Genomic DNA, 72,089 nt, shown 5'->3' on the forward strand with positions numbered 1-72,089 from the left:
AGCCCTGATATTCCAAGTGCCACATTGGAGGCTCTTTCAGGGTCAGGGAATGAGCCTGAGTATGAGTATGAGTATGAGTATGAGAATGAGTATCATTGTTACTAGGTTTTGGCATATCAAATATGCCACAGGAAGCTTGCCAGACTCTGCAGTGTAGGCAGGATACTCTCGATAGTCTGCCAGATTCTCCAAGAGTGAGAACTAGACTATAAGAGGTCATGCAGCTGCAAATGAAGCCATGTGCTTCTGGGAGCTTGGTTTTATAGTCTCTGGGTCTTGGCCATTGATGGGATTACATGGTGCTGGGGGAAGTTGGTGGGTGTAATGCCTAGTTACTGGAAGATGGAGGATCTGGGTGGAGGAGGCCCAGTCCCAAACTGAGCAGGCTTGGAGATCTCAGCCCCAGGTCCCGCACACCTGGGTTCCTCTGCTGGTTTCTTTGTGTGTGAGGTTTGTCCCAGCGTGTAGAGAGTGGTCTTAAGCATGGCTGTGGCTGGATTTCAGAGGTCTTCAGCTGCCAGGGCTCTGCTTGGGGTGGGGAGGGAAACTCAACCCGCCCCCCTCCAAGGGGCCCCAGTGAGGACAGCCAGGCGTGGGGGAGTACTTCTGATAGCTGTTGTAAATTGAAAGCTCTCAAATACCCCTCCTTGTGTGGATTTATTTGTTAGAGCACCTCAAAGAACTCAAGAAACTTGGTTACATATTAGATTACCAATTTATTATTTTTAAAAGGATATAACTCTGGAACAGACAGTTGGAAAAGAAATGTGGGCAGGGTAAGTGGTAGGAGTGCAGAGATGCCATCCTCTCCCTGGACACACCACCCTCTTTATTTTATTATTTTATTTTTTATTAGTGAAACACCATGAGGTACAGCTGTAGGCTTACAAACTTTTGTGCTTGGGTTTCAATTGTACAATGATCGATGACCCATCCCTCCACCAGTGCCCATTCTCCACCACCAATGATCCCACTATCCCTTCCACTCTGCCTCTGTGGCAGGGCATTCTCTTTTGTTCTCTCTCTCCTTTTGGGTGCTGTGGTTTGCAAAAGAGGCAATGAGTGGCCTATAGTCTATTTTCAGTATGCATCTTCCTCCCAACACCCTTTATTTGATGCTCCCTTCTCTATCTGAGCTGCCTGTTCCCTCAGCATGTGCTGCCGGTTTCCAAGCCATGGAGCCGACCTCCTGGCACTTTTCTCAGCTATTCTTGGGCATTCATCTCCCATTGTGTTAATTTATATTCCCACTTGTATGTAAATTTCATGACTTCATCTTTTCTAACAGCTGCATAGTATTCCATTGTGTAGATGTACCAAAGTTTCTTTAACCAATTATCCGTTCTCGGGCACTCAGGTTTTTTCCAAATTTTGGCTATTGTAAACAGTGCAGCATTGAACATAGAAGTGCAGATGTCATTTCAACTGTACTTTTTTGCCTCTCGGGGATATATTCCCAGGAGTGGTATTGCTAGATCAAATGGGAGCTCATTTCTAATTTTTTGAGAATTGTCCCTACTGTTTTCCAAAAGGGCTGAACCAGTCGGCATTTCCACTAGCAGTGAAGGAGGGTCCCTTTCTTGCCACATCTGAGCCAACACTGGTTGCTTTTGTTCTTTTGGTTCCACCACCCTCTTTCAATGTGCACATGTTCACTAACCCAGAAACTTTCTGGGCTTTGCTAAGACTGTGTAAGCTTGATTGAAAAAAAGAATCATTGGTCATTGATTAATCTCAATCTCCAGCCCCATTTCTTCCCTAGAGTGGAACTGAAACTTCCAACCATCAATTTACTTCTTTGGTTCCACTGGCAAACCCAGGTATTGTTGAAAGGGACCTGGACATAACAAAAGACACTTTTATCTCTCATAGCACTGTAGCACTGTCCTCCTGTTGTTCATTGATTTGCTCAAGCGGACACTAGTAACGTCTCCATTGTGAGACTTGTTGTTACTGGTTTTGGCATATCAAATACACCATGGGGAGCTTGCCAGGCTCTGCCTAGCAGGCGGAATACTCTTGGTAGCTTGCCGGGCTCTCCGAGAAGGAAGGAGGAATCGAACCCGGTTCGGCTGCATGCAAGGCAAATGCCCTACCTGCTGTTCTATTGCTCCAGCCCTTTATCTCTCATACCTTAGGAAATTCCAAGGGGCTTAGGGGCTCTAAACCAGGAACTGGACAAAGAACAAATATGTATTTCTTATTTGAAATAATATTGTCCCTTCTTTTCCCAAACTACTTATAATCCTGTTAAAGATCAAGTTCAGGGGCCAGAGGTAGAACAGAGGTGAAGGTGCATGCTTTACAAGCAGTCTGTTGTGGTTTTATTCCCAGTATGATGGTTCTGTGACTAGCACCAATGTAGCCCAGGTAATCCTGGCAGGACCAGAGTATTGCTACATTTTCTGGGCCTCAGTGAAGGGTCAAATTGGTTAGATAACAGGGACTGAGTGTGACCATCAGGGTCTTTTGAGTACTATCAGGAACCTCTCCTTCCCCCAAAGTAAAGATCCAATTTATTGTCCAAAGTCAGGTCTCCTCCCTCTTCCCTTCCTGAACCCCCTCTACTGTGGGCTTAATAAATGGTATCATTATTATTTATTTGCACATTGGCCTCTCACTCCAATAGTGGATTTATAGAGCTCAAAGGTTCCCTCTGCACATGTAAACATTACAGAATTGGGCGAGTTTTGAGTGATAGTTAAAAACTGAACAGAGATGTGATGTTTTCTACATATTGATAATATACACAAAATGGTTAATTTTTCTGATCTGTTATATTCTGACTGTATCAGATTAAAAAAAGATATTGAAGAAACTTTTTGTATCAAGTCAAAATTATAAATACCCCCAAGTATATTCTTTATTATTCATTCCTTTTTTCCTCTCAAATCATTCACCTATATCTGGAAATTTTTTAGTGAAAGATATATGAATAAATAAGGTCTTATTTCCTGAACATTAGTCAAAATTGGCAGCACCACTCAAAAGGAGAGAGATAACAAAAGGGAATGCCCTGCCACAGAGGTAGGGTGGGATGGGGGCTTGGGGGGTGGGAGGGATACTGGGACTGGTGGTGGTGGAGAATGGGCACTGTGGAAGGATGGGTATTCGATCATTGTATAACTGAAACCCAAGCACAAAAATTTGTAAGTCTACAACTTTACCTCATGGTATTTCACTAATAAAAATTTAAGGAAAAAATAAAATGACAATTGTTCACTGAGATCAAAAAAATTGACAGCACCATATTTATTTCCATTTATAAGGTTATGAATTAAGATGTGTAATTTTGTTATGTAGTAGCCATAAAGAGCTGGAGCATAGCAGGTAGAGCGTTTGCTTTGCACGTGGCCGACCTGAGTTCGATTCCTTCACCTCTCTTGGAGAGCCCAGCAAGCTACCAAAAGTATTCTACTCGCGGCAAAGCCTGGCAAGCTACCCGTGACATATTTGATATGCTAAAAACAGTAACAACAAGTCTCACAATTTGTTGTGAGATGTTACTGGTGACCGACTGAGCAAATTGATGAACAATGGTAGGACAGTGCTACAGTGCTACAGTAGCCATAAAATACTTTGAAGTACATATGCACTCTTCATTTCTCAAGCAAGGTGTGTTTTATTGTAGTTTGAGAGGATATGCAAGTCTGACATATTTAAATTTTAGGGCAAATTTTAAGCTAAGTAACACACACTTTCCAAGTCTTTCTGTTCATTCAAAACACCTTTGCCAGCTTTTGACAAACTTCAGATGTTTGAGAGTTTTGTTAATTTAAGAAGGAAAAATTATTATTATTATTTATTATTACTAATAAAAAGTATTAGTACGTGTATTTCTTTCAAATAAAATTTGAGCTTGATAGCACAAGTATCAATTACACCTTACTGATAAGTAAACTTACTATCTTCAACTTATTATTAAAAAGGGAAGGCAAAGGGTAGAAGCAGATTACATCTTATCTTTTATAAACTGACCTTATTTATATCATGCGGTCTCTTTATTATAGTTTAAGATGTTATCCATCAAACTGAACAACTTTGTCAACAGAACTGTCAAAAATCTTTGTCACGGCAACTGTGTATTCTCCACAGGGTTTTCTGCCTCAGTGAATCAGAGGATGGATTTTTTATTACCTGAACAGGAAATCAGGGTCATATAAAAGTATGAAGAAATAGACTCTTTTCCAAATCAGAGACCCTGGAGGCAGAATATGTACAACATAACATAACAATAGTTAGTGCCTGTCCCTTTGGAGACAATATTGTGGGTGTCAACATTTCCATAACAGGAGAAACACTGCGATTTTTCCACATCGCACTCCAGTTTGGGGAGAATATGCTTGAAATCAGATGTTCAACTACACCCTGGATTTCTCTCTTCTATTTCAGATGCATTCCATGCAGATTATGGCACAAGTGTAGGGTACACCACTCAGCTTCTCCACACACTATGATTCAGAAGGAAACCCCTTTTATTGGCTGCCAACTATTGAGGGTTTGCAATTGCAGGATTTGAGAGGGCGTGGACTCAAGGGCAGAATGAGCTTGGGGTGAGAAGGAAAGCTGTGCTTTCCAGGTTGGCAAAAGTGAACAGCTTACACTTACAAGGCGAGGCAGAGCTCCTGAGGCTGAAGAATAGTCAAGGACGCTAATAAATACTTTGACAACGAGGCCAAGACATCTCTATGTTGCTATTTCTTCCCCTCTCACTCATTTTTCTAATATGTTTTCAAAGCTAAATTATTGTAAAATTTCCAAAATCCTTTACTCAATGCCAAGGGCAAGCCAGTGTTATTCTTAGCTCTCTCTGCAGCTGTACTCTGATCTATCTCTAAAATCACAACTAAACTCTTAATGCTGAAGAATGTGGTAGTTTGAATCGGCATTACCATACAAGGCAGCTTTGAATTCCTCGTGGTAACCTTTCAGTACTTTTTTTTTCTTTCAGCTTTCCAGATATTGCCTAACAGTTTGAACTTTGTGAAATGATTATAAAGCTTATAAACATAAACCTTTGATTCCACTTTAAAATCTGCTAAAGGAGCTGGAGTGATAGCACAGGCGGGTAGGGTGTTTGCCTTGCATGTGGCCAGCCCGGGTTCGATTCCCAGCATCCCATATGGTCCCCTGAGCACCGCCAGGAGTGATTCCTGAGTGCAGAGCCAGGAGTAACCCCTGAGCATTGCCAGGTGTGACCCAAAAAGAAAAAATAAATAAATAAAATAAAATCTTCTAAAGAACGTTAAAATTCTATTAACGATGCATACATCAGCATCAAGGACCTGAAATACCATTTTTATCATTTTCACCACAGAAAACTTTTGTGGATATTACTGGACAAATGATAAATGGGTATTGCAGCATCAATACTGTTTTTTATTTCTGGAATTTATACAACCCAGAAATAATGCTTCAAGCTGCAAAGCTGCCCTGTATGTCTGTTGTTTGCAAAAGTCTTCAATACTTAGAAAGCTGCCCCTTTAAAATCTCCAAAACATTTGTTGGAAACACTTTATAATGTAAGTTTGTTTCCCTTGGCATCTTGGCAGACTGGTTCTTGTGTTCTGTTTAAACTGTGAAGGATTTTGTTGAGAAACAGAAAGGAATTTGTCTATAACTGGCTGACATAGGATTGTTGCTGGCTGCATGGCCCAGAATCAATGTATGGCAAGCACAACTCTTAGCTAGAGGATTTTCTCTGAGCTAAAGCTTGGGGAAGTTCAAGGATGCATGGAAGAAATTACAGTGAAGGGTAAACCAGCAACATCAAACTATTTTTATGCAGGTTTGACACAGTTTATATGAAATGAAAGAGGCATGCATACCTTATGGCAGTCAGGAGAGGTGAATACAAGTTCAGCTTGAGTTCCCACGGTTCAGATCACAGTTCCTCTACCACTTAGCTTTGTTTTTGTTTTGTTTTGTTTTTTGTCAGTTACACAATTTCACTATCCTCAGTTTTCTTATCTGTAAAGTGATACACAGTACCAGCCAGTAAAAATTGTTACGGGAATTGAGTCTATATGCATAAAGCATTTAGAACATGATTAGTTCTACTTTTAGGAATAATTTTTAAAAGAAGTGAGTGACTAAGAAGGAGCTTTAAAAAATGTCTCACTCAAGATTTCCTCTGTTATACTGTTTACCTCAGTGCTCTCATTTTCTCTTTGCCTGTCTGTCTCTGTGTGTCTGTGTGTCTGTCTGTGTGTTTGTCTGTCTGTCTGTCTGTCTCTCTCTCTCTCTCTCTCTCTCCCAACCCCAACCTCCATGAATGTTTGTCTGTCTCTCTCTTATAAAGTCATTCTTGCTTTGGTACAGGGCATATTAAGTACACTGGTCAAGGTTCTTTGATTATCCCCCAAAGAGGTTTTGTTTTTTTATTTGTCCAGTTGTTTGTTTTGTTGGTTGTTTAATTTTTGTGCTATACTTAGCAGAACTCCGGACTTATTCCTGACTCTGTACTCAAGGATCAATCCTTGCAGAGCTCAGGAGACCCTTTGTGGAGCTGAGAATTAAACTCTGGTCAGCCAGGTGCAAGGCAAGCACCTTACCTGCTGTAGTAGTACTCTGATCATTGCCCCAGTCCAATCTTTTTCTGTAGGGATTGGGGGGTCACATTTGGTTCTCAGTGCTTATTCCTGGCTCTATACTCAGGGATTTACTCCTGGTGGTTCTGGGTGGACCCATATAAGGTGCTGGGGAATCAAATCTGGGTAGTCTATATGCAACCTAAGTGCCCTGACTGTCTTCCTATTTCTCTGGACTCTCCCTCCCATTACTTTCCATGGGAGACGAGTAATGGCAATTCCTATATTCCTTACAGTAAAGAAGCAAAAATTATTTTTGGCCTTCAGTGGGAATGTGAACCCCGAGGGTATGTGTCCCCACCTTGCTGCACAGGCCCTGTTTGCCTGGCTTCCTCTATTTGAGGCTGACGAAAGAATAGGCAGAGGGGAATCCTTGATAAGATCTAAGTGATGATAACGATTTCACAATATTATTTTAGTTGTCTTATAAATTTTACAAAACTACTCTGGTTGTTTCCTGATATTAGGAAAACCCAGAATAGGGACTTTTCCTGGGAAATAGAGCTTGGGAAATCAATTCTAAATGAAAGTGGTGCAAGTAGGGCTGGGGAGATGGTGCAGAGGGCTGGTGCATGTGCTGCCCTGCAGGAGTCCTGGGTTCAGTCCCCCGGACAGCATGGCCCCCAACACCACCAGGTCTGGCACCAACAAACAAACAACTCCCATATCTCTGTGGCCCTTTGTTCTCCTTCAACTTTCTTCTTCCTCACTATTCACCCTGTTTCCAATTCAAGCCCATTCACAGAACTTTATTAGGAACAAGGAAAAAACAAATGTTTGTTGATAAATGTACTATGGGGCCAGAGTGATAGGACTCTGGTAGTGGGTTTGCACGTGGCTAACCCTAGTTCATTCCCCTGTATCTCATATGGTTCCCTGAGCCCTCCAGGAGGGATCCCTGAGTACAGATCCAGGAGTAAGTCCTGAGCATCATGAGGTATGCTGCCCACCCCAAAAATGTACAACCTGTCCTTGTCAGTCAAGACTCTTAGGTGATCATGCAGATTCATTTTTCATCGGTCACGGTCCACGGTCCTCCCATTGTTCATCGATTTTCTCGAGCGGACCCAGTAACGTCTCCATCGTGAGACTTGTTACTGTGTTTGGCATATCGAATACATCACGGGTAGCTTGTCAGGCTTTGCCGTGCGAGTGAGATACCCTCAATAGCTTGCCGGGCTCTCCGAGAGGGGCGGAGGAATCGAACTCGGGTTGGCCATGTTGGCTGCGTGCAAGGCAAACGCCCTAACCGCTGTGCTACTTATTTATTTACAGATATGAGCCCTAAATTAAATAACTTTCTATTTTAAAAAGTTCTTCATTTTTCAATGTCATAGTTTTCTTTCTTTTTCTTTTTAAAAGAAACAACGTAATTCCCTGATTATGATTTGTCTGGTTTCTTACAGGTAAATCTGGTGGCTATGGTTCTCTGGTAAATTCTTAAGTATAGACCAACTTCTAGGTTAATCTTTAGATTATATCCAGAGCACTGTTTGCTTATTTAAACACTTGTTTCCTTTGTGAAAAATAAGATTGTGAACTCCTTGAGGGCAAGCTGTATGCAGTATATAGCTTTTTACCCAGTTCTTGGGAGCTTGTGCATAACAAATCCATCATCCTTCCTTAAATGATTTTTGCTTTGTAGAATCTAGGGAATCAATAAGATTCTATTTTCTCAGTTCTTTTTCACTGAACTTTTAATCAATAAATACGTAAATAAATATATTGGGGCCACACCCAGCAATGCTAGGGCTTGCTCCTGTGTCTGCACTCAGAAATTACTCCTGGCAATACTCAACCATATGGGATCCTGAAGATTGAACCCAGGTTAGTGGTGTGTGAAGCAAACACCCTGCTAGTTGTACTATATCTCTGGCGCCTTCTCACTGAATTTGGTAGTTTTTGTATGGAAACTGGTTTGCTGAAGAATATAATTTTTCATTAAAGTAATTCAAGAACTTAAAACTCCCCATGGGAATATAGGCTTGTTTACTCTAATATATAATCCTAACTCGGGAGGGTGATACCATTTCACCAAAACTCTTCAGTGCCACCCTCGAGAACATCATGTGACGACTGGAATGGGAAGGAATGAGAGTGAAGATAGACACCTCCGCTTTGCTGATGACAACGTGCTTTGGCGCATGCCTCAGGCAACTGCAAGCTAACATCCGAGCTCGCAAAGCAGTGCAGAGATGCGATCAAGGAAGACCTTAAAGAGAGAAGAGCAGAAGTGCTGGTAGATGCGGCAGAAGCCGGGAAATGTATTAGTAATGCCCGCCTGTCCTTCGCCAACTACAAGACCAAGATGACTGCCCTCCGACGTCCTGATGTATCTATCACATCTTCAACAAGGGCAATGGAGAAGATTATCCATGACTTCTACTCAAATCTCTTCGATAGCCATGTCCACTTGCCGACATACCAAATTCCACAGGATGGATATGTCGTTCCCAACGTTCTCCCTTCCGAAATCCGACACGCCATTTCATTGGTAAAGAAACGAACAGCACCCGGCCCAGACAAGGTCAGACCTGAACACCTGAAGAACCTGCCGTCAGTACTCATCAATACACTGGCTCGGCTCTTCACTCGCTACCTGTCTGAATGCAAGGTTCCGTCCCAATGGAAAACCAGCAGGACCGTACTACTGTTCAAGAAGGGAGACATCCATGACATTGGCAACTATCGCCCGATCTGCCTATTGTCTGTCATCTACAAGTTGTTCACTTGAGTCATCCTAAATAGGATTGGCAGAACAATAGATGAAGGACAACCATGCGAGCAAGCCAGTTTCCGTAAAGGATTCAGCACCATCGACCATATCCACACGATAACCAAGCTCATTGAGGTTTCTCTTGAACGCCTTCAAGTTCAAGATGCCGCTCTGTTTAACGTTCATTGATTTAAAGAAGGCCTTTGATTCTGTTGAGACGGAAGCGGTCATTGAAGCCCTAGCCAATCAGGGCATTCAAGCCCAATACATCAAGATCCTCCGTGAGCTGTATTGCGGATTCACTACCAGGATCTCACCATTCTACAAAGAAGTAATCATTGATGTCAAGAGAGGGGTTCGGCAGGGTGATACCATTTCACCGAATCTCTTCAGTGCCACCCTCGAGAACATCATGCGACGACTGGAATGGGAAGGAATGGGAGTGAAGATAGATGGTCGGCAACTACACAACCTCCGCTTTGCTGATGACATTGTTTTACTAACACCAAACATCAGCCAAGCGGCACAAATGCTGGCCGACTTTGACCGTGAGTGTGGAAAGGTAGGACTACAGCTGAGTCTTACGAAGACAATGTTTATGAGAAACATTCTCCTCGTACCTGATGCCCCATTCGCTCTCAATGAAACGACCATCTCCGAATGCAACAGCTATGTGTACCTAGGTCGAGAAGTCAACATGACAAATGACCTGGCACCCGAGCTGCGCAGGAGGAAGAGAGGGGCTTGGAACGCCTTCAAGAGCGTCGAAGAAATAGCTAAGAAGATGAAGAACCTCCGGCTCTGGGCACATCTCTTTGATTCCACTGTTCTTCCTGAATTAACATATGCCTCAGAGACCTGGGCCCTATGCAAACAGGATGAGAACGCTATTTGGGTCTCCCAAAGAGGAACTGAAAGAGCTATGCTTGGAATATCACGTTTCACTCAAATGAGAGAAAGAATCCGGAGTTCCGACATCCATCGACGATCAAGAATCAGGGATGCTGTCTCGTTCGCCAAGGTGTCGAAAATCAGATGGGCTGCTCACGTAATGAGATTTAAAGACGATGGCTGGACTAGAGCTGTTACAGACTGGATTCCCCGGGATGTCAAAAGACCGCGTGGTCGCCCACCTACCAGATGGTCAGACTTCTTCATCAAGATCATGAACGATCGGTTTGAGGCTCTTCATGTTCCTAGAGCGAACAGATGCCATTGGGCTACACTAGCACGCGACAGGGACAAATGGAGACGTTACTGGCGCCTGCTCGAGCAAATTGACGATTAACGGGAAGTTAAGTGATTAAGTGATTTATAAACTCTACAGATAATTTATGGACTTATGTTTATGAGCACTGTACATCTGAGGTGGACCGAATGTGACATCAGGACATTGGTGGAGGGTATTGAGCATTTAGATGCTGATCTTGACATAAGGTGACTCTACATCAAATTATAAGCATTAGCACTATTGTAATCATATGACCCAAACTACAACAATCTTTAAAACTTAAAAATAAAACTGCAGGGGGAGCTTACCTGGCTAAGCTTGGGGCTTATTCCTGGCTCTGTGCTAAGGGGTTCACTCCTGGTGATGTGCAGGGAACCACATGAGACATGAGGGATTTGAATAAGGGTCATCTACATGCAAGGCTATCTCTTACATCCGGTATGAGCTCTCTGTCCCAACAGATATGGAAAACATTTTTAAAGAGTTTTTCAAAGGAATGGGGATGGAGGGAACTATGAAACACTGGTAGAGGGAGGCTAATACTGGTGGTGTGGAGCTGGAACACTGCTGAAAAAGTCACAGTGGAAATGTGTGGTGATTATCTAGCCTGTATCTTGCACACTACTCTTATATTAACTTCATTCTTACTTATCCTTCTGATTATCTAATTTTGTCATTTTGTAAAGTACTTTTTGCTCACATTGTCACAGTGACTAACTAAACTATTAAACTTGAGACATTCTTTTTTTTTTAACTTTTGGGCCACACTTGATAATAATCAGGAGTACTCCTGGCTCTGAGCTCAGGAATCACTTCTGGTGGTACTCTGGGGATCATATGGTACTCAGTGGATTGAATCTGGGTTGATGGTGAACAGGGAAAATGCCCTACCCACTGTACTATTGCTCCAGTCCCTGAAACTATGACTTTTACTCCTTTTCTGTCCCACCTGCAAGGCTCATTGGGAGACAATCATATAAATGTTTGCTTAGGCTTTAGGATGCTGCCCTAGACATAAACAGGTTTGTTCAATATAAAATAGCTGGGTTCAATGTTTCTAGAGAATTTGGAATCAGAACCAGAGACATCCTGTCAATCTCTTAATTGACAGGATTTGTAACAGGTCATCTCAGAAATGTTGGGGCTAACAGTTCCCTGACAATGTGAGCTGAGAGGGAGAAGAAAACAGCCCAGACAAGAGAAAATGGGGCAGATATTTAGGGCTATGCTTAGATGAAAGCCTAAGTGATCTTAGGATTGAGTAACCCTGAATAATTGTTAGGATAGTCATTGCATTTTGCTCAAAGTTTCTTGGATGCCAAAATAAAAGAGAGATATATTTCTGTCACTTGATTTCAGGGAGGGAAACCATGTCTTCCTTAGGGCTGGGAGTTCATTTAATGGATGACAAGACAATCCCAAAGCTAATGACACAGGACTCTAAACATTTTTTTAAATCCTAAATCTGTGTGTGCCAACTTTATGCCATCCTCCCTTTTATATATTATAAAACTAATTTTTTCAAGGTGGCTTAATCCGTGGAGTATGAATTCGGATTGCTTAAACAATATATTAATAAGTATTTCCCTTCTCTGATAGGACAGGCATATAAATTAGTTCTAGCCAATTACACGAAAGGATACATATAATATGTGGGGGGGCACCTAGGAAGGATATTTCTTTTAAAGATAGTATATAATTTTTTTGCTTCTTCTATCCACTATAGCTGGATCCATTGTTAGAAGTAGTGGTGAAGTGGAAGGAAAAAAAACCCCTGAAAATAAAGGGTAACTGAGGATGGCAGAACTGAGATTAAAAAGCTCATTGTATGCCAAATTTGGACTAGCCTATGTCCTGTTTATAAGCTACTCTTAGCTGTGTTCTTAGTAACTTTCAACCCCAAGCATTCCTAATTGATTGCTCATTGCTCATTCTTCTCTAGCAAACTGCCAAGACTAACCTCCATTATGATTCTCAGCCCTGTTCATCCCAGACGTTTAGATTTTCATCTCATTTGACAAATATAAACTCATCTTTCTTTGGAAGTTCTCTGGTTTGGCACAATCTCATCTTAAACTCCCTAGTTTTACCTCTGTGCTCTCTGAAATACAACCTCTGTGAACTGCAAACTCCCTTGCCCTCTCCACCATTTCATCTCCTGTCTCTGTCAGGTACTAAGTCATCCTCAAAGTTTCTTCTGTGGTCCTCCCAGCAGTGGCTGATTTTTCCTCCCCACCCCCCTTGGGATTCCACAGTGCCTGTGAGCTGCTTTCTTCATTCTCTATTGCTACTTCCACAAGTTTGACTCCTAAAAGCACGGACCTTTGAGATGCACAGAACATAGCCTTAAAATGTACCTTCTTTTCTATTCTTTGTTGAAATTCCACGGTATTTCTTTATGATTTAGGATGATTTTAATTCTGATAATCTGACTTCATCTTCTCTCCATTGTTATGCACTGTAGCACTGTCCTCCCGTTGTTCATAGATTTGCTCAAGCGGCCCAGTAACATCTCCATCATGAGACTTATTGTTACTGCATTTGGCATATAGGATATATCACATGTAGCTTGCCAGGCGTTACCGTGCAGGCAGGATACTCTTGGTAGCTTGCCAGGTTCTCTGAGAGAGGTGGAGGAATCCAACCCGGGTCGGCCAGGTCAGCCGTGTGCAAGGCAAACGCCCTACACGCTGTGCTATTGCTGTGCTATTATACCCATATTATTATATCCATTGTTATACTCGTTTTTATTCATGGTGACTCTAGCATGTTCAGCAATGTAAGGTATAGCATTGAAAGTCAAGACTGCCCTAAAAGTGTGTCCCTAAAGGTCCCCAGCACTCCTATGCTGGCCTAGTGATGTAGGGCCTAATCAACTCAATATCCTGATGCCTTTGCATTGAACTGCAGATCAGGTTAGCCAAGTATTGCCTGGGGTCCCCCAGAGCAGTGCTTGGGCATCTCTCCACCAGATCTTTAAAAGTAATGGATGACTGGGTAAAAGTCAGTTTAGTTTTGTCTAAAGGTTAAGATATTCAATCTGGCGAGCATTATTATTGAGAAAAAAAAAATCAATAGTAGATTTTCTAAGCATCAACATAAATGCTGTTCAAAATAAATATAAAAAGATAATGATACCTTGTCTTGAGTGTTCTAGAATACATTATCAGGTAAAATATAAACTCTGCTGGTGTTTTACCTGAAGAGACAAAAGAATCAGCTAAGGTATCAGTGCAAGTTAAACTTGAGTACCTTACAAATACATGGGAAAGGAATTTTAGCAAGTGTTTCAGATTTTATACCCAAAATACACCCGTGCATCCCTAGTACAGTGGATCATTTTCATATTTTGATTTTTCAGGATCATCATCAAATTGGTCATTGAGCACTAAAATCAGGAAGAATCAGGATGGCGCAGAGGCAACCTAGAGAGAATTTGTAGTGAACTGCAACTTTATGGACACTGAGGGAGTCATAACTTTTCCAAAGAACTAAGTGAATACCCAGAAGACAAGTTCAGATATGTCAGGGCATCTAAGACAACGGCCCAACACTGATCTTGGGTGGCGATGTCTCTTTGGTAACTATGGTGAAGTTGGATGAGCTTAAACACTGCATGTTGGAAATTCCTTAAGAATGAGTCAGTAATGACTCTTGCCTTTGGTTGAATTGGAATGAGATACTTCAAAGTCAGATATAGAAATTAATGCCTGAAGACTAAATTTAGAGTCAGAATTTCAGGTAGAGTTAATTAGCAATCATTTCACTAAAAAATCTTTTTAACACATCAAACGACAAATAGAAAGGTCATGATTTTCTTGGGCAATTCATATTTCTTAAGGGGATTGGAAAACTAAATCCTCTATTTCTCAAAATTGTTGCTGTATCCAAGGGTTACCAGCATGAGTGAGTTCATGATTAATCATTCTAATATGTCTGATTTTCCCAGTAAGGATGACAAACCTATTACCTCCATATTTTTTGACAAGTGATGATGTGTCATAAACCTTTCAAATTTCCTAATTCTCCAGAAGGAAATATCTCACTTTTTTTCTCACCCAGCTTTTCTATTCTGATTAGGGGATAGGAGAATCCGAATTTCTTATTATGCCTTTGAATCATCTAAATGGTTGCATATGAAGTGGGGAAACGAGATCTCTTCTTTTTCTCTATGGTGACTTAATTAAGTCACAGTAGTTAGTGGCTTATATTATGGTATTTTCTCTCCTCCCCCCAATCCAGAACCACACCAGAAATCGGTTTTTCCCACTGCTCTCTACATAAATATGGTTGTTACATGGCTACTGTGTTGAGTACAGAAATTATGAGAGTCTGAAAAATGGATCTTAAAATTAAGGTTTTGATAAAGTTGTCTATTTATTGACCCATAAGAAAAGGTGCTCATTACCTAGGTTAGGGGGAAATGCATGAATTCAGACCAAAAAAATGGCTTCCTTACCCTTTCTCCTTGCATGGGATGGAATTAACTTTAACTCCTATTCCAAATAAACTTATTTAGTAGTGAGACAATGCCAAATATAAAATGATAGAGCAGGGGCACTTTTGATCATGTCCTAAATAACAGAAAAAGATATCTTAGCATAGTGGGTAGGGCTTTTGCCTTGCACGCAGCCGACCCAACTTTGATTCCTCTGTCCCTCTTGGAGAGTCCGGCAATCTACCGAGAGTATCCCGCCCAGACGGCAAAGCCTGGCAAGCTACCCGTGGTTTATTCATTATGCTAAAAACAGTAACAAGTCTCACCATAGAGACGTTACTGGTGCCCACTCTAGTAAATCGATGAACAATGGGACGACAGTGCTACAGTGCTACTGGACCTTATATCTTACCCTTGTTAAATATTTTTTGACAAAGCATTCAGAAAACTTTTTCATAAAAGCTTATAGTTTAAAATGGTAATTGTTCTGGGGCTGGAGCAATAGCACAGCGGGTAGGGCATTTACCTTGCACACACCGACCTGAGTTTGATTCCCAGCATCCCATATGGTCCCCTGAGCACTGCCAGGGGTAATTCCTGAGCGCAGAGCCAGGAATAGCCCCTGTGCATTGCCGGGTGTGACCCAAAAAGCAAAAAGAAAGAAAGAAAAAGGTAATTATTCTAATAATCTCTCATATAGAAGTAATTCTCTAATATAAAGCCAACCTTAAAATATAGTAAGGAGTCAATTCTATCCTAGTGATGCTACATCTACAAAGAAAATTATATTCTCTTTTAGGAAACATGTATGACTATTAGTAAAATATTAATATAGTCAATATCTTGGGGACATGAACAATGATTTTGGTAAAATTCCATGGGTCTCTACATCCCTCCCTGAACTAACCTGTTCTACTTCATTCCCAAGAAACGAGGCAGCAGGCATGTGACAAAATACTTTTAATATGCAAGAAATCTGTTTCCATTTATTCCCACTAAGTTATATCTAGGAAAGGTGATTCATTCAACTTGGTGGGGGGAAATAGAGTGGAAAATACATCCATCCATTTCTATCTGAGTTACAGCTAAAATGATGTAACCGAACAGTGAAATTCTGAGGCAATGACAGATACACTTGATATCAGCATTTAAACATGTAGGCAGGACTTTATCAGTGGTTTATATCAAGTGACTTGTTTAAACTTCAAAAAATACTTTGTAAAGAATTTTTACTAGGGACAAGCCCTAGTGCAGAGGGATACCTGCAAATGTTCTGTGTGCTAGTGAATATAAAAAATGTCTGTTGGGGAAAAATGCAGAAAGGAACACTAGCCAAACAAACAGATACAAAATGAAACAAGCATAATCAAATTATTTTTGGGCATGTGTCAAAAAAAAGTGCTCATGTACTATGACAGAAATACTTCAGACACAAGGAGGAAAAAAATTTCATGATATGCTAATAATAGGGAAAACTGCTTCCTTTTCCACAATAGGCTGCCATGAAAACATTCTTAGAAAATCAAATAGATTTGCAGTTTTGGGTATGAGAGTAGTATTTTCATAGATTCACATCAGGAGATCAGGAGAATCATTTTCACAAACCTCAACTGAAATGACTTTTTATTTTTCCTGAAAGAAAAAAAAACCGCTTGCTGGAAACCAACAAATTGGCTGGTAAATAAACACATGGCTTATTTTAGAGTTAGAGAAAAACAAACAAACAAACTTTTCCTTCATCATACTAAAATGTCTACTTTCAGTCCGTCAGCAGAAGCTATCTTTTTTTGGGCTGGGTAGCTTTTGTCCTTGGAGACACTGCCCCCTGCTGAAACAAATGCTTAACTGCAGAGTACTTTTTTGCTCTCAATGGAAAGGATATGAAAATAGTTACTGAAGTGAAACATTTTATTTGAATAATATACATATTAATTCCATTTAATTTTCATAGTGCATAGCTGTATATGGAAGTATATAGGAAAAAATAAACATGAGGAAGGCTTAAGGATGGAGATACAAAAAAGCAAAGACATTCAAGACCCATCATAAGACAGCATTCATTAGACAAGAATAAAAACCATGCAAATACCTATTCAAACCACACACTCAAGTGCAAATACATTTCTTGGTTACAAAACATACATGCTCTTTGGATTTAAAACAGTGTAAGTGAGTAGGTTGTTGCTTAGATCCAAGCAAAATTCATCAACAGAAATAAAAGGTATGGAGGCTAACTTTGACAAGGCCACAGATGGAGGCACCAATACTAAGAACCAAGGAAAATTTCTTTTAAAAAGACAGTTCTGCAATAAAGTTACCTTTGTTTAAATTCGAACACTGCAAATGCAGGGATGTAATAATATCAATTCTGCATGTTGCATTTCTATTTTCTGTGTCAAAAAAACTCACTGTTTATCTCTATAAGATTCAGTGATTAGGATGAGGCAATAATTGTAGAGTCTTCACGCTGGAGAAAATGTAATTGTCTTTTCATTCCACACAAGAGGGAAAAGAAAATCAAAACTAGAAATGCACATATTTCCATTCCATACACTTTTATATACTGCGTTTGGCACAAGGGTGGCAAGGGATACAAAAATTACTTAAACCCAAGCTTCCAACTTGTGTAGTTTTACACATGGAGGCATAGGAAAGAAAAAATTTGTGTCCATCTTAAAATCAAGTGCTTAAAGCCAGTTTAAGAAGTGGAGGGGGGAAATGATGAAAAAAGGTAAAAACAGCCAAGAAAGTTATCAAAAGAAAACCTTCTGGTTGCCTTTACAGTTCCTTTTTTTTTGTTGTTCGTTTTTCCATTTGTTTTTCCAACTTGCATCTTACAGTAGAAATGCAGATCACTTTGGATAGCTTTGGCTCAGTATTTCTTGGTATTCCCCTCTTAAGACATCATCCTCTTGCACTCCACTGAACAGAAAACCATCCCTTCTACTGGCATGAACTTCTGCCCTATGAGGCACTTGCTGCAGCAGGAGCACAGGAAGCACTCTGTGGACGCGTGCCAGCTGAAATTGTTATAGGTCACCCGCTGCACTTCGGGATCAATTGCATTGTGGCATCCTTGACATACCTGTTAGTTATACAAAGAGGGTATGAGCAATCATGGCATGATGGTTAACACTTTCATGTGAAAACAAAGCTAGCACATTTTTGAAAAAAATGTTTGAAAAAACAGCAAATTGACACACACACCTCAAAAATACTGAACTTACTGTATCTTTCCAGTTAACCTTCCTAGTCATCTGTTAATGGGGAGTCTATTTAATATTTTAAAAAATAAAAGGTGAAAACCAAACTAGGAAAGAAGTAAGTTGGTGCTTAAAAGATCTCCACATGGTGCTCACAGCCAAGTCTTGATAGCAAATTCCATCGCAATACATTTGGTTCCTATCTATTTTAATGGAACTTAATTGTAAATTATAAAGTGTAATTATTGATAATTGTTAATTATGAAACAGTTTACAAAATGATTTTTCTCTAAGACTCCAACTACTGATAAGGTATGGAACAACAGGAAATCTCATCTATTGCTAGTGGGAATGTAAAATGCTAAACCAAAATAAAATGAAACTGAAAAAAATTTTTTCTTTATTCATTACAGCTTTGATATGATATTTTACCAGTTTCTACCTGAGGCATATGAGATTACCGATACCTTAGATAGCAGTAAATGAAAATCTTGTTCAAAGTACTTGCAGAACTCAATTAAAATACAATGTGTAAGAATACTTAGTTTCTGCTAAAAAAAATGTGATTTTTAGTTAACCGACTCCCCCATAAATCCTGTTATTTATAATTTAATATTACAGAAAATTACTACTTATTTTCCTTATACCAGTGTACATGTACGTATATACAAACATACGTCATATACACATACCCACACTCATAAACATAATTTTCTCATAGATTTGCTCATGCAAAAACGAAGTATTTCATACTCTTTTATTCTCCAGCTCTTCATGGCATACTTTTATCTAAAGCCTATTTTTGAATCTTTTTATCTTAAATATATACATTTGGGGGTCAGAGAAATAGTATAGCAGATATAGCACTTGCCTTACATGTGACCAACCAAGGTTCAATTCCTGGGTGGGACCCCAATTGGTACCCTGAATTCTTCCAGGAGTGATACCTGACCACTAAGCCAGGTATAAGCCCTTAGCACTGCTGGGTGTGACGGACATTTTAATGCAAATTTTCATTTGTTATTTTTAAAAAAAAAAAGATCAGAAATTGATTACTCCTTAGAACGATATATTTTATTGCTGAGTCAGGATCCTCTTCTACTTAATAGCTTGTCAATTTATTAACTAGTGCACATTTTTCTGCATAGAAAGGAGTAAGCCTATATTTTACCTTGTGGAATATAAGCTTAATCATATTTATGATATATACAGCAATTTTTATTTTAGTTAGCATTAACCTAAATTATCTACCCCTTGGCCATTATTCAATGGCAGCTCTCTATGAGCAAGTAGAGCCAAGTAGAAAAGCATGCTTTTAACATTAAATATGTTAGTGTTTGGCATATGCAAATTAAAATGTAAATATGCAGGCTAAATATTGCTACATTTAATCAGTATCATGAGGGTTTAAGAAATAAGCACTGTAAAATTTCTAAGGAGCAAAAATAGAGCCCCAGTGAATGGTCTAGAAATAAGAAATATTCAAACAGAGCTCCAAGAGTATGAATATCCTCCGGAATCTTAATTTAAAGACAACTCAAAATGTTTAATATAATCAATCTTTCTCACTCATTGAGAAAACCTTTGATTTAGCAGGGATCTGACAAGCAAGTAGTACTCAGTTTACGGTGTAAATTACACTGGCAGAAATCCGTAGGTTGCTCTGAGTCCATGTGTATGCACTGCTTTATGACCATACATACACACGGATTGTGACATCCTGTGGTATAAATCACATGTCTGACTTCAGGGGGACCCTTTATGCTTTTCATCCCTTACAGGCTTAGACTGAGGTGTCTAAGTCATCCAGCAGGCTGTGACATTCCCCCTCTAGCCCAAGTCTTACCACAGCATGGTTCTTCACATAGCAGGGTTTGCACACGGGCCTGTTGTCGACCATCACATAGATTTCCCCTGCGAGGATGTTGTCACAGTCAAAGCAGCAGAAGTGTTTCAGGTGCCAATTTTGGTTCTCCGCCTGGGTATACTCATTGCTGAATATCAGCTAGGAAGAGGACAAAAATTATAAAAATCATACAGTTTCCTGATAGTGCCACAGGCTGAAACTAGGTTTTGGCCACAATTAAGAGGTTCGGACCCACAAATCTGCAGGGAGACACAGTCTGGTTTAGTCAACACAAGGAACCCAGCCCCTCAGAGCCCACGTGACTTGGTGGGGGTGTGTGTTGGGGGGGAGATTCTGCCTCACTGGTTATAATTAAGTAACTGATTCTCACTTCTCTCAGTAGAGTGGCCAGAAGAGTGTGGAGGGGCCAGGGGAGAACACACCTCATCACAGCCGGCGCAGCGTGGTTTCTCACTGTCACAGTAATGTCTGCCACAGAAGAGCTTCCCGTTCTTCCAGAAATAAATCATATCTACCAGGAGTTCATGGCAGGTGCTGCAGACGAAGCAAGCCGGGTGCCAGAGTTTATTGTAGCCAGCCCTTTCCGCGTAGACAGCAGGGTCGCCTTCCTTCATACTCAGCTTGCAGCAGTAGCAGAACTGAAAGGGAAGCCAGTCAAGACTATCAGGCCTCACAGGAGGAGCACGCCTCCGGATTGGCTTTAGAAGGAATTCAGAGAAACACTTTGACTGCCGTGTCCCTAATGCCAGTAATGTCCCTACTGGCAGCTGGTAGTGTTTCTGGGAGACAGTATCTCTTGGCCTTCTCCGGGTTGTTCAGATCAAGATCTTGCATGCAGTGCACACACGCAGCATAGGTGCCCACATTAAAGACACTACCGAGCTGGGGAATGTGGCTCCATGAGCACAAATGTCACACGTGAAGTCATGGGTGCCCGGTGCCTCCCAAATAAAGTAAACAATAGCTAAAGGTTAACAGTAATTTATACCTTGATTTTAAGTGGTTCTTTTAAAACGAAGTATGCTGCACTTATTAGTGTTGTATTTATCTAAAAAGGGACAACCTTATTGCTAATTGATGTTCTAATTGACTATAAGATTATAGTCAAGTTAATTCTAGAGTTTTGGACACCATCTCTGTGTCATTAATTCACTCTTTTAAGGCAGACTACTTAAGAGAACTTTCTTTTGTTTTTTTTTTTTGCTTTTTTTGGGTCACACTCAGCGATGCTCAGGGGTCACTCCTGGTTCTGCACTCAGGAATTACTCCTGGCAGTGCTCGGGGGACCATATGGGATGCCGGGGATCGAACCCAGGTCGGCCGTGTGCAAGGCAAACACCCTACCTGCTGTACTATCACTCCGGCCCCAACTTAAGAGAACTTTCTTCGAAAAAAAAAAAAAAAAGACCAGATAGCTATATAATTTAAATTTAAATTTTAGGCATGTTTTTCTAAATATATAGTATTCTTACAGTTAGAGATAAACAGTAAATAGTGAAAACTTATGTTTAAAAACAGAGTCTAGATTACCATGTTGTACTCCAGTATATAGTCAATGTCAACTACAAGTGTACACATAAAAATCACGAGTATCCTGCCAACAGATAATAATCAAGAACTTGACTTTAGACAGAGGGCTCAAGCATGATTCCCCAGTAATATCTGAATTCAACGTTTTTTTCCTTATCTGTTCCTAGTTGGAAACAAAATGGTCCTAAACAGTTTCAAACAGAGAGGTCACACGGTATAGCACATGCTTATCATGCGCCACGCCCCAAGGATACACACACCCTGCACGCACGCCACGCCCAGTTTGGCCTGGTATGACCCTGTTAGTCTCTGCTCACCTACAACTCAAGCACAGCTAAAGTGGTTCCTACGTTCAAAAATAAAAGAATGGGGGATGAGTCAGAAATGAGACAAATGAGGCCACGGGTCTGGCCACTCTACTTACATACTGAGCGTTTTTGTGCTCCGCTGATTTGTCCTCGATGGACCCCACTGGTGCTGTGGTGCTTCTGTCCCCGCCAGGGATGTGTACTCTGTTGGGGCCTTCAGCATCCATGTCCCGGGGAAGTTTCACATCCCCTACTCCCAGAGCCTCACTCTTGTATTTCTTCACAAACTGCTGCATCTCCTTCACCTCCTTGGGAGTCAACTCGTGGCACTTGGAAGGGTCCTGGTCATGCGCAGGAAGCTGTTTTGCCAGCTGCTTCTTCCGGTACTGTGCCCCCTCGGAGCCCGCCACAGGCTGCTTCTCCTTGGGCAGCATCTGCATGTACTGCCTGGCCTGAACCACAAGGAGACCAGGGTTAACGGGGAGATGCCTTGGCAGTACCTCAAAACGCACATCAGCAGCAAGAGATTTCAGAAAGAAGTTATTCTGGGGGACTACTGGGGCAAGTGAGGGACCCAGGTTTGATCCCCAGCAGCACATATGGTTTCCCACGCTGACACCAGAGCTGGGAGTAGCCCTTAAGCACCACAGGATGTGGTTCAAAAACAAACAAAACGGGGACTGGTTTGATCCTTTAGTCACAATGAATCACCATAACAAAAATTATCCTGAAATGTTAAGATAGTAAAACTGGTAGGTACACTTGGAGCTTGAGCAGTAGATAGTACAGCAATTAGGACATTTGCCTTTACACGCGGCTAACTGGGTTTGATCCCCGGCATCCCATATGGTTCCCCAAGTCCTCCAGGAGTGATCCCTGAGCATGGAGCCAGGAGCAAGCCCTGAGCACAGCCAGATGTGGGTATACTAAAGCAGTTAAGGTCTATAAAAAGAACATATTTTGTTCCATGAAAACCTATTTTTTCCCCCAATTTGTAAAAATATCTGGGTTTACTATGTTTACCTGTACTAAATTTACAAATGTACAACAGCCAGTGCAAAGACATTTTGGGGCATATTAAAAATAGACACGGAAGGGCCTGAAGCGATAGCACAGCGGGTGTGCATCGCCGGGTGTGACCCAAAAAGCAAAAAAAATAAATAAATAAAAATTAAAAATAAAAAAATTTTTTAAAAAATCACAGAATGGATCAACAACATTTTCATAATCAATTTTTAAAAATACTTCTACAACATTCCCTTAAATAATTTAACTTAAAAGATGACCAGATGTCTCATATAGTTGTTACATGTCTTGTAATAATAGGAGATAGATACAAAATTGCATTTTTTGACCTCATATAGTAAGAAAAAAATAGTTAAACATTTTTTGAGTTCAAAAGATAACAGAAATTCTATTATTATCTTAAGAAAAATATTTTGGGGCCTGAGAAATCAAACAATGGGTAAGGTGCTTGCCTTGCACGTGGCTGCTCTGGGCTTGATCCCCTCCCGAGTCCTCAAGAAGTGATCCCTGAGCACACACCAGGAAAAAACTCTGAGCACAGCCAGATGTGGCTGCCCCAAAATAAATTAAAAACGCTTTGAAGAAAGAAAAGAAAAATAGTCTGTAGGCCACAAAAAGTTGCTAGAGATATATGTTTTTCATCTAATTAAGAAAGTCAGGACATTTCTTTAAAAAGGTTAGTATTGGGCTGGAGTGATAGCACAGCGAATAGGGCGTTTGACTCGCACGCAACCGGTCCAGGTTCAATTCCCGGCATCCCATATGGTCCCCTGAGCACTATCAGGAGTGATTCCTGAGTGCAGAGCCAGGAGTAGCCCCTGAGCATCACCAGAAAATAATAGATCTAAGAATGATTCAGTCATTAGATGGTTTGTCCTAATAAATAATGCCAGTATTTGAATAAAGGATATATTATTTCTTACCAATATATAATATATAATATTATATATATATTTCTTACCAATGCTTGATTCTGGACAGGAGGTGCCCATTCATAAGTAACTGTATTGATGGACACATTCTTCTTGGCTGCTATTGGATTGGTCAGTATCATAACATTACGTTTATACATGGGAATTCCATCTGATTTTAGTTTTGCAATAAGGGTGGTATACTTGGTATCTTCAAAAAGTTTCCCCACTTTGCGATCCTCTTCATTGCTCAAAAGGACATCATGTTCTTCTTGGCCACACTTGCAGTTACGACATATTTTCCTATAATTTTGGAGATAAAGAGGCAATGATTAATTATATCACTAATGTAATCATATTATGATAATATATTAACAGTAAGTACATTGTGCACTTATTAAATAGTTTTGATTATTTTTTTGGTCTTCAGACCATGATTTATATTTAAGAGGTGCTACATTTTGATACCTCACTATCAAGTAGGGCAGGAGCGATAGCACAGTGAATAGGGCATTTGCCTCGCATGCAGTCAACCCGGGTTCAATTCCTCTGTCCCTCTCGGAGAGCCTGGCAAGCTACCGAGAGTATCCCGTCTGCACGGCAGAGTCTGGCACGCTCCCTGTGGCATATTTGATATGCCAAAACCAGTAACATGTCCCACTTCGTGTTCATGGAGCAAGCAGACACCACTGGGCTACACTAGCACTCGATAGGGACCAACGGAAACATTACTGATACCCGCTCGAGCAAATCGATGAACAACAGGCTGACAGTGCTACAGTGCAGTGCTACTATGAAATAACACTCCCACCATTTTTTCATATTTTCATATTTTTGTTTGTTTGTTTTGGGGTTATACCCAGCAGCACTCAGGACTTACTGTAGACTGTAGCAATAAAATTGTGTGTGTTGTACATTGTGTAATGCTTAAGTGTCTGGAACAAAATCTTGGACCCAGAAATGCTGCAACATTATACTGAATACTTGCCAAATTGGTCTTATTTGGTCCATTATATTTTACCACAAAGCAGATAATTTTTACTAAAATAATTATACAAATGAAAATACCTCTGTGATGTAATAATTGTCAAGCTAATGATAAGGTTTATAACATAACTTCAAAATACATATGCAAAAATCACAAAGCTGTAAGTTATAAATGGACAAGCCTAACATGATGATGAGACTAAAAGAATAGAAACAAATATTTGAATAGCCCAATTAATAAGCTTGACTGTTGGGCTGGAGTGATAATACAGCAGAAGGGACACTTGCCTTATATATATCTAACCAGTGTTTGATCCCTGAAACCCCATGTGGTCCCCCAAGCCTGCCAGGAGCTACCACTGTTCTAGTCATATTGACCTACTTAATCAAAGCAAGTAAGAAAAATCAAATAAACAAATGTAACAAAGATTACACAGAAAACTAAGCTGTTATTATTCATCAATACCATAATCATATATAAAATGCACTGTATTACATCAGTTAGACACAGAAAAGAAACTTAAGTTGTTAGTTGTTATCCACTGATAACATGATCATATATAAAATGCAATGTTTCAACATCAGTAAGAGTTTAGTAAGATTTCTGGGATTTAGCATGTCACTGGATTTCTCCACATCAATGAAATCTAAAACAAAAAAAAAATAAATCTTTTAGCCAAATAAAAATATCAATTACAAATTCTGTGTACTGGGTTTTCTTAAGGTAAGGCATACAAAATGAAAAAACAGATCTGACTTGTATAGTTCCCTAAAGCAGTAGAGATACAATGTCAGCTTGAGAGGTGGGAAGGAAAACTACCTTCCGCATGCTTTTAACAGTTAGAAATCTTTATTTGGAAAGAAATTGTCAAGAGTTTGCATATCCCAGTTTAGCCAAAAGCCATATCCAAGTTATGTAATACTTCCATCTAGTGGAAAGGCGCATATTATCACTAGAGTTTACTCTTGTACTTGTTCTTTGGTTAACAAACAAAACAGTGTAATTATGCACAAAAGGTATCACATTGCTTCCGAGTCAATCCTGAAATCATACTCTCTGGGGAGAGACAAGATGGGGTAGGAATCTAGGCAGCTACTGCAGATAAACCGGTCCCCTATATGGCTGTGGACAGTAGCCGGACGCCTAATAATTAGCAAAGTGACTGACTAAAGAAGTTAGGTGAAGACGGGATCCACAAGAGAGAGTGGCACACAGAAGTCTTGTGGGACCCCCATTCAGTCCCTGTTCCTTATGCCCCCACCCTGCTCCGTGCACCACAGCTGTGACCTGAGTGGTCTAAGACAGCATAAAACTGAGCAGCATTTCATCCTCAGGCCCTAGCACTGTACCATCCAGTCCTGTTAGCAAAAAGTGGCCTTGGGCCACCCCGAGCACTTTGGAGCAAATAAAGAGTTAACGTTACAAGAATATATGATGAACAATGGATTCCTTTGGAAATGTTTATTATCCCATTTCTCTACCAGTACAGTAGTTTTACATCACACCACAAAAATGACAGAATGATAAGTGATTCGTAAAGAATGAACTATGACAGGCCAGAATATGTTTAATCCTTATTCACGGAAGGTGTTAATGTATAAAAAGGCTTATCAGCCAATGATGTGAGTCATCTCTACAATTTTTCTTATTATGTGCCTTGACCATTCTCCAAACATTTACATTTGGAGGAAAACTATTTTCCCTAACCACCCCTTAACCTCCCCAATACACTTCGTTTATTAAGCAAATAAAATCTACTTGACACACGACATTTCAGGACTGGAGAGGTGGCTCAATGGGCTGACCGCAAGCTCCACATGCTGTAGGGTCCTGATTTGGGTCCTGGCGCTGCTTTGGCCCAATGGGAGGGTCCCCCAAGCACAGAGTCTGGACTAACACCTGGGCACCTGCTGGGGTTGGGCACTTGTGTGTGGTCACTAAACCAGTAATAGAAGATTTAATATATATATACATATACATATATATATATACACACACACACACACCAATAGTGGCAAGTAAAGTAGGAAAAAAAAATGGACACCTATGATTGAATCACTGTTGTGTAGAAAATCACTAGCTTGCAATGTAAGCCTCACTCAACATCTTGTTCCTGTGCAGAGAGTACATAGTAGCTGAGCACTTGGTAGGATGTGACTCAAGAGTAGGATGGTTATCTCACCAGAATCTCTTATCCCCGAAGCAATTGGGACCCCTTACGTAGGGTCCCCATCAAAAGGGTCAGCTCGAAATCACCAGGCAAGAATGGAAATTGTAAATTTTGGGTCAGGTGTCAATAGTTTATCTCTACTGGAAATCAGTGCTATTTATTACTTAACTACTTTTAAAATGTTTCAAATCCTCTTTTTGGTCTACAGTATCATAAGCTTCAATATCTCATCCTTAACATATAGCACGAACACATAAAATTACAAGATTATGTGGCAAATAACTGTATGCTTAAAATAAACTTTACATTAAAAATCATGAAAGGTATTCATGAGTTAATCCACAAAAGGGACGATCAAAATTCACTTTAAGCACTATTTCAGAAGAGATAGATAGGCCTACAAGTTTTGAACTGAAGGAGATTAAACTATGCTTCATGCCCCAGCCCCAAGAGAAAAATCTCTTGTATCACTCTTTATAAAAAAATTTATTTTTCTGAGGCAACTAAGTAGCAACTGAAGTGTTTTGACATGTGGCCAGCATTTAGTGATTTAAAAGTACGGTCACAATACTGCTATAAACTGCAATTTAAGACTTGGAAGCTGCCCTTTCATATAACAGGGATAGACATACATGAACTTACGTGTGGGCTCTCATGATAGAATTCAACCCAGCATTAATTCATTAAGAGTGGGGACTTTTCACTATCTGGCAAGGTCTAAACCAATAAAAACTGTCTGAACAGATACATGCTATAGCTAAGTAACACTTTTCTTTTAAAAAGTAGCAGACTTATTGGAAGGACACTTACTGGAAGGAAAACTAAAACAAAAAAGATTTTTATTGTTCATATGATAAAATGATCTCAGTTCTAATGCTGCTAATAGATTTTACTATTAAATAATTGGCTACAAACTCATTGAAACCTTGGGTTTTTACCCTGAATTTTATGAACATTTGTTACCTCTAAAAACTGCTTGAAAATACGTCCAGAAGAGAGTAAATCTTTTGGGGTAAATAGCACTCTGGAACCTTTTATTTTCTTCTGGCTTTATACTCACAGGTTCATTAAAGAAGGGGAGAAGACATTTAAAGGAGCACTACTCTCTGCAAAGACATGCATGTCAAAAAATCACAACCCTGCAGAGGGGTCTGGTTTACTCTGGTACAAAGTTCCCTCATCACAAGAATGAAAATAAGCATATGGAGTAGGAGAAACCTAAATTAAATTGGAGGGAGCCCAGAGAAATAGCCAGGAAAATTTGCACATGCTTTGCAAGTGAGAGTAAATCCCCAGTACCTTCTGGTCCCTTGAACACCACCACCAAATGTTACCCCCCCCCACCACCACACCCAAAATAATAAAACAAAGTACAAACATGATTCTAGTTTGTGCTTTGCCAGAAAGGTGGTATAATATTTTGGCACGCTCTGAGTCAAGCAATATCCGAAAGAAAAAATGTTCTTTGGGTCAAGGAAACTCCTTTAAGGTGGTGTCTAAGACCTGAGCATAGAAAGACTTTGTTTTGTGTTAGTGAAAACTTGGATCTTTCCAGGCAATGAGACAGCAACAAAATCAGGAGTCTAAAGGTTCCTTTTCCTGGCCATACAAAGTGGTGCTCAGGCTTATTCCTAGTTCTGCGCTCAAGATCATTCCTGGCAGGGCGCAAGGGACCATATGAAATTCTGGATATCAAGCCTAAGTCAGCTGCTCACAAAGCAAGTGTCATACCAACTATACTACCTCTCTAGTGCCAGCACTGAAAATTCTTAAGCTATGAGGAATTATATTATGGAATCCATTTTCAAAATCATATAATCCATTTCTAATTATATAATTGGATAATCATAATTGGATATATGTAATTTTATATCCAATTATAAATATATTGATCTATGTCCAATTATATGTATAACTGGATATTTGTATCCAATTACATATATATAATTGGATATAGTTATGTAATCCATTTCCAATTACATACTTTGAAATAAAACTGGATGTACATAATTATATATTAATTTTATTATCCATTTCCAATTATATAAATCACTGAAAAGAATTTTATAATCCATTTTCAAAAACCATTCTTGTGGTTGTATGGGTTATCAGACAGACAAAATGTGAGAATAACTTAACTGTTTATCACAACATGGAGTCTTAGAAATCAAGATGAAGATGGAGGCAGAGGAGTCTCAGTGGACCCATGTCCATTTCAGCCATGGCAGTTCCATGGCACTGAAGACCACCGGCCTGGAATCTTTCATTTCAAACTGTAACAAAATTTCTAATTTCAAACACAAAGAGTCAACTCACCATCCTCAAACTGTAATGAAATTTCACATTTGAAATCCAAAGGGCCAAGTCATCAGTCCTCAAGCTCTTTGGTATAATGGGGGAAAAAAATAGGGAATTGTCAAGAATTCCAAGAGAAGTGTGTCTGGCATGGCATAGTTGCCAGCACTACTAAGAAACACCATCTGGACAGCCTGTACAATCCGCAGGAATCTGGGAGACTACCCAAGTCATGTTCTTTCACAATCTCTAAAAGAAGGTGGGCTATACTCATGTAGTATAAATGACTCCATGGAGCAACATTAAAATAAAATACATGAATTTCATGTCTTGGATTTTCATGGACTTGACTGACATGCTTTATCTAAAATTAACCCCCTTATAATGATCTTAATAGAGAAACAATACAAATCAAACAAGATTTACTATAAATTAATAGTCTGCTTTGGAGAAAAGATGATCATTTCCAAGTGAGCTTTAAAACCTCATCATCGGCTGGGAAAGACAGTACAGTGGATACCATTGCAAGCAGCCAACCCAGGTTCGATCCCTGGTATCCCGTATGATCCCTGGAGCACCACCAGGAATGGTGGGCTGAGAACAGAGACAAAACCAAAAACAGTAAGTAAATAAAATCTCATTAGCCATTTCTGGCAATTGTGCAGTTTCTGTACATTTTAAGACAGTGATGTAAACTCATGCCCAGCAGGGGGCAGTGTCACTCTCTGTTAAACCTGATGTGAAAACAGCAGAAAGCAGAGAACACAGCCACACAGCCTGGCCTACTTCATTACAGCGCTTCTCCTGACTGGACCTTCTGAAAGCCTGACATGCACACTGTCTGGGCTGCCGTGGTGCTCCTTGACTAGGTAGCCCAAGGAAGAACTATTAAACCCAAGTCATTAAAAAAAAAAAAAACTCCCTGGCTCAGATAGAGAAGGGAGCACCAAATAAAGGGTGTTGGGAGGTTCTTCTCAGGATGGGAGTTGTGTGATGAGAGTAGACTATAGACCGAACATGATTGCTACTCAATGTCTCTTTTGCAAACCACAGCACTCAAAAGGAGAGAGATAACAAAAGGGAATGCCCTGCCACAGAGGTAGGGTGGGATGGGGGGAATGGGGGGGTAGGAGGGATACTGGGACCCGTGGTGGTGGAGAATGGGCACTGGTGGAGGGATGGGTATTCGATCATTGTATAACTGAAACCCAAGAACAAAAATTTGTAAGTCTACAACTTTACTTCATGGTGTTTCACTAATAAAAATTTAAGGAAAAAAATTATTCTGAAGTTTTAAAAAAAAAACAACCCTCCCTGGAACTTCTGGCAACCTATAAAGTAATTTGTACTGTCATTTCTGGGAAGGCTGAGGTTTCTGCTTCTCTAAATCAAAACAACTGTCTTCGTTTCCTAAAACTTACTAAATAAACTAGAGGTTAAAAGAACTCAGGGCTGGGAGACAATAGAGCAGTTAGGGTGAGTGTCTAACAGGTTCAATTCCCGGCACTCCGTGCTTTCTGAGCACTGCAGGTGCAGCCCTGGAACTCCCCCTCGCCCCCAGCATCACCTGCTGCAGCCTCGGAGGCCCCCAGCACCGCAGGGCATGTCCCAGGGAATCCCCGGTCATGCAGGGACCTCAAGGAGCAGCCCCACATCCTCAGGCCCTTGCACTGCACCTCCTGCCCTCGGCCCCAAGTCCCCAGAGCACCACTGCTGCCTGGGAAGCCCACGAGTCAACAAACCTAACATCTGATTTTGAACCACTGACATTTGAACCGTAACCAACCACTCCACTTGATTCAAAGGAAGAACTGGTAGGTGTCACTGCTGTTATTGTTTTTTGTTTATTTGCTTTAGAAAAGTAGCTCCAGGGATGCTGGGGGTCGCTTCAGAGAGTGCTAGAGAACCACACAGTGCCATAACTTGGTGCCATGACTGAACTCCACTGGCCTCATAAAGGTAAATACCTAAATCCCTGTTCTTTCTCCAGCTTCTTTTTACTGTTATTTTAACTCAAGTGCTTCAAAGTTTTTCCATAGTAAATTAATAGCCCAAACTTTGAGATATATATTGAAGTCCATTTCCTGAAAACTAGGATAGGGATGTTCAATTAATAATCTGTCTTTTTGTTTGTTTTGGGGCCATCCCCCAGAAGCAGTCAGGGGCTAATCCTGGTTCAGAGCTCGGGGGCTACTCCGGTGGTGTTCACGGGACCAAGTGGTACCTGGGATTGGATCCCGGCCTCCTGCTCACCAAGCATGCACTTAGCCTGTTGAGCTGTGTCCCCAATTCATCAATCTTACTTGCCGTTTATATTGATATATAGAGAGAAGAGTAGTTTTTTTTATTAGTGAAACACCATGAGGTTCAGTTATAGACTTACAAATTTTTGTGCTTGGGTTTCAGTTATACATGAGAAGAGTAGTTTTTTAAAGGAAGAGATGATAATTTAATGAACAGCCATAGAAGAGTAAAACAAATGTTAATTGCTATTCAGAAAAAAAGGACATTCAGTATCTAGACTCAGAGAAAACCTGAAGGGCAGCATATGATCAAACAAATCTAAAGGAAATTCCTAAGATCCAACTAGCAGTCAGCTTAATGACAGGAAGTCAGAATAGCTTTTTTTGTTACTGCTAGTAAAGAAAATAATAGGCTACTTAGTAACTATGCAAGGGCACTTAAAAGAACTGTCCACCAATTTCTTCAGGATTCCTTTGAAAGAAGCATGAAGGAAAATTAATATATATAAGAGGCTGTAGCTTTCCAAACATTACCTCCAAAAGTGCAGTTCAAATCCTTCACATTTTTCTTTGCATTTAAAACACGGAGCTCCAAATCCTTGCTCATGACCTAAGCCCATCTGTTAAAGGAAAATAAAAAGTGTTTAAGTAGTGTACATTTCTTTAAAATCTATAAAATGTCAATAAATTGCTTTTCTAATTTCACTTATCACTTCCTCCGATTGCTGTCAAACAAATCATAATTTTGAGCGTGACATTGTTTTGCAATGACAATAACCTCCATGTAGATGGTAACTCCAAGTACATACATAACACACTTTTGTTCTGACTTTTATAGTAAACATGAGGATGTAATTGTATAGAGAAGTTCGAATGCAATGCCTTTCTCTATTTGGTAACTACATGCCCTCTATAAAACAGGTACAGAGAGCAATCCTAAAGTTACAACTAAGAAAGCAAACCTGGCACAGATAATATACTTTGAGGCAAATAAGCAATATGTGAAAAGTTTGACGAGTCATGATTAAGTTAATATAATACCACTAATCATTATTTCAAATGATGATTATAACAGGTAATAAGAACAACAGCCAACAACAAGAGCAACTGAGAACCAGGAAGAAAGACAAGCATTTATCTTATTGGAATTTTAAAGTATCTCTGAAAATGCTGATCAAGTAGTCAACATAAACTTAGGTGTTTTGCATGTGGCTGACCCGGGTTCGATTCCCAGCATCCCATACGGTACCCTGAGTACTGCCAGGGGTAAATTCCTGAGTGCAGAGCCAGGAGTAACCACTGTGCATCGCCAGGTGTGACCCAAAAAGGGGGTGGGGGGAATTAGGTATTTAAGAGATGACATGAAATTCATTAAGGCTTTGGAATTTGTTTAGCACCCAAATGTTGATAATGACAGAGGAGAACTGAGTCCAAGACCACGTTGTTAATGAGGCCTGTGTGTTCTTTCGGGAGTGGGAGGGCTTCCAAGCACTGCTCAGAGAGCCAGGGCCAACATCCCCCCATTAGAGCAATTCTTGGAAAGACAAGCCGTCAGTTCAATGCACGGGCCTGAGGATGCCATGCTGCTTGGGGCCTGTGGTGCTGAGGATGGGGCCCTTCCAGGGCTGTGCTCAACAGTCTGGACACCATGTGGTCCCAGAACTAAAGCCAGGCTGGCACACACCCTAACCACGCTACTATCTCCCAGCCCCCAGGCCTGTGTTCTGGTGTCTTGAGTGGAGTGTATGGGATTGAAATGCTGTTGTTACTAATAAAACCATTTATTTTCCTTTTACTATGTGAAATAATAGCTTTTGGGAGCATGCTGAGTCAGGACCCAAAGAGAAGAGGGGAAGAAGGTGCAAAATGGAATAAAAAGTCTACTAAGGTCTTTCACCCATTACTGACAATAAAGTTAAAGAGATCAACTGGCGTTGCATTAGCTCACTGGCAAATTACTGGTAAATACATTATTCTATATTTTACACAGTGCATCAATAGCTGCAGAATTCATTACTGGGTAGTGCTAGAATGAAGAGTTCAAGAAGAATTTTTTTTCCAGTGGCAAAATTCTGTAACTTTTACCAAACTGTATTTGTCATTTTACAATTGAAACAAATTGTAACTTGTTATCTGAAATACAGCTAACCCATGCCCTGGAGTTTAAATGAAGTCTTCCCTCCTCTTGTTATGAATGTTACATATTTTGTCTTAACTAGGACATATTCAGAGGACTAGTCAGCCCACTGCCTGCTCAGAAGAAATCCCCATTATGTGAGTCAGACCACCTCCAACACCCTGTCCCATGGAAACCAGCACCAACAGTGACTTTTATCCTTTGCCACGTCTCCACTATCCATTTTCCAAAGAAATGAAATTCTCTAAATCATACTTTAACACCAATGACTTTAAAAAAAAAAAAAGCAAAACTCTTTCCTTGTCACTGATGTGAACTGTGATCATGGGAATAAATGGGACTACACAAGAGACAGAGGGAGGCTGGTTATCTCAGCTCTGGTCCTTACTAATTTAAAGAGACATGGGGGTACAGTGCCACCCAGCGTGACGAGTGCATCAGAAGCCTGATGGTGCACGTCATCTCTTACTATTCATAACAAGCTTGGGACAGGGTGGTGGTGGGAAAATTCGAAATAATGGTGGTAGAAAGGTGTAGTGGTTGTGGGATTGGTGTTGAAATGTGGAACGTATAAAATTATTGTGAACGACTTTATGAAAATAAAAGTAAAAATATTAAAAAGTAATGTAGAGTTCATGCCTGCTTCAATCAGCTTAATCAGTGGCTGAATAAACAGCAGTACTCCCACATTAAAAAAAAACGAAGGAGACTTGCTTTGCTTCTGGATGACAGACAATAAGCAGAAAACTACCCCAAAACCCAGGGTGTGAGCGAGCAGCACTGTGCTACTGGGTCAGACCTCCACAGAGCATGCAGCAGGCTCTGCAATTTACTCCAGAGTTCAGGCTCATTTCTGATTCCAGGAAAAGTACTAAGGCACCCCTTGTGCTCTCTGTAATGCCAAACTGTAAATACAATCTGGGATTCACTTTGCACTTAGAAACAGAAAATACAAATCTGTAAGGGAGGTTGAAAACCTGCTATTGACAAGCACCAGCAAATGCAGCAAACAGGAGGAAGCATGCTAAAGACACAGGGACACTGGAAGCAGAGGCTGTGGTGGGCCCTGAGACTAGTTTAAAAGCACCTGGCAGGTAACAGGCCAAGCCAAGGTGGGATCTTCGGTCCCTTTCTTGAGGAAGAAATAAATCTGGAGTATTTGGCACGTCCTAGGTCATCTTCTCTGATGTTTAACAATGAAGGCATTTCTTGTGCTGGAAAGATATTATTGCAGGTAGGGCACTTGCCTTGCATGTGACTGACCCAGGTTCAATCCCCCAGCGTCCCAGATGGTCCCCTCAGCACCACCAGGAGTAATTCCTGATTGCAGAGCCAAGAATAACACCTGAGCACTGCCGGGTGTGGCCCCAAAACAAACACAAAAACAAAGAAGGCATTCCAGGCAACGGAATGGGGTTGGGGGGGGGGGCAATAGCACCCCTCAGCTCAGCAAGCTACGCTCTTCTGTAAAGCAGGAGACAGACTCTGAGAAAACCTGTAATCCGAGAAAATGCCCTAGAAAACTCAGAAAGTGCCACTCCGGGGTTTTTCAACCCCTATGGGCTGGCTGGCCAAGAATGGAATCTCCTGAGAGGCTCCTCTCCACCATGGCCCTAATCTGTAAGTGTAGTATCCCTTTTATACAGGGAGTGAGGAACCCCAGAAAATATCAGTGAGTAAAAATGTAAATGAGTGGAATGAGGTCATGGCAATATGATACACTTGTTCCTGTGATAAAAACCCTGGAAGTGGTTAATTAAAAACAAACACTCAAACAGAAAAGACAGTCTTTAAAACCCACACTTAAGGTTGAATAGTACAGTGAAAAGGCGCTTTCCTGCCTTACACACAGCACACCTGGGCTTTTACCTTACACACTGAGAATTAGGTTCAATCCCCAGCACCACAGATGGTTCCAAGCCCTCCAGGAATGATCCCTGCCTGAGCACAGGGTCAGGAGGAAGCCTGGAGCACAGTCGGAAATGGCCCCCAAACAGAAGCAAATGAAGAAATATGAAAATTGAATTCTTGAATGATGTAAGCAAGATATGTAAACTGTATGCAACTTACCCTGGGAATTAGAATTAGCTGTAGTGGTATAGTAAACAAACAATAGAGAATTCCATGGCTATAGACTCAAAAGAAGTTAATCAGAACCAGTCATGTAAAAAGATCACTTTAAGAAAATTAAAACAATTGTGATTAACAGAATGCTATTACCAAGTTTCAGTGATAGTCAATGCCACTGTCCTTCCCTGTGCCTTATGAATAAAGAAAATTAACTAGATCAACTCCAAGATTCCTTCTGATTCTAAAAGTATAGCTTTAATTCGTATTTTAGGCTTAAGTTCACCTCAGTCTTGTTCAGTACGGTCATGTTCCCAATGTTTACTAAATAGAAAATAGTTATTTCTGAGAACAAACATAATGTGGTTCTTCTAAAACAATTCTTTGGGATTAAATGTGGAAGGTGTTTATTTGTCTATTTGTTTTAGGATCATATTTGGTATGATAGCTACTTTCTGCTTCATGCTTGGGGGTAGAGGGTTATTGCTCCTGGCAGTGCCAGGGGACCTTGGTGCCAGGGATTGAACCCAGGCCTCACACATATAGAGCATGCACTTCAGCCTTTAAGTAATAGCAAAGACTTAGATGAATGGTTTAGAAAGGAAGATCAGAAACAAAACTTTAAGGTTTTAGAGGCTGAGACTCAGCTCCGTTGCATGTAATTATTTCAATAGCACGTGTGATACAGAGTCAACACGGGGTCCTACACACCTGTTTTTAATAAGTGCCCAAGTCCCAAAGCATTCTACTTCATATAATTTTAGCAACGCATTCTGGCAAGCATGAATACAAGAATACAACAAATTAGAATTTATTTTTCAGTATCCAAGAAAACAGGTCCTCTGGGCTGTTTCTGAAAATCTACAGTAAAGCTTTAGAAATACATGTCAAAGACTTCTAAACAAATAAATTCATTATGAAACACTGGTCATAAATAAGACTTTCTAAACATCCTAACAATAGGCTCCAGACCCTGAACTCAAATTCCGAGGATGTGTGCTCTGTAGCACCCCTTTATCTCCTGCCTATTTTGGAGTCACTGTCACTGTCCTCTCATTGTTCATCGATTTGCTTGAGCGGGCAAACGTCTCCATTTTGAGACTTTTCGTTACTGTGTCTGGCATATTGAATATGTCACAGGTAGCTTGCCAGGCTTTGCCGTGCGGGTGAGATACTCTCAGTAGCTTGCTGGGTTCTCTGAGGGGGTGGAGGAATCGAACCCAGCTCGGCCAGGCTGGCTGCATACAAGGCAAATGCCCTACCGCTGTGCTATTGCTTTAATTTTGGAGTAAGAAATAAAAATGGGATCAATTTCTCCATATTTATAATTTCAGGTAACTAGATAGTCTGGCAGCACTTCAAATGACCCCTTTGATCCAGGAAAGGGTAATGCATATCAGATATTTTAAAGAGAAATAAAGAGAAGGATAAGGAACATCTGGTATTTCAAACATGGTCTGAGTTGATTTGGAAATAATTTGGGTCTGGAAGATATTATGCAGTATTCAGGGTGAGATCATCTGATTCATGGTGTTTTCATAACCAAGTTTCCCTCTGGAAAAAGAATCATATGTGGTTACTAAACAAGCAAGTGGTACTAAGGCTTTAATCATCTTGGAATGAAGCTGACCAAGGTGGATAACATAAAATATACATCTTTCTGTTTTTCTCAGTCTCTCCCTGTGCATGTCCATCATACATATGCATAAACATAGTTCATGTAACAGTCAAACATTCTCTTCAGAGAGAACAAGGGGGAATGCCCTGCCACAGAGGCAGAGTGGGATGGGGGGAATGGGGGATGGGGGTGATGCTGGGACCCGTGGTGGTGGAGGATGGGCACTGGTGGAGGGATGGGTACTTGATCATTGTATAACTGAAACCCAAGCACAAAAATTTATAAGTCTATAACTGTACCTCATGGTGTTTCACTAATAAAAAAATAAATAAAAAATTAAAAAAATTAAAAAAATATTCTCTTCATAGAAATTCATAGATGTTCTTCATAGAAATTCATCCTCTAGAGAAAGGAACTACATTTCTAAACAAATAATTCCTCTTGGCATATGGGTCTCTTAGAAACCTACTGTCATCTGGGAAATTCCCTCCCACCAAATCATCACAGTTTTATTAGTGTAACAGACTTTTGGATTGTTTGCTGAGTGTGCTGCCTTTCTATTCAATGTCTATCAAGATTTTCAGTACCAAAATAATAGTAACAACAACAATAATAGTAATGAGGGGTCCTTCACGCCCAACCAAGGCCACGAGTTGTCCCCCAAAAGTGGCTTTCCGGCATGGCCATGGCACCAGAGGCACACAGACCTAATCCAGAGCCAGCAGTTTGCAGCAGAAATGTGAATGGACTATGAGTTAAACTACAGCACCATGAGCCTCCCACCCTGGGAGGGAAAGGGTGTCTGTCTCTTCCGCCTTTTTCCCCTGGCAGTATGGCGGCTACTGCCTCAGAGCCTATTGGAAAGCCAGGTATGAGCCAGCAGTCATGGGGCAACTGCAGCCTCATGGGATGGGGAGCGGTACCAGCTCGTCCTTCACGCCCTACCGAGGCCAGGAGTTGCCCCCCATGAGCGGCTCTCTGGCACGGCCATGGCACCAGATGCAGAGAAATCAATCTCGTAATTATCCGGCTCTTGGCAGAAATCCCTCCAAACTTAATTAGTAAAATATCAGAAATCCAAAATCGCCAGGCCATGATATGGTTTTCATAACCAGCAAAAGAAAAGAAATTATTTCACAGTGCCTTTTCAGCAGTTCTGATTGTTGGGGGGAAATTCCAAATAATAATAGTGCATCTTTTGTCGAAATAATGAATGCAATCAAAGTGGAGAGATAGTTAAATAGAAATTATCTGCCTCACAGTCATCGGGAGGGGTGGGGGGAGTATACTGGGATTCTTGGTAGTGAAAATAACTACCAAGATGAAGGGAAGGGTGTTTGATCATTGTATGACTGAGACTTAAACCTAAAAGCTTTGTAACTTTTCTCACGGTGATTCAATAAATAAATTTAACAAAAAAAAATAGTAATGAGGGTGGTCGGTTACATTAAAAAGAATAAAACTGATTTAGGGGCTAGAGAAATTGTGCTGCCACACCTGGTTTGATCCCTGGCACTGCATAAGTCTCCATACTGTGTAGGAGTGAGTCTCGAAAGTAGGCTGAGAGAGAGAGAGACAGAGAGAGAGAGAGAGAGAGAGAGAGAGAGAGAAGAAAAGTGCCTGCCGTAGAGGCGGGCTAGGGTGGAGGGGGGGGCAGGTAGGGAGGCTGGTGGGAGAGAAACTGGGGGCACTGGTGGTGGGAAATGTACACTGATGAAAGGGATAGGTATATGGGTACTGGAACATTGTATGACTGAAACCCAATCAAGAATAACCTTTTTACTGTGTCTCACAGTGATACAACTAAAAAAATAAATAAATAAATAGGTTCACTCCTGTGTGTGGCCAGGTGTGGCCCAAAAACACAAAACAACAACCAGATTGAAGTATAAAACAGAAACTCTTAAACCGATTACGCCCGCCAACTTCCTTAAGTGAGACTATAAAGATCTAACTTAGTGATTCAGAGTTATTATTAATCATTCCTATTAAAATTACGGTATCATTTTATTTGCTCTGAACAATGCAAACTTCCCCTTGACATTTAAGTTTGCAAAATATAAGAAAAAAATGAGGAAACACCTGTCACTTTGCACGGGTGTGCGGGGTCTCAAGCTCTCCTCATCCTTGTCTATCCAGATCATGCTTCTAGTCTCCTGGATCTCATCCCAAAAAACTTCATTCTGTTCCCTCATCTCCACTCCAAATTGTGTTCTAATTTTCTATCATATCTGCCTGGGACCAAACCATGCAAACTGATGGCTCAACCTGTGCATGATGCACTGTTGCTTCTCAACAGTAGGCTTACTATAAGAGACAGCATCCCCCTGGTTGGATGCTTCCTAAGAGGTCAATGAAATTCGGGGGTCCTCGAATGTGGCTCTGCCCTTGATCTTGGTACAAATTCTATAATTTACTTAAGAAAGAATACACTATGACCATCATCTGCATTAGAGTCAATCTCTATTAAGATTACATTTTGAATGCCTAAGATTTATAGAAATTCCCAAGAGCTGTATTACTATTTATTTTGTTATTAATAATTAATAAATAATAATTAATAATGTTTTGTTATTATTAATTGATCTCTAACATAGCCTCTTTACCCCCAAAACACATAAAAAGAGCTCTGAAAGGGGTAGTGATGATAAAAGTCAATAATATAATTACTGAGCACATATGTTCAAGCATAATTCCTAAGAATTTTACATGGATCATCTCATTTTATCCTCAATCTTATCATCTGAAGTAATGATATCTGTATTCTCATCTAGATTAAGAAACTAGTGCAAATTTCTTGACTTGGCCAAGGCCAGTGGCATTGCAAAATGCCTATTCATACACACTAGTACCTAAACATTGATTACAAGGAAGAGAGATATTGGATGTTAGAGAAATATTTTGTGAACAATCTCAAGACACAGGAAGAAATAGCATTCTAGACTTAAGACCAAAGAAGTATAGCTGCAGGACTGTGTAGTGATCAGTTATGAATCTGTACTTGTGAGAACCTCCTATGGAGAAGCGAACAGGAATCAGTATTGACTGCATAGCCTCAGATCCACTTTTAAATCTCTTCAGCTGTTCAGTGCTTAAAATAAGAAATCAGAAATCGTACATGAATCTGTATCATAAAGTTCATGATAAATAACCACATAGTTTAGTCTGTCAAGAAATTAAGGGGAACAAGTGATCTGACAGCCTAAATGGTTTACAAAAAAAAATTACATCCTGAAGGGACTGAATCAATCTTCCTGGAACTTGAGTGAATTAGACAGACGACTCCCTCTCAGTGTGCCACTATTACTTAAGGCATGTCCAGTTAAGTAGGCCAGTGACCCAGGGACCACCACAAAGCCAGTTTATCTCCTTCAATCTAACATGTAACCAAACCAGCACATTACCTAAGACAGATACACAACCTCAATAATTCTGCTAACATACTTGATAAAAGTTCAAAAAACACTGCTGTTTTTCAGAGATAAAACAGTAAATCTTAATTTCAATACAGTATCTTGAAGCATTTCTAAAAGTCCATTTTCTTAGTGAGCACTAGTGTTTGTAAGGGTGTTGGTGGTAATATAAATAATTCAACCACCACTAGTGAATATGTTACTGACTGGGCCATAGGTAAAGGTAAAGGTAAAGGCCCTCCCGTTGATCGTCGATTTGCTCGAGCGGGCCCAGTAACGTCTCCATTGGAGACTTTGTTGTTACTGTGTCTGGCATATCGAATACTCTCGGTAGCTTGCCGGGCTCTCCGAGAGGGGCAGAGGAATCGAACTCGGGTCGGCCATGTTGGCCGCTTGTAAGGCGAACGCCCTACCGCTGAGCTATTGCTAGTAAATAGGGAGCTTAGCTTGCACACAGTACTACGGTCCTATTTCCAGCACTGCAGAGGATCACCCAAACCCCGTCCATCTCCAGCACAGGTAGGAGTGGTTCCTGAGCACAGAGTCAGGAGTAAGTCCTGAGTACCACTGGGAGTGGACCAAAAATTAAACAAACAAATACAGATGTCACAGTTACTGCTAGGCACAACACACAAATCATTTAATTCCAAAGTATATTAGAAATGTTATCAACCCTATTCCATAAATAAGGAAACTATAATTTCAAAAGATTAATTTGTCTCAGAGTGCCCAGCAAGTGACAAAGCTAAAACCTGAATCAAGTCCTTTCTAAATCAAAATATTGAACTATAAAATTAACTACAGTTACGTTTGGGGAGATGATCCAAAATGAGGCTTTAAAGATGACATAAATAATATTCATTATATATAATTTCTCTAGGAAAAAATTCTTATCTTAAAAGATTGGTCACCTCTCAGGATCACCTTCTTCCCACACAAATCTAAGACATCACTCATCTTAGATTTGTGTAACACTGAATGTCTGCTCATCAGTAACGGTCTTTCTGTCTCTGTCTCCCTCACTCACTCTCTCCCTCTCTCCCTTACCTCTTTCTCTTAAAAGCAGTGGATATGAGTTCAGTTAAATTTCCACCATCCTAATACAAAATATGTTTCAATGTTGCAATAATTTAAAATGTTCTGAAACAATAAAATACAAATTCAATCTCAAAACTGAGGACTGTTATTCAAAAACATATAGACTTATTACTTGTATTTGATAATTATTTGCTAGATTATATAGAAGATTTAATATACTTATGTCCTGGAAAAAATTGAAATTCTCTGATTGACTTTCAAATCAATAAATTCCTGGATTAATGATTGAAAACTCCGTATGGTTACACATAAATTAAAAATTGGGGGACTCAAAATAAACATTGAACATCCCACTTTCTGTGAGGCAGTTGGAAGTAGCTTCACTGGCTGAGGCAATTCAGAATTTTTGCAAGATTGCAATCAGAATTGGCGAGGGCTTCAGCATAATCAGGCTAAGAGGGGTGACCGGTGTTTGAACTCTCTCACATGCATGCCTTGGGATATGGCAATCAGTTTTCTCCAAGGAAAGTGATCCCAAAGAGAGTGAGAACACCCAAGAGAGAAGCTGTGGTCTTTAACAACATAAGTGAGAAGGGACACGCCATGATTTCTGCCACATTATTTTCTTTGGTGTCAATGGATCAAGTTCTCTCTGCATTCAAGGGCAGCGCAATACAGGATGAACTGTAGGGGTACTCAGTGGGGCCGTCCAGAGCAGTGCAGAGCAGAGCCGGCCACAGGAAGGCTTGGAAAGCACGGGTCTGCCCCTTTGTTTATAACCGCTGTGTACAGACATGTAGGAAGACCAGGTACCAGCCTGCAGGTGCAGAGAGGTTGGCAAATACTGCCTACCATTTCTGGCTCTATTTTAAATGGCCTCCTCTGGATCTTTTACTTTGAGAAAGACAATGCAGGCTGACAAAAATGGGACAAGTTACAGGCCATGATCGCCGTTGAAATCACTTAAGATTTGTTAATAATGCCATATGACTATTAACTATCGAGTGACTTGAAAAACCTTACACCAGAAGGTAATGCAGGATTTCTGTTACAAGAATTTAGATTACTGAATATTTGTTTGGTCCTGTGTCACTACCTTCACAGCTGGCGCTAAAGAGTGGAATGGCCATATACCAAGGTGGCTCTAAAACTCTGCAGTCCAAACCTTGATGCTGTCACCGTTTTTGCCAGTCTTAAGATATAGTAACATGATCTCTGCAGAAGCAGCCTGTTATAACAGATGGGTGAGGGTGTGGGAAAGTTATTTCAATTAAGTGATTTATCACTCTATTCCCTCAGTCAGCGCACATGCAGGTGAGGAGAGCAGTCGTGTCCTCAGGGAGTGGAGAATGAAGAGAAAGGCCGCTGCAGCAGCCAAGAGAGAGCCATCAGAGGCGGCTCCCAGGGGAGCAAGCGGGTGCCTGGGGACTGAAGAGGAGGGCCTAAGTGGAGAGAAGGCCCAGGAAGAGCGGGTGGGAGGAGGGGTGCAGGGCTGACACTCTCGTTTTGCACTTTTGCCCAGGACTAGCCTATGTGGCACTTGAGACAAAATGAAAGCCTTTGAACACCTGCGCGCCTCAGATGCTGGGGAAGGAGGTGAGAGCTGCCAGAAGTCCACTGCCGCCTCTTCCGTTGACATGTCTCATGCAGATTTTGTTTATGTCCTGTTCACTTACACTGCCTAGTCTTTTTACACCATCTCTGACTCTAGAAAAGAATGTTCACGTGTTCAAGTGGTGTGCCATATAAGCATGACAAGTTTCAACCAACTTTTTACCCATCTTTCACTTTTTCACCTACGAGAAACGTAGTTTAGACGTGCCGTTCTATATTTAGGCTACAATCCAAGGATTTTCAGCTACTGGAAGTTTAAGTCACCACTATTTCTTCTACTGATTCGAAGGAAACAGACGCCTTTTGAACACACATACACCAAAATTTTTATGATAATAACCAAATTTTAATTTGTATAAAATGTACCAATTTAATTTGTGTATAAACTTAACTTTCCTTTATCTCGATGAAATAACAAGTCAAAAAACAAACATGAGAGCGGCTGGAGCAATAGTACAACGGGTGGGGCATTTGCCTTATATGCAGTCAACCAGGGTTCAAACTCTTGTTATTCCTTAATGGTCCTCTGAGCATTTCCAGGAGTGATTCCTGAGTGCAGAACTAGGAGTAACCCCTGAGCATAGCTATGTGTGCCTGCCACCAAAACAAACAACAAACCGAACATGAGAACTGTTTAGATTAGAAAGTTCATTCTCATAAAACTAATATGCTGTCCAAGTAAGTACTGTGTCCGGTTTCTGTATTCTCTCAGATGTAGAGAAGTACATGTGTCATGAGACAATCGAGAGTAGAAAAAGCCTTTTCTGAGACACTTTTCCTAGCTGTCACAAGGAGGGGCTGAGATGACTGACACCTTAGTAATACTGGCACTGTGATCTCTTCCCTCAAAAAACACCCTTAACTGTAGTGGCTTAAGGCAACAACTATTTATTCTGAGTTTTCCTTTTTTTTTTTGTCACACCTGGAAGTTCTCAGGGATCACTCCTGACGGGCTTGGGGGACCATATAGGTTGCTCAGAATTGAACCCAGGTTGACCCTGTGCAAGGCTAGCACCTGACCCACTGTCTGCTGTGCTATCTGGAGAAGTTTCTGCCTCAAAACAAACAGAATGATTAGATTGGGGAGGGGGCAGTTTGCTGAAAAATCAAGCAATGGTTATTGTAAGGTTGGTTTCCTCTTTAGCCTTGATAGCGGAAGACTTTTAATTCTGGAATATCAGTAGTTTGTGAAGTGGAATACTCCTGATAGAGGAGAGATCTTAAGGAAAAAACAAATTTAATCCCCCAAATTTAATAATTTTACTCGAGGATATTCAAATTCTTCATTTCTGCACTATAGTATTAAATAGTCTCAGCCTTGCCTCATTTATGATCACTATACTTGACTTCTCCCCTCAACTTTTGAGACTGGTCTTTTAACAGCTAGGGTGCATGCAGAGATTTCAAACGCAGTTGGCAGTTAGACACACCCTTGGGTGTTCCAGCCTTTTCAAGGCATCCAGGGATCTAATGAGGAAAACCAATCATTGTGCCAAGCCCACTACATCAGCCTGGCCCCAAGTCCTCTAACTCAAGAAAGGACATTACCAATTGGTGTATAAATAGGAATCAAGATATCTAAAGACAGTTCCTCAGCAATAAGCCAGGCTCCAATATTCAGTCTAGCAAAAGATTTCCTCGATTCAAATCTCTAATTTGGGAATATCATAGATTACCACAGATCATATGTACTTTGCCTTTCAGAGGAATCAAAACTGAAAATGTTAGTGCTGTACTTTGGGAAAACTACAGATCACCACAGTTCATATACTTTGTCTTTTAAAAGAATCAAAACTGAACGTATTTATGATAAAAACACCAAGAATTTTCTAACTTTTCTCAGTCTTGCTCCTTTGGTTCAAGTTATTTATTCTTCCTAGAATGTCTTCTTTGCTTAATAAAACATTACTTATTGTATAGGAGTTAAAGAATTGTTTCCTACATAATATACCCTCTACACACCTTCATAGGAGTCTTTTGTCTCCTGTAAAGTTTTAATATTGTTAGCCCAGCAAGCTACCGAGAGTATCTCGCACACACAGCAAAGCTTGGCAAGTTACCTGTGACGTATTCAACATGCCAAACACAGTAACAAGTCTCACAATGTTACTGGGACCGTTCGAGCAAATTGATGAACAACAAGAGGACAGTGACAGTGACAGTATTCCTATCATTACAGTGCTACTCAAAATTTCAGGCTGCCTAGGTAATTAGCAGCACGGGATGACCCACATAAAGAAATCTAAAACAATCCAGAACAATTAATTATTGACAGTAATGTAACGTCTGTCACTCAATTTTTTTCATTTATTTTAGTATGCTTTCAAGGTCAGATTCCACCGATCTTCCTGCAGTAACCTACGCCTCAGAGACCTGGACCCTATGAAGACAGGATGAGAACGCTATTTGGGTCTTCCAAAGAGGAATCAAAAGAGCTATGCTTGGAGTATCACGCTTCACTCAAGTGAGAGAAGGAATCTGGAGCTCCAACCTCCATGGACAATCAAGAATCAGGGATGCTGTCTCATTTGCCAATGCATCAAAAATCACATGGACTGGATACGTAATGTGATTTGGAGACGACCGCTGGACTAGAGCCGTTACTGACTGGATTCCAGGGGACGTCAAAAGATCGCGTGGCCGCCCACCTATGAGTTGGTCAGACTTCTTCATCAAGACCCTGAACGAACAGTTTGAGGCTCTTCGTGTTCCTGGAGCAAGCAGATGCCACTGGGCTACACTAGCACGTGACAGGGGTGAATGGAGACATTACTGGCACCGGCTCAAGCAAATCAATGAGTAATGGGATGTCAAGTGATCAAGTGATGGTTCTACAACACTGATATTTTGAGCAACACTATATTACAGAATCTATTTCACTGTAGCCAGCATTGCAGTCAATTTGCAGATCTGTTTTGCTTACTGTTCTACTTACCTGTCTACTACTACCTTTGCTCTGACAACATAATGTTCAGGGCAAGAAGTAGTTCAAAGGAAGTATTGATACATAAGAAGGTTAGTGTAGACTTACACTTAAGTCCCAATTAAAAATTTTTCTATGACAAAAAATAACATTTGTACAGTGACCAAACATTTTTACTGTGAGCCAGTACCCCATAAACAAAAGAGCAAACTTATTATCTTTACTTATGGCTCAGTCTATGTCAAAACTGTCAGGATATTGTGCTCACGGAAATAAATTCACTTAACACCTGTGTGATCATTTTGCAAAGAAAAAAGATCACTTTATCTTCAAACAAAGTAGGGCCTAGTTCAATGGCCTATGGACAAGAAGTCCTATCTGCCAGACTTTCAGTCTCTTTTTACATTAGGCTTTGTGTTCACATAAGAAGATATGTGATAATATGAGACTGACACCCAAGGACAGTAGAGACAAGGGCCAGGAATACTGCTCTCTAGTTGGAAGCCTGCCTCATGAGCTGGGGGAGAAGGCAGCTGGAATGGAGAAGGAATGACTAAGTCAATGATGGTTGGAGGGATGGTTTGGGATTGGAGATGCTGAAAGCAGATAATGGACCAAAAATGATAGCCTCTCAGTATCTGTATTGCAAACCATTATAATGCCAAAAAGTGGAGAAAGAGAGTAGAGGGGAAATTGTCTGTCACAGAGGCAGAGGAGGGTTGGGCTGGGAGTGGGGGATTCTAGGGACATTGGTAATGGAAAATGTGCACTGGTGGAGGGATGGGTATTTGATCACTGTATGACTGAAACTGAAACATGAAAGCTTTATAACTGTATCTCACAGTGATTCAATTAAAAAAATAATAAATATGGTATGTGAATGTCTCTATAATAGACACTGGCTGAACCATTAGTGAGTTAGGGATTACTCAGCATTTCAGAGATTCAATATCATGAAGTTGTAGTAGCTTTCCTGAAACATGAGAGCTCATTCTCTGTGAGCCTCCCATACAGCTCTCAATTCAAGCCTTGCTCGAGAATCCTATACCTAGCATATCACACACAAAAGAGTAAGTGAAATTGGCAATCCCTATAGTCGCCTTTAAAAATGAGCAAAACAATAGCAGTGGTACCTGGACTCAACCAATTAAGAGTTTCAATGGATTATAGATTCACTGTGACAAAAACATGAACTACTTCCACAGGAGTTTCCTTAAAGTATATCTAATGAGTCTCTTCTGATTCTTTCCTCTTATCACTTTGTTCTTTTCTGATACAATTTTGTCACAAGAAAAGAATACTGATGATGGTGGTGGGTTAAGAAGGAAGTAAAAGGAAAGTACATGTCATTTTAGGGTCACAGCATGAACTTACAGTAATTGGGGTCACTCACCCTCTTCTCTAATTCCCCATTATGTAAGTGAGGAGCTGGGTGTGGATAGGGAACCTAAGAAAAATGAAACAAGTAAAACTAAGTTTGAGTGTTGCTGTTTTGCTCTCAGTGGGGCTGGAGATGGAACCCAGGCCCTCACACATGCAAGGCAAGAGCTCTACTGCTTGAGCTACATCTCAAGCAGGGATTGGCATTTTCCTGTAGGAGAATGAAGAGTGGAGGCTGGACAGCTGAAAAGCATAACCTGTAAATTAGTCCCCTAATAATCCTAGTCAATAGAGCTTAAGGGAAATCTTAGTATAGGGTTACTTACTCAAAAGATACTCAAAGACCAAAGGTGAGTTTATCAATTACTAAATTATCTCTCCTTAAAATTTTGAAAATTGTGTTTAGAAGCCTATTTTCAGTTTCGTTAGTCTTTTTCACAATTTTCCTTTCCTCCAAAAGTTGACTGTAAAATTTGTAATTCTTGTGTTCTCTGAATATACTGGGTAAGAAAAAAAATAATAATTTCCTGTATGTACTGTATGTTACTGATTAGAAACCATAGTTTCTGCTACCATGGCAGCAGTTACCAAACAAAAATTAGTAATGACTGCAAACAGGAAACACAACCCAACAATGACTCTCATGTAAGGTATTTATTATCAGTAAGTAAATTCATCTGTGTACTTTGTACATCTGTAGATTTTTATTTTAGTAAATCAATTTATAAGCTTTTCCACATTTTAATATATAAAACCTGCTTTCTCATTTTGTTTGCATTTACCATTAAGATAAACCCTTAATAACAAAATGTTCATAACCAGTAACCAATTCTATGATTCAGCACTAAAATAGCTCATTCTCTGCGTTCGAAATCTAGCTTACTGATAATATGTAGAGTTCAATAATAGGTACGAATGTAGCTATGTTTACTATCATTTACTTTTATTTTCTATTTTCTCTCATTCCTCACAATGGAGCAGTAAGTTCTATGGTGTAAGTTATCCTGTTTGTTGTTGACACTATACCCCCAGATTCTAGAACAATCCTTAGCAAATAAGCACTCCTTAACTTTTTAATAAATCCACTCAATTTGGGGAGTTATTAACTTTTAGAAAATCAATAAAAGCTACATTATTGTTCATTTACTTGTACTTAGATAACTAGAGAAATCATAAATTACTGTTAGATTTTCCCCATTGTTAATAGAGCAGCTTAAACCTTTGCAGCTTCATTACACATATTTCAATTAAACTTAATTATTTAAATGCCATATGAAAAAGAAAAATGTGTTAGGTTAAAAAGAAAGTATTCAAGGGGCAGAGAAACAGTACAACAGGTAAGGCATGCCTTGCATTTGGTGGACTGGGGCTTGGTCACTAGCACCACATGTGTTCTGCCAGAAATGAGGACAGAGACAGGAGTCCACTCGAAGCAACATCACTTGTGTCCCCCCCCACCCCTGACGCCGGCAAAGAAATTATTCAATTTAGTCTATAGGTTTTCTCACGAAAGTATATAACATTTATATACTATGCCATTAATTAAAACTACGCATATTCATGGGCTGGAGCGATAGCACAGTGGGTATGGTGTTTATCTAGCACGAGGCCGACCTGGGTCTGATTTCCCTGCTCCTCTCGGGGAGCCGGGCAAGCTACTGAGAGTACCCTGCCCACACGGCAAAGCCTGGCAAGCTACCCGTGACGTATTCGATATGCCAAGAACAGTAAAAACAAGTCTCAATGGAAAAGTTCCTGAGCCCACTCGAGCAAATCAACGAACAATGGGAGGACAGCGCTACAGTGTTACACATATACATGTATTTTTATTGAATACTAGTTTATTAACAAGCTGTCACACTTGCAAATAAAAATATATACACATTGCACTATGCTCATGAGCAGAATTCTAGTTTCCATTCATCAACAAAGACTGACCCCTTTGACCCTATTTATCCACCAACATTTTCCTTTTACAAAAAGTTTTTTCTTTAATCTTCTAAGTCTTTGTTTTGTTTGCAGGTTTGTTTTCTTTTTTCTTCCAGAACAGTGAAATCGTATTGAGTTTGTCTTTCTCCTTTTAACTTTACAGCAGGTGTGATTTTTTTTTAATTAATTGTATAGGGGCAACACCCAGCAGGGGGTGGGGGAAGCACACATGGCCACTCCCCCAGATGTCAGGCCTTAGGGTGTAGGGCTGCCAGCTCAGGGCTTTGGACTGAGTGTGTCCAGGACTGAATCATCACTTAAGAAACCTGCAACCTAAGTAGGGAATCAAAAAAAAGTGATGAGGGGCCAGAGAGATGGCACAGCTGATGGGGCCTTTTCCTTGCATGCAGTCAATCCAGGTTCAATCCCAGGCATCCCATATGGTTTACCGAGCACCACCAGGGGTGATTTCCTGAGTGCAGAGCCATAAGTAACCTCTGAGCACTGTCAGGTGAGGCTGAAAATAAATAAGTTAAGGTAAGTGTCTATGAGTTTCGGGTAAGGTGCTTTGGAAGTTCTGCAGGAAGGTATTTTACTTTTAGCAGAGAAGAAAGATTTTCTGAAGATCACTGCTATTTGTCAAGTAGGGGTAGACATCTTAAAGGTAAAGTAAGATCTTAGCGCTGTATTTGAGCAAGCAAAGCTTGGAGGTAAGGTGATGCTACACAGCTAATAGCCAGCAGAGATATAAACCCCAAATTCTAGTTCATAGGATAGCATAAAGGAATAAAATCAATAGAAAACCTACTACAGTTCTATTCAGACCAATATTCAGGGCAAGTTAGAGAAAGTGACTTTTTCATATCCAATTAATGTAATGAATCACACCATGGGTTACAAGAGATAAAAGCCCCGCTGAGGACCACTTTACTTTCTTCTGCACTGTTCCGAAAGACAGAGTAACTGCTTCTAAGGCAGAGCTATGGCAGTCCCCTGCCCTCCCATTACCCCCAGACTTGTCAATGATTCGCACAGCAAGCAGGGCTTCAAGCAGAGAATTTAACTGTAGATTTGAGCATCCAGGTCACCAGTTATTTGCCTTTTCCACTTCAATCAGAGGGCACCAAAGAGAAAAGGCTCATTCTAATTTCTAATAGAAATCCTCTTTATGGTTCAGTTATCACCTGCTTTCACTATATACACATATACATAACGTGAACATGTGAACAAACAAGTGTGAACACCAAGAAAATAGATTTCCAGTGACCTGTAATCTCACAAGTGCATCTCATCTTCTAAAAATAAAAGAAACAGTCTTAAGAAAAATATGCAAGATGTTGGACAGATCAAAAGACGAAGGCCAGAATGGCAAAACATGAACGAGGTGTAAAATTAAAAAGTGCTGCTGCAATTCCTGACAGTATAAGGAAATTTACAAAGTTCACTTTTCTCTGGTATGGTTTGCGAGTTTTTCGGTTTTTTTAAGAGGATTCTCATGGGAGAGTGAGAATAAAGAGAGAGAAAGGAAAGGGGAGAACAGCTGGCTGTGGGCCATAACATCGTTTACAGCAGAATGAGAAACTCACTCTCTGCTTCTCAAAAGCTATTGTTTTAATTTTTCACTTCCAGGCAGACACAGGGACTCCTGTGCAGTTAATTACATGAAGACAGAAAACATAAGAAAGAGATCTAGGAAACTCAGGGCTAAGACATAAAAATCAAATTCTACTATAAACAATGGTTAAGACTTAAAAAAAAAAAAAGCAACTCCTCTATAACCACACTAGCTCCCATATCCTAGCAATAGTCTGCTCACTTCAAACAGAACAGAATTCACATAACCATAAAAATCCTTATCCTTCTAAGAATGGTTTTAGCTGGTAATTAATCCAAGTTAGTGAAAATTATGTGATCACCAAATTCCCCTTAATAAACCAAGCATTCTTTCATCTATTTAGTTTCTTGTAGAACAATCATTTTTCTTTTTGTACAAAATAGTAAAGAGAAAAATCATAGTCTTCCATTGGCCAGAGGGAAATTCCTTTGGAAATCAATAGCTGTATAAGGATTTCAGAATAGGGGGTGGGGGTGGAGAACCCTATCTTGGTTTTACTGACACGGCTGTTTCAGTTCCAATGTCAGTTCCAGCTTTTGGAAAGGTGTATCCAAAATAGTAACTTTTCTTCTATATGTTCCCCAAATCAGAAACAAGGGGGGAGGAACCATCTAAGAACCCACCAATCAAGAATGAGAAGATTCTACTGTTAGATCAGAAATAATCTCAAGAGTCGTCCTTCTGTGTTAGAAAACAATTCCTAAAAGGGATGCAGAATATTTTTTAAGATTATGGCCAAATTATGAATCATCTGAAATCTCAGAACTCTTAGCACTGCATGACTTTTTGTCAAATCTATAGCCCATCAGCTCTGTCCAAAGCTCGACCAAGCATGGTTAGTAGTCAAACTGTACATTTTTGGCATCTTTTAGTATTTTCCAACTTACTGCATGGGAATCTGTCCTCAGAATCAACAATGATTTACAGGGTCATAAAACAAGGATCTGCTTTTGTCCCAGAATTATCTATAAAAGCTTTAAATTTATGGAATCCTACTTTGAGGGAGGGGTTGGAGAGCATGCAGAGAGGAAAGGAAGTGAATGAGTGCATTTTGGTTGAAGAGAGTAACTTTTAAAAGTAAAGGGGGAAAGGTAAGGAAGAAAGACAGAGAAAAAGACAGGGTGAGGGGTGTCTGCCATGATAGAGGTAGGCTGAGGTGGGGAGAGATGGCAAGAGGAAAACTGGGAACACTGACGGTGGGAAACGTGTGTTGGTGAAGGGATGAGTGCTGGAACACTGTATGTCTGAAAACCAATCATGAACAACTTTATAACTGTGTATCTCACCGTGATTCAATTAAAATTTAATTAAAAATTAATTTAAAATAAAGGGAAAATGGAGGAGGAAAATTTACACCTACACCTAGTGCATTATAAATCACAATCCACACTTTGAAACTAAGGAAATTTTTTATAAATGATATCCCCTTACAAGCGTATTTGATTCTTAATCCCCAGAATTACTACTCAGTCTCAATTCCAAAATCACTTGTCCTGGACTTTTCACTTTAAGTCGTTTGTTTTCTGGAGCAGTTTTGGTTGACAGCAAAACTGACAATGTACATAGTGTCTAAATATACATACTCCCCATACCCATCAATCTCTCCCAGTATAAATACCCTAAAAATGCCCATCACTAAACAACTTTTGAACTTCATTTCTTTTCCCCTAAGAGATGCTGAGTTATTAAGATACATTTTGAATCAATATACATAAGCACAAACAGGTTTCCTAAGACTTTAGGCAAGTGCTAAATTCAGTTGCTATCACCCCACTGAAAAACTGAAATAAACACTGCTCAACAGAAGACTAACAAAATTTGTCCTAGCGGCAAGGAAGACTAAACAAAAAAGTACTAGTGACCATTAAAGAATAATATCCTTTTTTAAAAGATTAAAAAAAAAACACTAAATGGGAAGATAGTAAACTACAATCTTTATATACCCTTAGTAATACATAGTTATCCTGTCCTTGGATTTCCTTTTTTAATGATAAACTTCACTCATAAAGGATGAATTATTTTTTCCCATAGGACGTTTCCATTTTTTTTAAGAGTTTATGAGCCAAATACATTGCACATGCGTGTACATTTTCAAAAACCTGCTTCTATGGTCATGAAACAGAAAAATAATGTTCAAGCCGATGAAGGAAGAGCAACGTTGGCAAGCAGAGCCAGAAAGAGAAGAGGGGTGGGAGAAAAAGGTTCTCTCCACGTTTCACCCGTATCTCTGCAAAACTTCCTTCCCCATGCAATGGGCCGAGGCAAGCTGCAATACACTGCAGAGCACAGTAAGCAAAGTACCATGAGCACTCCGGAGCGTGATACCTTGCAGAAAACACTCCCGCTGGGGAAATGACACCAGCATTCTTTCAGAGTCACAGTCTAGTCCCCATCCTGCCCTTCCTCCCAAGAGACCAGAGGCTTCTCCGAGCCAAGGAAGGGTTCAGGTGGGACCCAGGAGGTGGGGATGGTGGAGGTCTTAAAAGCTGCAGGGGGACCGCCGGGTGAGGGAACGCCTCCGGGGGTCCCCTCGAGCACTGGGTGGCATCCTCCCTTGGGAGCCAGCTGCCAGGCAGGGGAGCTCAGAGAACTCTCTCAAGAGGAAGACAGACCCTGGACAGTCAAGCCAAAAAACGGAAAAGAAGAAAGATCAGCCACCTTTTGGCATTCTCGACAGCCTTGGGCAAGAGGACAAGAGGACGGACAACTCTTAAAGTCTACGCTGTCACCGTCGCACCGGCTCCCCCCAAACCACACGAAACTGAATCCCCGTTGAACTTCCTCCAGGAGGAAGAAAAGTGTCAACGTCCCCCTCTTCCCTCCGTCCGAGGCCCCGCCGCGGCTCTTCTGGGCAAGGGCACGACCAAAGAAACGTCTTAGGGGCGACTTTTCCGACACCTTCAACGGCACCGCGCCCGCCCCGGCTCGCGCCGCACCTCCCATCCCCCTTCTCTCTTTCTCTCTCTGGGTTTTTTTCCAGCCGGACCCGCTCGGTCCCGCCTCTCTACCTGGGAAGGGTGGGTACCGGGGTACCGGGAGCCCTGGGGGTGACGGACCGGCTCGCGCCCCCCACCCCGGCCGCCCCGCGCGCCCGCCCGGCCGCCCGCAGCCCAGGGAGGGGCGGCACAGCCCGCGCAGGTACGCCCCCCACCCCCCAACCCCCACCCTCGCCCTACCTTCTTCACTTTGCTCTCCAGGTCCATGCTCTTCCGTCAGAAGGATTCTTTCTCCCGTCCGTGACCTCACGCCAAGATCATCCGGCGTCCAGCTCCGCGGCGGGTACCGGGAGGGAGGTGCTGGGCACGCGAGCGCCGCTGCCGTAGCTACTCAGCCGGCGCCGTCGAACTTCCGCAGCCCGGTGGTGCGGCCGCCCGCCTGCGGCGTGGAACCGGGAACAAAGAGGGCCCGGCAGCCAATGGCAGGCGGGCAGCGCGGGGCGGCCACCAATCACCGAGCGCCGCACGCACCTTCGCGGGCCCCCGGGCGGCGCCGGCAAGGTGAGGGGCGGGGCCGCGTCCGGGGCGGCGCCCTCCTGGGAACGCTCCCCCCCCCCTCTCGGAATCAACGACCTGCTTTGCGCCCTAGCGGTGGACTCAGCGCCCTTGGGCTCTAAGAGCTGGGTCCCTGTCTTGTCACCCACCTTCTCCTCCCCCCAACCCCACCTCCCTTCCGTATGAGGAAGCGCTCTTTCTAGTCTGGCAGCTTATTTTGTATATATGTGATCTCGAGAGTTAACTTACCTCCTACTTGCTCCTTGGGTTTTCAAGGCAAAGAGATTAAAAAAAAAAAATTCTGGATTTGGTCTTTTTCCCCCAATGTTTTCCTCCTCCAATGTTGCAAGACCAAGCAAGGAACCTCAACTCTAGCCTCTCAGTATCTGTATTGCAACCAATTACGGTTTGCATTAATAGAGAAGAGAAAGAGAGAGTAAGAAGGAAGTTGTCTGCCCTAGATGCAAGGGGAAGACCAGGAGGGAGATATACTGGGACATTGGTGGTGGAAAATGTACAGTGCTGGAGGGATGGCTGTTGGATCATTGTATGACTGGAACTCAAACATGACAGCTTTGTAACTGCCTCACAGTAATTAAATTAAAAAATGAAAAATAAATTATATACTTTGGAAAGCCTTCAATAAGAAAAATACAAATTAACAAATAAAAAAATAGTAAAATACAGAGATTACTTAAAATTTTACCAAAAAAAAAAAATAGAGACCTCATCTCACATACCTTCAGTGTTTTCTGAGCAGGCCATCTTTTTTTTTTCCCAAACAAGCAATGATCCCAATTATTGCAGAAGCAGTTGTGTCTTTCTCTTAGAAGAAAAGATTTGCCTTGATGAGTGAAATAGTAGACCTCCTGTCTGAGCAATGAAAGTTTCGCAGGTATAACTCGCACAAACACAACTCAGTTGGATCTGTTTTATGACTTTACACAGACACAATTGCAAGTAATGTCATTGTATTGGCAGACCTGGAAAGAATCCGAAAGATTACCAAGTCAAGCCTTCTTACTGGGCAGGAAACTGAGGGCCAGAGAGGTTCATGGATGTGATCAATTTCATAGTCTCTGGGTACAGAACTAGTGCCAATGAGTCTAAACATCTGTCTTCAAAGTGTTTGGAACTGAAAAGTGGCATTTAGATGAAGTAACGGAATTTTTTTCCAGTTTGTGATGATGACAAAATGTTGGAATAGTCAGACAGCCGTTGACCTCTAAATTTGTTACCTACTTTTTAAAAATGTGAAATACAAAACACTCCATGATACTGACTTTAGCAGTCTTTAGTGATTTGACTCCATCTGTAAGGAAAATAAAAGCAAAAGTAAACAAATGAAATTACATAAAACTATAATGCTGCTGCAGCATAGAAGATACTATCACACTTTAAACAAAAAGACATTCTACGGAAAGGAAGAAAATATGCGCAGACCATGCATCTGACAAAAGGTTTATATCCAGGATATGTAAAGAACTCAGAAAACTCAGCAGCAGCAGCAACAACAACAAAAAAGAGAAACGCTGAACAAACACTTCACTAAAAAAGATATGCATATCTCTGAGGGAGAGATGTTACAGCTGGTAGGGTGCTCATCTTGCAGGAGGTCAACCTATGTTCGATCCCCAGCACCCTTTATGTCCCCCTGAATCTTCCAGGAGTGGTTCCTGAAAAGTACTGAGTAGCACTGGGTGTAGCATCTCTCCTCCCCCACCAAAAGACACATATGGTTGTTAGGCACATGAAAAATGCTCATCAATACTAGTTACCAGGGGCATGGAAGTAAAAATGACAATAAAACATAACCTCACACCTATAAAATGACTATAACAGAATATCTACAAACAAGAAGTGTTGGTGGGAATATGGGAAAAAAGAAACTCTTGTTCACTATTGGTGAGGCTATAAACTGGTTTAGCCTCTATGAAAAAAAGCATGAAGACATCTCAAAAAATTAAATCTTCAATATTGAGTCACAGTTCCATTTCTATGTAGCTATGCAATATACACACCAAAAAACCCCATTAATTTTCAAGATATATCCGCATAAAGGCTATCTAGAATAATCAGGAAACAGTCCAAATGCCCAATGGCAGATAAGTGGATAAGAGGAAGATGTAATACATATATATATATAGTGGAATATTACTCAGCTAACAAAGTTAAAGTCTTGTCTTGCAACAACATACATGAAAGTGGAGAGCGATGCTATGCAAAATAAAGAGAAAGAAAAACACAAGATGATTTTCTTCTTCTGTGGTACATAAAGAAACAAAGCAAGGGAATAGACAATTACCAAAGAAATCAAATTCTAAGACTCTGAACACAGAACTTAATTTTTCTGTGAGGAGCTAGGCAGGGAGTGGGCTGAAAGTATTGAATAGACTGTGATGAACAGATATTGGCACTTTGATGGTGGCATGGTATACTAGCCTTGTATCCCTAAAATGTAACATTTACATTCCTGTAAATCAATGTTATAGTCAGTCACAGTCACAGTCCTCCTGTTGTTCATCGATTTGCTCGAGCGGGCCCAGTAACGTCTCCATCATGAGACTCATTGTTACTGTGTTTGGCATATCAAGTACATCACGGGTAGCTTGCCAGGCTCTGCCGTACGGGCGAGATACTCTCAGGAGCTTGTCGGGCTCTCAAGAGGGACGGAGGAATTGAACTCGGGTCGGCCATGTTGGCCGCTTGTAAGGCGAACGCCCTACCGCTGTGCTATCGCTCCAGCCCAATGTTATAGTAGTGAAAGATAAATTTTAGGATTCAAAGGGAGATCACCAAGACAGGCCCTTGTTTTTCATGCGGCCTAACCCAGATTCAATTCTAAGCATCACACAAGTTTCACTGAGCACTGCCCTGAGTGATACCAGATACAGAGCTAGAAGTGAGTCCTGAGCACATCCAGGTGGGGCCTCAAAACCAAATAAATAATATAAAAGAAAATAAGTAAAATGTACGAAATAATATACATATTTTGGTTTTGAAGGGATTTTTGTTTTGTTTTGTTTTTATCAGACCCTATTATTGTCAGGGCTTACCCTTGGCTCTATGCTCAGGGAGTACTCTGAGTGAATTTTGGGACTATATATGGTCCCAGGGATTAAACTGGGGTGAGCAGCTGCAAGATGGGTTGAACTGAGGTTGGCTACATGCAAGGCCAACACTCTAAGTATTATTGCTCCATCTGTATTCAGATGGCACCTTGGCCTATGAAACTTTGGTAAATGCCTCAAATTTCTTTTAGGAAGCACTTTGAAATCTTTCATTCTTTGGCTACTAACATTGTTCAACAGAGCATTGATTTATAACTTGGATGTTTTCCTTAGCCTATTAATAAACTAAGATGGAATGACAGAAATGGATTATAATTTTTTCTTCTCCAGTTAAAGTTCAACTTTCCCATACTACTTTCCCAAATCATCTGAAAATATTTGGCCCAAAGTTTACCCAAGATAAGCTCCATGATCATGAGGTTTAGCTATGACAATTTGGTCTCTTTCAGGGAACTTCACAATTGGAAAATTTTCAGTTAAACAGTTTAGCTATGGCACCAAACAAATGTTGTAATATAAACAGGGGGATTATTTGATGGGATTTCAGAGATGACATCAAGAAAAAAGATATGGAAATATTTTGAAATTCAAGAAGAAATTATATTTGGTCAAAATGTCAAATTATAGAGTACAGTCAATACCTATTGCATTTAATTAAAAGTATATCATTGCTAAACTTATAAAACATATTTGTAACTTTTTTTTATAATAGGATAGGATCAAAGTAAAGCAGTTGCAAATGAGTACGGAGAATTAAAAAGAGTAGTCAATGATAATGGGAGGTAAGGGGAATGGACATTGATTATCTTCAGGAGAGATTCTGCAATGGTTCTAGAATGACTCAGGAATCTGTCTTGTGGACTGATGTGATTAATGTAACTAACTCATTAAGGAGAAAACCAAAGGAGGAAATTTTCTAAAGATAATAGGCTCAATTTTCTATCTTACAATTTTTCAACACATCTGAGTCAGGTGGTCAAAAGAAACATCTGTGCTGGACACACTGATCACTGATAAAGCATATAATGCCCGTATGTGCATAAAATCACATACGCAATAAAACTACATATACCTATAAACATTTAGGAAATAAATACCCATAGGTATTTTATATACAATGAGGCAAAGATAAAGCTAATTAACCTCTCTGAATTATTAATATTGTCCCAAAAGTCCTCTTTTGAGATGTTAGCTACTTATCGACATAAGTTAGAAAAGCTCCTGTGATATTCATTTAGTTAATATTACTTATCAGCATCTGGTTTCAATTACAAATAATACTACAGGGGTATAAAATACAGTAAGCAGGTACTAGTAGATGTCAGAGTAAACTATGATGTGAAAACATTTTTAATTGACCAAATATTGGAAATTGTAGATTATTCATGATAGATTTATTGTAAGTATTGAGTAATCATACTTAAGAATATTTGTAATAATAGTAATATAATATGAAACTAACACCCAAGGACAGTAGAGACAGTAGGAAGATTTCCCCATGGTTGGAAGCCTGCCTTATGAGCTGGGAGAGTAGGCAGCTGGGATAGAGAAGGGATCACCAACCCATTATCTATCCCTCAACCATACATGATGATGGTTGAGGGATCATTCGAGATGGGAGATGTGTGCTGAAAGTAGATAAAGGACCAAACATGATGGCCTCTCAGTATCTGTATTACAAACCATAATGTCTATATGTAGAGAGAGAGGGAGAGGGAAATTGTCTTCCATAGAAGCAGTGGGAGGGTTAGGATGGGGGGAGGGATTCTGTGCTCAGAGTGACCCCAGACAATCCTCAGGGGATCGATCATATATTGGTGCCAAGGATTTAAACCAGGGTGCATCCCCTGCAGTGAAGCTAGTGCCTGCCCACCCACATGTACTATCCCTCTGCCTCAAATATATGGGGCAGCATACTTTTTAACCTCTTTGAAAATCCTTATTAAAAAATCAAAAAAAAAAAAACAGAATAAGGGGTTGGGGGAAAGTACAGCTGTCGGGAATGCACAAAAAACTCTCAAATTTGAACCCCAGAACCCATATGTTCTCTAAGACAATAAATGGATATTTGGAGCACTCCAAACTTCAACAGGATGGCATGGTGTTCCCAGAAACTGCAGGACCTAAGCCGAGCCTGTGTGGTACTGCATCCTTGGAGCCTAGAGTTGAACCTTTCAATCGGGTAGGCAAGAGATATTTTGTGTTGCATGTAATTTCAGCTGACATGTATGGCAAGATGTACAGCAAGGTGGTTTCAATGACTAGGATGTTGGTTGTATCTTAATCATATTTGTGAGTGGGAGGCCCAAGTTCTTGTTAGCTAGACTCTTTCTGACATTTTGGGCTACTTTACAGCATGGCAACTGGTTTCAAAGTAAGAGTTTAAAGAGAGTGAGCTGAAATTTGTGACATTGTCATGATCCAACTTTGAAATTCATATTGTGTCACTCTGTCATGCACTATTGTTTAGATACTCACAAATATCTGCTCAAATTTAGGAGGAGGATATATAGACCCTCAACCTTGAGGAAAGGACTATTAAAAAAATCACAATTTAAGAAGAGTTTATGGGATGAGAGATATTGTTGTAATCTTTTATTTTCCTTTTCAGGGGATGGTGGAAATACAGTCTACTATATTCACTATGTCCTCGCAAAAATTTACAGCTTTTTCTGTGCCAAATACAATTGTTCATCCCCTAGGATCTTTATGTCTCTTTAGTAATTTGATTTAGTTTTAGTCGTCCAAATCAAATCCAGTTGTGAGGGGTGCTTCTCAGGTGTAGTTAATTGGTTCCAGACACAGCGAATTTTGGAAAAGTTCTAGAATATCTTTCAAAGATGGAAATCGCACAATAGTTACTGTTCCACAACAAGTCTTAAATCCAGTCAGGGACATAGGGATACATCTATAATCAGCACAATTCCTAATCTTTGGACATTGTTCTTGATGAATCTTTGTTCCATACTTTAAGACCTTGATCCTGTCCTCTGAGACATCCTTCCTTTCCCATCAAAAGTACCCAATGTTTTTTTATTTGAGTCATTTCCTGAAATTGCTTCCAGCACACAAAATTTGTGAGTCAAAGATTTTTTGCACTGACTCTGTTTGTTTCAATCTAAGATGTTACAGTTATTTTTTAAAACTTGCATTTTATATGTAAAATTAGAAAATATTTCTAAAGTCAAAACTATGCCCAGAAATACCTTTATTTACTCTTTCTTTAGCTTGTGCTTCCACTGAAACATCCTTGTAACAACATATTTACTATTTTTCAGAAACCTTTCTTCTGAAGTTGAAGATCTCTGAGTTGCACTTAATATTTTTAAGGTGCCAACTGCTCTCACGGTGATTCAATAAATAAAATTATAAAAAATGGAAAAAAACGTAAGGTGGAGTTCATGCACAATTCAATCAGCTAATCAGTGGCTGAATAAATAGCAGTACTCCTACAAAATTAAATAAAAAAAATATTTTTAAGGTGCCTTTGTATGAAAACGTATACATGAGTCACTATGTTAGATATTTCTGGAATTTTAACAAAGTCTGCATACTGTGCATTGGACCTAATCATTAATTAGAAGCTATTTCTTAATTTTTATTATAGTAATCATTTAGCATATGGAAAGCTGGGCTGTTTGAAGAGTGTAAGTGTGGGGGGTGCAGGGGGAAAGGGTATTGGGCTACATCCAGCAGTGCTCAGGGATTCTTTTTGCATCTGTAGTGATTCCTGGTGGTGTCAAGGGGAGCATAGGTTTTGCTGAGGATTAAAATCACAGTCAACATGCAAGGCAAGTGCCTAACCTTCTGTACTATCTCTCCAACCCAAAGTGAGTTCAAGTTTTTAACTGAGAAAGTGCCCTTACTATTTAACTATGCCTTTACCTCTTCTCTCACATTTGTTTTCAGATGCCTTAAAAAAGCAGCACAATAGCACTTACAATATTATGCAATCATCAAGTTTTAGGTATTTTCCGTTTTCAACGTTATTTCAGACAACAATATTAACAACTTTTTGCCATTGCAGAACGATCAATTGCTTTCTTTCTTCCCATTTCTGGTAACATCTCTGTTTCTTCCTTTTAGTATTCACTGGCATGCTTCTCATGGTCCTGTAGTTTTAGAAAATTGTTTCCCAGAATTCCATATGACTTTCAAATAATATCTTCAAAGGCCCCTGAATTTTTTCTCAGTTCAACCCAAAGTTAATATCATATGTTTCAGGGTTTGATACAGTTACCCTGGATCCAATGCTTGAAAATGATTGTGGCATTTGTTGCTTTGTAACACACCACCCTAAAGTTAGTTGTGTAAAACAGCCATTTTGATGGACTTAGAAATTGTTAACTCAGGAATCTGGACAGAGCCTCATGGGAAAGTCTTATTCTATATTGATTGGTTCTTTAGCTAAATATCTTGAAGTGTGTGGGTAATTTTCTGACTGGAGGCTAGAATCATTTGAAGATGTTGCTAGTTTGTGCTGATTGTTGATTAGGACTATAAACAATAGAATCTCTTTACCATGTACTTTTTGGAATGGTCAAATTTAAACCTGTTCATATTTAGTAAATATCTCAAAAAAACTGGGCATTTTTCTGAACTAGATTATTATTATCATTATTATTATTATTATTAACTTAAAATTTACAGCCTAACAGCAAGCTTGGACCTCTGTCTACTCCTTCCATCTGACTATACTTAATGAACTGTTCTAGACCAGAGCCTCCTAAACTTTTGCCACTTGCAACTACTTTTCCCCTATCAGGCATTATATTTACTTATATATTTTGACTTGGTGGCCACAATTGGCTGTGCTCAGGTCTAAATTCCTGGCTCTATGCTCAGGGATCATTCCGGAGGGAACTTGGGTAGTGATCTCTGGTTAACTGTGTACAAAGCAAGCACCTTACTATACTACCATTCAAGTCCCATGTCAGGAATTTTAGTTAAGAGAATTAAACGAGGCATTTTTACTAATCACTTAATCACTTAACTTCCTGTTAGTCATCGATTTGCTCGAGCGGGCGCCAGTAACATCTCCATTTGTCCCTGTCGCGTGCTAGTGTAGCCCAATGGCATCTGTTCGCTCCGGGAACATGAAGGGCCTCAAACCGATCGTTCATGATCTTGACGAAGAAGTCTGACCATCTGGTAGGTGAGCGGCCACGCGGTCTTTTGACATCCCGTGGAATCCAGTCGGTAACAGCTCTAGTCCAGCTGTTGTCTTTAAATCTCATTATGTGACCAGCCCATCTGATTTTCGAAACCTTGGCAAATGAGACAGTGTCCCTGATTCTTGATCCTCGACAGATGTCAGAACTCCGGATTCTTTCTCTCATTTGAGTGAAACGTGATATTCCAAGCATAGCTCTTTCTATTCTTCTTTGGGAGACCTGAATAGCGTTCTCATCCTGTTTGCGTAGGGCCCAGGTCTCTGAGGCATATGTTAATGCAGGAAGAACAGTGGAATCAAAGAGATGTGCCCAGAGCCAGAGGTTCTTCGTCCTCTTAGCTATTTCTTAAACGTTCTTGAAGGCGTTCCAAGCTGCTCTCTTCCTCCTGCGCAGCTCGGGTGCCAGGTCATTTGTCATGTTGACCTCTCGACCTAGGTATACATAGCTGTTGCATTCAAAGATGGTCATTCCATTGAGAGCGAATGGGGCGTCAGGAACGAGGCTGTTTCTCATAAACATTGTCTTCGTAAGATTCAGCTGTAGTCCTACCTTTCCACACTCACGGTCAAAGTCGGCCAGCATTTGTGCTGCTTGGCTGATGTTTGGTGTTATTAAAACAATGTCATCAGCAAAGCGGAGGTGGTGTAGTTGCCGACCATCTATCTTCACTCCCATTCCTTCCCATTCCAGTCGTCGCATGATGTTCTCGAGGGTGGCACTGAAGAGTTTCAGTGAAATGGTATAACCCTGCCGCACCCCTCTCTTGACATCAACGATCACTTCTTTGTAGAATGGTGAGATCCTGGTAGTGAATCCACAATACAGCTCACGGAGGATCCTGATGTATTGGGCTTGAATGCCCTGATTGGCTAGGGCTTCAATGACCGCTTCTGTCTCAACAGAATCAAAGGCCTTCTTTAAATCAATGAACGTTAAACAGAGCGGCATCTTGAACTCCCGAGAAACCTCAATGAGCTTGGTTATCGTGTGGATATGGTCGATGGTGCTGAATCCTTTGCGGAACCCTGCTTGCTCGCATGGTTGTCCTTCATCTAGTGTTCTGCCAATCCTATTTAGGATGACTCGAGTGAACAACTTGTAGATGACAGACAATAGGCAGATCGGACGATAGTTGCCAATGTCATGGATGGCTCCCTTCTTGAACAGTAGTACGGTCCTGCTGGTTTTCCACTGGGATGGAACCTTGCATTCAGACAGGTAGCGAGTGAAGAGCCGAGCCAGTGTATTGATGAGTACTGACGGCAGGTTTTTCAGGTGTTCAGGTCTGACCTTGTCTGGGCCAGGTGCTGTTTGTTTCTTTACCGACGAAATGGCGTGTCGGATTTCAGAAGGAAGAACATTGGGAACAACATATCCATCCTGTGGAATTTGGTATGTCGGCAAGTGGACATGGCTATCGAAGAGATTTGAGTAGAAGTCATGGATAATCTTCTCTATTGCCATTCTGGAAGATGTGATGGATCCATCAGGACGTCGGAGGGCAGTCATCTTGGTCTTGTAGTTGGCGAAAAACAGGCGGGCGTTAAGAATACTTTTTTCGGCTTCTGCCGCATCTACCAGTACTTCTGCTCTTCTCTCTTTGAGGTCTTCCTTGATCGCATCTCTGCACTGCTTTGCGAGCTCGGACATTAGCTTGCGGTTGCCTGAGGCTTGAGCCAAACCACGCTGGCGAATTAGCTCAAGAGTTTTCGAAGATAGGCGATTTTTTGTGGCTATCCCTCTCTTGGCATTCCTCGCACATTCATGGAGGTGCTGAACCAGTCGATCATATTCCTCGTCAATGTTGTCAACAATGGCATCTTCCCATGTTGCCGCAATAGTACCAAAGAGTTCCCAGTTGGTGGTCATTCTGGGAGGTTTCTTTTTGAACTTTGCAGCCCTTTCTCCCCGCTCTGTGAAGTAGAATTTTGCACGAAGGAGACGGTGGTCCAATCCCGTTCGAAATTTTGGGACAACAGCAACATCGGTCAGGCAAAACCGTCGATTGAATATGATGTGGTCTATTTCGTTGTGGAATCGTCCACCAGGAGAGTCCCATGTCCATCGTTTAGATTCTGCCTTCTGGAACTGTGAGTTACCATGAATTGTCTTGGTCGACATGATGAACTCAGACAGTCTCTCACCCTGTTCGTTCCATTCTAGGCCATGGGTCCCGATGTGAAGTTCTTCAGCTGATCTTCTCGGTCCTATCTTGGCATTAAAATCACCCACAATGATCTTGTAGAAGGTGTGGTCTTCTTTATAGAACTTCTCTAGCTCCATGTAGAACTTCTCGATTTCTCTTTCATCATAATGAGATGTTGGTGCATAGACAACGAAGATAGAAACTGCAGGCAGTGAGCCACATCTATTCAAATGTAAACGTCCGATTCGGGTTGTTAGGCATTCGAATGAATCAATGCTCTTGGCCAAGTTTGTGTTGACAAGGACACCGACGCCTCCAACACCTCTTTTATCGCATGTTCCGAGGAACAATTCTTCTCCAGTGTCGAAAACGGCATGGTGAGATTCGTGCCTTCTTGTCTCCGTCAGACCAATGATGTCGTACTTGATCATTCGTGCTTGTACCATCAGGTCCTCGATGGATGCATCTGATGCTAGTGTACGTGCATTGAAAGTACAGACGATCATTTTTGTCTTCCTTCATTGTGGCAGCCTAGGTTGGCCTTGAGATTTTGTCGGCCTCTCCTTTCTCATTCTTCTCAGTGCTGCCATGTCGGTGAAGCCTTCAGGGTCAGGTGAATGAGACCAGTTGTAGTTACTGGTTTTGGCATATCGAATACACAACGGTTAGCTTGCCAGGCTCTTCCGTGCGGGCGGAATACTCTCGGTAGCTTGCCAGTCTTTCCAAGAGGGATAGAGGCTTTTGGGGCGACCTCTAATCACCCTTGTAGGTGTTACCATATTTGAACCCTATCAAATACGGTACGACAATTCCGGAAGATGGGTATTTAGTGTCTTATGATGTGTCACGCGGCCGCTTTGCGGCCGCGCGGGTCCAGAAAGCATCCTGAAGTATGTCGACGGCTGGGTTTGATTTTGATTTCTTATTTTTGGGGCATTCCCAGTGATACTCAGTACTCAAGTTACTCCTGGCAGCAAGTGGGTAATCATATGGAATGTCTGGATTCAAATTCTGGTGATGTGTGTTCAAGGCAAACGCCCTATCAGCTGTACCATCTCTCCTGTTCCTAAACTTGGCATCTTTTTAGGGGTTTTATTCGAAGACTACTTCCATGCCACTGTCTTAGAATATTCACTGATAATAGAAACTTTTACTTTACCACTGGACTGATGAGAATTTTTGGAGAGTCAGGCAGAGTTCATGTAGTAAAAACTTTGTCAAATCATGGAGAATAGACCCTTCCTGTTTTGCCGACTACTTCTGAATGTGCCACTCCAAATGAATATACTATGTTTAACATAGGCAAATGTTTGTGAATTCATCAGGACACATTTTTTCCCCTTTGGATTTCTGGTAACAGGTAGAAAGGTTGTTTCAATACAGTTGGTAACAGGTACTAATGAACCCTTCTCTGAAAAGCCAGCTTGAATCCTAGCTTGTAATCTATCCTGTAAGTTACAAAGGAACTGTGAGAAATCAATAGTATCCTCTAATATCTGGCATTTGCTATGTTAAAAAAAAACTATGGTTTACATGCTTGTGTTCTAATAGAAATCTGCAAAGAAATTTAACAGCGACCTTAATATTGATTTCAAATAATTGCTATATCATCATCACCCCTCTCTCCTAACCAAATCGCTTTTTAAAGCATTTCATATACAATGCTTAACTTTCAGAAGGTAATTTATCTGTCTTTCAGTTACTGAGTTGCATATGACAAAATTACAGCTTGAATTAGCTTTAACTACTTGATTTTTATTTTTTTCTCTATATTTGTTGATTACTTCTATTCTTCCCCTCCCCAAGATCCTCTTCTCAGGCTCTTCCTTGTAACACATCAAAATTCATTATTTTAGACCAGCTTCTTCATGTCAAAAATGGAATGTTTACAGATGATAGCTTCAGGTCACATATTTTATAACCAGGTAAAAGAGGATTTGTCACTGCAACTTCAAATATTAAAAAAAATCATAGGAATGGTCTATGGCAAACCAACATTGTCTTTCATTAAACTGAGGAATCACAAGGTATTATATATTTCAGTTCTTTATTATTATCTTACAGCAGACAATGGCAAAAATATTGATTTTCCAACTCAACATTTAGAGTATAATATTTTTATACTCAAATCATATTGCTGTTATTTTGGTTGAAAAAGTTCCAATACCAAGATACATTAACAAAATATATATTATTTTGACTGATAAAATTTTAAAAATATGTAAAACCTCAAAAAAGTTATTTTCACCTAAAACCAGTGTATGTTATAACCACATTTGAATTTCTGAATAAACTTAGAAATAATATTAAAAGCCCAAAGGAAAGATATTGGCTACTTCTTCCACAAGCCAGTATTACATATTAACACTGCCAACTCTATGGTTACTAGACAAATTAGGAAAGTGTGATGCAAACATAGGACTGTAAAATAAAAGTACGAGACATTATTCATTGGAGTTTATTGAGTTAACTGGATAAGAATCCCTGTGTATCTTGGAATGGAGAATTTTACATCCTTTTAAGAACAAATATTTCCTTGTGGGTAAATGCATAAAGTTCCCAAAGGTATTTGTGGAATTATTATCTGTGGCAGTGTGCTTTGTGGTAGAATGAAACCACTTGGAAACAAACAAGGCAGACTTGATCGATTTCACTCAGTAATCAAAATAGACAGGAGGGAGTACATTATGTGAATATAGGCCCAGAAGCACAGCCCCAGTCTCTACCTACCCTCAACCTTGTTCAAATTCATAGAGTAAAACCTAATCCCCACTGTGATGTTAAGAGTTGAGACTTTTGGGATATGGTTAGGAAATGAGAACCTGAAAGAATGGAACTAATGTGTTTATTAAAAAGCCTTTCTATTCCCAATCCCTGCCTGGGTCTGGAGAGATAGTACAGCAGGTAGAGCACTTGCCTTGCATGTGACCAGCTGAAATTCAATCCCCAGCATCCCATATTGTCCCCAGAACTCTGCCAGAACTAACTCCTGAGTGCAGAGCACGAAGTAATCCTTCAGCATGGTTGTGTGTGGTCCAAAAACCAAAAAGACCACCTTCCCTGAAAAAGAATTTTTTTCAGGAAGAGAAAAGAGAAAAGAGCTGTAAGGGGGGCTTGCGGAGGAGAAGGGGAGGAATTGTGTGTGTGTGTCTACTTCATTTAAACCACCTACACACCCATGCAGCAGAGCCTGGCAAGCTCCCCATGGCATATTCAATATGCCAAAAATAGTAACAAGTCTTAAAATCGAGATGTTACTGGAGCGCAAATTGATGAACAATGGGAGGACAGTGCTACAGTGCAGTTCTACACTATAGTATTGATACAATACTCTAAGTCACACGGGTTCCGGGGCCGAGATCTCCAAGCCTACTCGGATTTGGGCCGAGCATCCTCCACCCAGATCCTCCAAATTCCAGTAGGCCGGGGTCACACCCACCAACTGGCCCCCTGGCGCCATGTAATCCCATCAGCTGCCAAGACTCAGAGACTATAAAAACCAGCTCATCTTATTGTGACATCTTATTATCTCATTTTTACTTTGGACAAACTGGCAGGCTACCGAATGTAGCCTGCCCACACGGCAGAGTCTGGCAAACTCCCTGTGGCGTACCCAATATGCCAAATACCAGTAACAATGATGGGTCTCATTCTCCTAAAGAACCTTGAATATAATCTCAGGGCTAGGATGAAGGAGACGTTACTGGGGCCTGCTCAAGGCAATCGACGATTAACAGGATGATTTGTGATTTGTGATTGTGATTTTCACATTAATTGTGAATTTAATATGAAATTAACTGTATATATATTTTTAAATATAAAACTGTACTTTTTGTTTCACATTTAATTTAGTTCCTTGCAAGGTATACTGGGGATTTTGGTGGTGGATAATGGGCACTGGTGAAGGTACGGGTGTATGACTGAGACTTAAACCCAAAAGCTTTGTAACTGCTTTCACGGTGATTCAATAAATAAAATTATAAAAAAAGGGGGGAAAAAGTAAGGTGGGAGTTCATGCACAATTCAATCAGCCTAATTAGTGGCTGAATAAATAGCAGTACTCCTACATTAAAAAAGCAAACTATAATAAACATTCTATTAAATTGTCATTTAATACATTTTTTGCTCTAAAAATTTGCTTAAGGGTCTTTTTTTTTTCAAAACTAGTTTTGCCTGGATATTTCTTAAGAGCTCGGTAAGTTATGGCTAGTGGAAATATATTTCTAAGATTGTTCCTTAACTTTAATGTAAATATGAGTTTCTGGTAAGCCTCTGTTTGAAGCTACAAATTTATTTTTCATACTTTGAATTAGTACTCAAAAGGGATGACACTACCCCATCTGTGACTATTTAGTGTAGCGCTTGCTTTAATAAAACCTGGATAAGAGGGAATATCAATTGCAGTTCTGAAAGAGCTGTAGTTTTGTTCACTTAAATATCAGGCTTTTCAGACCACAACACCCAAAAGGAGAGAGAGAACACAGTGAATTGCGCTGCCACAGAGACAGGGGGGACGGGGGGATGGGGGTGGGGGAGATATTATCCATGGTGGTGGAAAATGGGCACTGGTGGAGCATATGGGTATCTGATCATTGTATAATTGAAACCCAAGCACAAAAAATTGTAAATCTACAACTGTAAAAAAAAAAATAAAATAAAGGGAAAAAATTTTAAAAAAAAAAAAGCTGAAAAAAAAATCAGGCTTTTAATCCTTGAATAAAAAAAAAGAAAAAAAACTAGCCTGGAATGCATTCTGAGAAGCATTTGCTTCTACCATAAGAGGATGTAGCAACTTCTAGTCACCCATCATTTAAACAAATGGATTAGTCAAAATAATGATGTGAGAGATATACCAAATAAGACCAGAATGTTCTTTTTACATGTGTGAAAAGTAAATTCACAATAAAATTTCAACTGTTTTTGACAGAGCACAGAAACTCTATCAGTAATAGTATGCAGATGAGAAATTCTAGGCGAATCAAACATAATTAATTGACTTGTATCCTCTCTTAAGATTAAACTTTTCTGCAACTTAAAAAATATAGTCATTAAGGGCCAGAACAAAAGTACAGCAGGTAGGGTACTTGCCTTGCATATGGCTGACCGGGTTTTATCCCTTACATCATATGTGGCCACCTGAGTTCTTCAGAAGTGATTCAAAGTCAGGAGCAACACCTAAGTACTACCTGGTATGTCCCAAAATTCAGAGAGAGAGAAATATATATATATATATAAAACTATCCACATAATGAAATAATTGCAAATAAAAGAAAATTAGATACATTTTCAATTATTAGATTAGCAAAAATCTAAGTTTAATGAGACAGAGGGAATATTTACATATCATTAGTATCATTATAAGACAATTCATCCTTAATGAAGGAAAATTTTGTAATAACTATCAAAATTTTAAATACATTTCTCCTTTAATTCAGGAGTCCACTCAAAGGAATTTATCCTACAGAAATACCTCCCACTTCCCTCCCTCCACTCCTCCCTCCACCCTACCTTCCTGTGATGGACCATTCTTTATTTGGGGGAGACCACACCTGGTGTTGCTTAGGGATTATTCCTGGTTCTTCCCTCAGGAATCACTCCTGATAGGGCATGGGAGAGCATATGGGGTTCCAGGGTGCAAACCTGGGTTGGTTGCATGCAAAACAAATGCCCTGTTCACTGTACTATCTAGTCCCTCTTTTTTATTTTTCAACCAATATTTTTTCTTTATGTGCACTTGAGTTACTATTTAACAACCCTTTGTTTCAAGCATCACTTTAATATTTCTTTCTTTATTTTTATTTTTTATTTATATTTATTTTTTATTTTTTTTGCTTTTTGGGTCACACCCAGCGATGCACAGGGGTTACTCCTGGCTCTGCACTCAGGAATTACCCCTGGCGGTGCTCAGGGGACCATATGGAATGCTGAGAATCGAACCCGGGTTGGCTGCATGCAAGGCAAATGCCCTACCTGCTGTGCTATTGCTCCAGCCCCTCACTTTAATATTTCTAAAGAACTTACCAACACTGCTCAGGGCTTATTCCCGGTTCTGTGCTCAGGAATCACACCTGACAGGGTTTAGGATTCCATATGTGGTGCTGTAGATACAACCAGGTTGTCTACATGCAAGGCAAGTATCTTCTCTTCTGTACGTCTCTCTGGCTCCCTGTTTTAAATTTTTTAGACATAGTTTCCTTTTGTTTTTTTCAGCATATTAAAAATAGCTTTAAGTCATACTTCATTCTTCTTCAGAACAAGTTTTATCCATTGTTTTTATAACTTTTTATATGGAATATTCTTTTTTATTTCTTCCCATCTACTAATATTTTGTTGAAAATTAGACATAGAGTTCAAAGCAATAGTACATCAAGTAGGGCATTTGCCTTGTACCAGGCCAACCAAGGGTAAATCCTTGGCATCCTATATGGTCCCAAGGACTGCCAGGAATAATCCCTGAGTGTGGATCCAGGAGTAAACCCAGAGCACAGCTGGCTGTGGCCCCAAAACACAAAACAAACAAAACTGAAACAAAAACTCCAACAACAACAACAAATCCATCAAACCCAGTTATTGGCTTTTTTTTCCACCTTTGAGAAAACTGAGTTCTCTCAAGCATCTCTCCTTCTCTCTCTCTCTTCCTCTCTCTCTCTCCCCCATCCCTCTCTCTCCTCCTCCTTTCACAACTCTTTTTTTTTCCACTCAGACTTTTTTTTTTTTTTTTTTTTTTTTTTTTTTTTTTTTTTTTTAGTGAAACACCATGAGGTACAGTTGTAGATTTACAAATTTTTGTGCTTGGGTTTCGATTATACAATGATCAAATACCCATCCCTCCACCAGTGCCCATTTTACACCACCATGGATCCCAGTATCCCTCCCACCCCCATCCCCCCATCCCACCCTGCCTCTGTGGCAGGGCATTCTGTTTGTTCTCTCTCTCCTTTTGGGTGTTGTGGTCTG

At 40.5% G+C, this 72,089-nt stretch overlaps 1 protein-coding gene across 1 annotated transcript; it reads right to left on the reverse strand.

The window, feature by feature from the left end:
• Positions 1 to 16,716: 16,716 nt before the first annotated feature.
• On the reverse strand, positions 16,717 to 54,606 carry TES (testin LIM domain protein). Its single transcript, XM_056118236.1, has 7 exons — positions 54,427 to 54,606; positions 32,051 to 32,136; positions 23,871 to 24,123; positions 22,000 to 22,335; positions 20,468 to 20,683; positions 20,025 to 20,183; positions 16,717 to 18,060 (listed from the first exon to the last, which is right to left on the reverse strand). The coding sequence occupies exons 1-7, from the start codon at positions 54,451 to 54,453 to the stop codon at positions 17,872 to 17,874; spliced, it is 1,266 nt and encodes a 421-aa protein (XP_055974211.1). The 5' UTR covers positions 54,454 to 54,606; the 3' UTR covers positions 16,717 to 17,871.
• Positions 54,607 to 72,089: the final 17,483 nt, after the last annotated feature.

Source organism: Sorex fumeus, unplaced genomic scaffold (genome assembly GCF_029834395.1).
Source record: "Sorex fumeus unplaced genomic scaffold, SorFum_2.1 ptg000037l, whole genome shotgun sequence".
In the NCBI taxonomy this organism is placed as follows: domain Eukaryota; kingdom Metazoa; phylum Chordata; class Mammalia; order Eulipotyphla; family Soricidae; genus Sorex; species Sorex fumeus.

Bases quoted from the DNA above. Each gene is read 5' to 3' on its own strand.
- TES (XM_056118236.1), bottom strand. From the start codon at position 54,453: ATGGACCTGGAGAGCAAAGTGAAGAAG. The intron at 32,137-54,426 runs GTAGGGCGAGGG...TTCCTTTAACAG, and splicing joins TGGAGAGCAAAGTGAAGAAG to ATGGGCTTAGGTCATGAGCA. The intron at 20,684-21,999 runs GTAAGTAGAGTG...CTTCCCTTTCAG, and splicing joins AGCACAAAAACGCTCAGTAT to TTCTGCTACTGCTGCAAGCT.